Source organism: Macrosteles quadrilineatus, unplaced genomic scaffold (genome assembly GCF_028750875.1).
Source record: "Macrosteles quadrilineatus isolate MER2022 unplaced genomic scaffold, UCM_ALF_1.0 Scaffold_8__2_contigs__length_117827958, whole genome shotgun sequence".
In the NCBI taxonomy this organism is placed as follows: domain Eukaryota; kingdom Metazoa; phylum Arthropoda; class Insecta; order Hemiptera; family Cicadellidae; genus Macrosteles; species Macrosteles quadrilineatus.
In genome coordinates, this window is record NW_026542601.1 from 94,073,463 (window position 1) to 94,134,410 (window position 60,948).

The 60,948-nt window shown below is 35.0% G+C and overlaps 3 protein-coding genes across 5 annotated transcripts; all 3 read left to right on the top strand.

Annotated features, from left to right (window-relative positions):
• Window positions 1–22,294: 22,294 nt before the first annotated feature.
• LOC129001385 (phospholipase A2 group XV-like) lies at window positions 22,295–37,225 on the top strand. The gene is made up of 7 exons (XM_054428637.1): window positions 22,295–22,732; window positions 26,301–26,443; window positions 29,254–29,485; window positions 30,332–30,559; window positions 31,037–31,208; window positions 32,452–32,574; window positions 34,089–37,225. Exons 1-7 carry the CDS (start codon window positions 22,651–22,653, stop codon window positions 34,312–34,314), a joined length of 1,206 nt encoding a protein of 401 aa, XP_054284612.1. The 5' UTR covers window positions 22,295–22,650; the 3' UTR covers window positions 34,315–37,225.
• A 640-nt stretch (window positions 37,226–37,865) lies between these two features.
• LOC129000924 (damage-control phosphatase ARMT1-like) lies at window positions 37,866–55,784 on the top strand. Of its 3 annotated transcripts, none has more exons than XM_054428008.1 (9): window positions 37,866–37,957; window positions 41,017–41,100; window positions 42,634–42,734; window positions 44,833–45,062; window positions 45,254–45,416; window positions 52,710–52,884; window positions 53,232–53,459; window positions 54,630–54,881; window positions 55,548–55,784. In XM_054428008.1, the coding sequence occupies exons 3-9, from the start codon at window positions 42,693–42,695 to the stop codon at window positions 55,697–55,699; spliced, it is 1,242 nt and encodes a 413-aa protein (XP_054283983.1). In that variant the 5' UTR covers window positions 37,866–37,957; window positions 41,017–41,100; window positions 42,634–42,692; the 3' UTR covers window positions 55,700–55,784. The 3 variants fall into 3 exon arrangements, with proteins under 3 accessions (XP_054283983.1, XP_054283981.1, XP_054283982.1); XM_054428006.1 differs by having other exon boundaries at window positions 37,872–37,957; window positions 42,634–42,739; XM_054428007.1 differs by lacking the exon at window positions 37,866–37,957 and adding an exon at window positions 39,991–40,202 and having other exon boundaries at window positions 42,634–42,739.
• Window positions 55,785–59,436: 3,652 nt separating this feature from the next.
• On the top strand, window positions 59,437–60,586 carry LOC129001819 (damage-control phosphatase ARMT1-like). Its single transcript, XM_054429263.1, has 2 exons — window positions 59,437–59,683; window positions 60,350–60,586. Exons 1-2 carry the CDS (start codon window positions 59,488–59,490, stop codon window positions 60,499–60,501), a joined length of 348 nt encoding a protein of 115 aa, XP_054285238.1. The 5' UTR covers window positions 59,437–59,487; the 3' UTR covers window positions 60,502–60,586.
• Window positions 60,587–60,948: the final 362 nt, after the last annotated feature.

The following is a 60,948-nucleotide window of genomic DNA, read 5'->3' on the forward strand; positions in this document are numbered from 1 at the left end:
TGATGAAAGGAAGTAGAATGGATAAGTCCAGGAAGATTGCATACATTATGTGCCTTAAGTGATGTATCCATAATATGCTAATTCTGGTCTGAATAGATAGCTACGCTATGCAAGGGTTAGGCAAGATAGCCTGTATAAGGAGTTGTAATGTATGACTGAATGTATGCCATTAAGATAAACTAGTGAATACTTATAAGGCGGCAGAACACCTAAGAAATATAAATACACAAGATGTAATAGGTAGATTATGTTTGTTCAATAAATTATTTTCTACCGAGAATAATTAAGAATAATAAGAGAATAATTTGCATATCAAGTAAATTTATAGAAATCGGCTCGTGTGGTTTCGCGGATTTCAAACCTTATATACCCACTCGACGACTACTTATTTCCGAAAAATATCTGTCGAATTTCATTAGCTAATGAATAGGGTTTGATGCAATTTGTGGTTTTTTTCAGAAGATTCCTGCATTTCTTAAAACTGTCTATAAGAACAAATGCCTCTAATTGTTATGTAAATTAAGAATTGTATACAGATAAATAAACAATACTTAAATACTCCTATTTATTCTACGTAACTTTTCTTAATATTTTTTCAAGGAAGTGTGTGGACTGTGGACCTGCTGCGAAGGATGTGTAAGTTAGGCTATAGGCCCTTCTACTATTGTTTGTACATTTACGAATGACAGATTTAGTTGAGAATTCAACACAATATTAAATGTAGGGACATTATACCAGTTCCTTTCTGACGACTAGCTATGCTAATAAATATATAACTTGGTCATATTTTTATTGGATTTTTTGTTGTCCAGTCCACCGACCTTCTAAAGAGACACAAAATTCAATTTCCCCTATTAGGATTTTTCTTGGTGTGTCGAAAATAATAGTGTAGTCGGAATGACTTCATAAATATATATCGTTGCCACACGAAACATAAGTGAAGAATTGCTTAATTGGTAGAGAAGCCACAGAAGTCAAGTTGAGGTTAGTTGAAGAATCAGCTGTTTCGCCATCAGGTGACGCAATCGACCTTGACTGTCAGATGGAAATCAGCTGTTCTGTATCTTGGCGCCAAATTGCCCTTATCACTGATTGTGATCTATGATGTAATACATCTGACGCGGGGTGTTTACCTAAGTGATTTACGAGAATTTATCTGTTATTAATGGTTATCGGGAAATATCTGAATTGCCATTTTAATCAATATGGCGACTACGTTGTCCTCTGTAGTGAAGGGTTATGTCTTAATTAACTAATTTAAATCAGCTACCGTACATTAATCAGAATCTAATTTCCGGTTGAGTTCCAACCATCTAAAAGCCATTTGTTAATGAGAGATGTATATCAAGACATTTTAATATTAAGAATTCATTAGTTTGTAACCTCATGGAAGTACGATTAACGCAAATTTAGGATTAACTTACTCTTCTCACATTTATTGGTTATTTTTAGAACTTCTTTGCTATGAACGTTGCCAATATTAAACCATTAAAAAATATAGTTAAAATTTTAGAAGAGTTCCTTAGTCACGCAACCAACCTATTGAATGGATACAAAATAAATTAATGCAGCTCTGTAGTTAGTATAACATAATGTCATACAAGGACGTCAGCAGGAAGTTTTCCAGGGGGCAAACCGACATTTTTGCTTCAGAGCTAGGGAATAATGATCTCCTGCCTGATTTAAGTAAAGCACTTCAACATATTTTTGGGGTATCCAAGAGCCGGAACGTTTTCCAATAGATATTTATATCTTTTAGTTTAAATAATAAAACACGTTTAAAATCAAATGCAATGAAGACCCAAATAACACGCATCTTGCAGTTATCCTGGTGTAGATAGTTTTATATTCAAGTATATTTATTTAAAGCGTACATTTGTATTTACAATTTATGATGAAAACAGTGAGTTAAAAAATATAAGAAATACTAGCCAACCCGTGCAAAGCATTAGCCCTGAATCCTTCTCAAATTCCCCTTATTAAAGTAAGTTACACAACAACAGTTAATACTGCGTTAGTGCATCGTTGATTTAGATATGAGTCCTTACTTCAGGAATATATGTAGGTTTAAAATTGAGATAATAAACCTTTTTAAAATATAATGTTAAGTTATTTACGTTTTTACATGTTTACAGGACCTCTTTGAACACTATGTTTGAAGTAATAATATGGCCATGACTGATTTTTGTGTTGGCTTTACACGGCCACATTTTTCAGTGAAAAAGCGCACCCTTGACAAAGCCACAAAAAAACTGTAAAGTGTAAACAAATGGGGTCTGGCACGTACAATCTTTACTTCGAGCGTCTGTCCATGTGCCTTACTTAAAGCATGGCAAAGGTAACTTTTACGGGGAATTCCTTGTTAGTCGGTTTGAAAGGATTACGGACTATTGAGTAGCATGACAGTTTGACCGGAGTCACAGATAATAAACCCCTCCGGAGTCAGCCAACTTCGCTTTGATAGTGTACCTGCCCCAAGTGAGCTTCAACCAATCTTGGGCCCTGCTAGGTTTCTCATCAACATGATAATAGAGTTCTTTTTAGCATGGGTTTATGAGGGGACGAACCTAAAGGGCTTAATGAGTAAAAACCTGTAATGGATACACATGCTACAGAGAGTTTTTCGTTCCTCGGTAAAGAACAGAATCAAAACTGATGGAAACTGTTTCCTGTCGGTAAAAAAATCGACACAACAAACCATTCATTGAAACCTGTAATAGATAAAAGATAAGATGTTTGAAGATGGAATTCTTAAATATACATGTCATAAAATGGTTAGTATGTATGTCAAACTGAAGGTTATGTCGTAAATAAATAAATAAAAAGCTAAGGAATCCAAGCGGTACTTACTTTTGAGTTGTCCTTGTTTGGACTTCTTTAGTGAAATCTTATTTCCTATTTTTATATTCTTATTTCATCTCCAGGATTATTTATCGTAGAAAGCACAGAATAAGTTTGTTGGTCGTTATGGATTAAGTAAAAACAAATCAATTGGGGTTGAGAAGTAAATATTTGTTTTGATTAATTTAATTCATATGTTTCAGCTGATCGAAAACGTAAATAAACATTTCAAGTATAAATTACATGCAAAATGATAAATAGATTTTTTAACGAAAAATTACTGAAAAATTAGTGATTTGAATACTTTCTACGGGTAGTGGGTAAAAAAAGCTTTAAAATGACACCTCATTTATGAAAATTTGAGAAGAAATTATTATTCTTTGTTCTACAGCAGACTACAATGTGTAGTAAGATTTCAATTTTTAAAATAAATTTGAATTATGGCAGCAGACGTTATGGTCTGCTGGATAAAAAGCAATTTAGAAATGATATACAGGACGAAACTTTCCAAAGTATAATTTTTTTTTTTACTTAGCTTGCCTCCCCTTCGGGCATCCATGATATCATTTTTCAAACACTACCAGAAAATTTTAGAGTTAAAAAATAATAGAACATATTTGCAGACTGTTATTAACAATTCCAGCATTTCAGTTGTAGCAACTGTTATTTTCAGTGTCAGCTACTGTCTGTCCCTTGCCATACTTGGAAGTCACTCCAGTCCGTTAGGTTACTTCACTGATGCCGTAACCGGTCTCAAACTTAGTCACAAGGTTACAATATTGCGACTGTCAGTAGTTAGCAGTCGGGCTTGTCTAAGGGTTGTATGTAAACTTGCTAAAAGGGTTTAAACAAAATATAAAAATCCACTAAAACTTTTAAGCATTGATTATAAAGTCAATACATTGGTTCTAGTGCATATCTAGTGAATGCTTTAAGATAGTGCGTGGTACTTAAATCTCGCCAATCCGAAATGAATTTGATCCAAAGTGATAATGCTTGGCCTAAAGTTATGTGTGAATCGGTCTGAGCTGGAGCGGCTGGAGCCTAGAGTTAGAATGAGAAGGTGTGGCCAAAAGTTTGAACATAACCTAAGGAAAGACATTTAAGTATTTTGTACAAGATCTCGATACGGGGATTGCCCAACTCCGCGCAGTGGTCAAATTTAATCCGAGGAAAAGTTTTATGGCCCCCGAAGGGTTCAGCCCAACTCCGCGCGGTGGTCACTTTTAGGGCCAATTCCAACTCCGCGCGGTGGTCACTTGTAATATTAAGGTTACCCGTCAATTACAGACCCATCAAAAAGTGTTTGAGACAGGGTAAAAGTGTGAAATGTCAATAGTTAAGTGTAAAATGAATTCATTTGACAATTTAATCCAAATATGTTCCTTTTACAGGATTTTACAACAGTTTACTCATTCTCCATAAGAGTAACATAAGAATTTAAAAATAAGAATTCTTTGGCATTTTTTCTGTAACTATTCTGGCGCTTTTACGCTTCGATATACTGAATTATTTGTTTTTAAGCTTTACAAAGTGGTTTCAAAAGAAATTTAAAAACGTTATACTTTCATAATATATACATAAGCCCCAGTTCACATGGTTCAATCGGGCTGGTTTGTGAACTCGTTCGAATAAACGGTTTACACGTTCACGCCAAATTTAATCAAAATCAGATCATTTTGCTCGAGTTATCGTGCTAACAGACTTACATATATACACATAAAATATATATACCGGTATATATATATATGAATTTGAACGGATGGTGTTTTCGGCCTTTGGGAAATAAAAACGAAAAATTTAATCAGTGAGTCCAGGTCTTACCATGAGACCTACGGTAATAGCTTATTCCCTATATATGGGAAATTCGCTAAAACCTTGGTCTGGGTCTAGATTCAATGAAAACCCTCTTCATAGACGTAAAATTCGCCAATTTTAATAAGATGTAAAAGAAATAAGCTCGTAAACCAATTTCAGCCAATTTTCCCCCCAATTTGAGGTGTATAGCTAACTGTTTTATGAAACAGAGATTACAGCCAATTTGTTGAAGCAATCTGAGCTTGTTTACAAGACTAACATTTTTGAATTTGGTACTCAAGTTTATCAGCAAGCTCATAAACCCAGTGCTAAAAAGAATGATTGAGTATTGTAGACTTTGGAACATATAAATTTACAGTCACTCTTTCTCACGGGCTTTTTAAAACTTCTTATATTAGTGGTTTTTAAGCTTCGTCTCCTGTTTTGGGTAGGCATATACTTTTTACTTTTCCTTTCTTATAAATGATGAAAATATATCATAATTTCAAACTTAGAGCACAAACTCTCATCCGTCAGGGCTGTGAGAGCCAAAATTGACCACTGCGCGGAGTTGGGCATGTGCCGCGAGGGACCCGAAGTGACCACTGCGCGGAGTTGGGCAGTCGGTTTTGACAGATTTCTGACCACCGCGCGGAGTTGGGGTAAGCCCCTCGATACATCCATAAAACTTTATAGTAAGTTGTTATTGTAACAAAGATTGATTTGAAAGGTTATAGTAGTCTAGCTGTAGTCTATAGAGTACATCGATGTGTGAAGAGATAAACAATATCAGCTCGTATGGCAAACTGCGTATTTTTATGCCAATCGAAGGCGTGTCAGGAGGATTATTTTTTTAGCGAATTTCCCATCCAAGCTATTAGCACAGACAATGGTTTATATTGTCTGTGCTATTACCGTAGTACTCATGGTAAGACCTAGATCCGGGACCAATTTACTTATTCGTTTTGAGGTCCCTGAGGCCAAAAACACTATCCGTTCAAATCCTTATATATATATATATATATTAAATATTTAAGTAAATAAGTACAACTGAGCACCCTGTATATTATATTTTATAATATATTTTATATTATATTATATATATACCTGGCCTTTTAACATATAAAATCAAATGTATGTATTTTGTCGTACGTTTGTCCTTAATTCGTTACCAATCCTGCCATCCGATCATGACGAAACTTTGGGAAGTTTTTCTTATGTGATCGTTGGTTGTTTTATACTCTCTCGGGAAGGTTTCTGTTCCGTTCCCATTCTTGAACTCTCTTGGGGCTCCACCCCATGGCTCTGGAATTTCCCATGGTTACCTTATGGGTATTCATATTTTAAAAGAATCGTTGAATATTATTGACAGGAGTTTCAAATAAACCAACAACTTGGGTTCTATGATGTTCAATAGCATTAAAAAGGTTACAAGGGTTAACAACCGAGTGCTCCAGCATTATCTTTATTGCTCCCCGTTACAAAACACGGGTAAAGCAGCTATTTAACAATAAGGGGAAAGACTAATAATGGATGCACTTTAGGTTAAAATGTTTATTAAACTTGGTATAGTCTACAATGTTATCATTATCTCTACACCTCTAGAAAATTGATTAAACTTGCAAATTGTATTACTTAATACCGAAATTTGATGTTTAATCTAGAAATGTAAATAACTTTAACTGCTCGATATCTTCAGAGAATCCAAATGTCTCCAGAACACGATTCAAAATTCCAAACCGTCGAAAGTTATTTCCATTACGATCTACAAGACACTCGGTCATTGAACGAGACGATTACATCCTTCTATCTATACACTGACTTTCTACTCCAGATTTAGTATCTCACTATAAGTTAAGTAGTTGACGAAGATGACGCCAGTCAACAGGGGTCAAAGTCCGATGAGAATCCGTAAATAGCCAAACATTTGGTAGACTCCAATCACTGTCTGGGACTCCCTAGCTTAATGGATCCTGTAATTACTCTATGTCTGTAGCATTTCTTATTCTTCTACAAGCTTTTTCCATCCAAGAATGAGTCGGGTTTCCAATTGCTTTGAGAGATCAGGACTAACTCATGTTCACGTTTATGACACTTGTTTCGGGTAGACCCGTACTGCGCCAGGTCTAAATAATCCCTCTTTAGCAAACGCCCGTACTGCGCCAGCACTAGTCCAGGTAGGCGAGGGGGCGCCTTCTGGTTAACCTACCCATTGGAATTTGAAATGTAAACAAACCACACACCCTATTGGTATTGCGAATGTAAACAAACATCACAGCTTTCGTTATTTGACCTAGGTCAACACCCCTTGTCGCTAATTTAACAAATCATGCTCTTCACCGCATCCGAATATTTTTGCGTTTCTCAGTGCCATTGAGGAATCACAATTAGACACATGTTTAGCAATCATCGGTGCTTTGGAAAATGAAAAAATACAAGAAAGAAAGCCACGCTTCTTCGACAACAGTTTGTCAAAACAAAAATTAATCAATTAGGAGCCGGTGACTTGGACCTACTTTGTTTCTTGAAGTGTGTTGCTATCAATTTTGCACCCATTTAGGCCTAAACAAAAACATTACTTTTTTGATACACTACTGTGAAATTGCCTTTACACCATACTACACAGAAGCAGGTACTTTTCTTAAGACTATTCTCCATTTTTAGACGTTTCCGTGATAGCAAGTAATAATCTCGGTCGTTTCTGTGATCACAGAAAATTGTCACGGATGTTACGCACGCATTTGCTTCCCATTTTATCACCTTATTAGCTAGTGGGATGGTGCTCAGAATGTTTACTTAACTAATTTGCTTTAGTTGAACGCTAAATTAATCGTTTTACCGTGGAAAACGTGTCATTATATAACAATTGAAATTTTGACAGGTTTTCTATTAATACGGTAGCAAAAAAAAACTGAATTACTAATTCATCAACTGAAATGTGTCTTCGAATCATTGTTGTATCTTTGTTTATCGCTTTTGCCATAGTTTTTCATACAACCGATTTATTTTCGTTACCATGGATATTGAAAACTGCATTTATATTAATTCATTCAATGCACGCAGTAATTTCAACGAAACATACTTTAATAAAAGTATGCCTATATAAGTAACTTCTTTGTATAAACAAGCCGATCTGCCATCTCCTAAGAAGATTGTTCAACCCGGAAGACAAGGGTTCCGTCCTCTCAACGTTCAAGAGTAAGAGATTGTCACGTCACGTCAAATGTGTGGATATAAACGCCTAAGTTGTACTATTTGATTGAGTAAGTACACGTCTATTGAGTGTTAATATAAGAGCAATAGCCTACATATAAATAGAATGCAATTGTTCAATTAATGTTAATAGGACTAAATCTAAAGCAATATAAATCGCTCGAAATGTATTCAGTAATTTGTAGTTTTAAACACAAACTTAGCACACAACACTGATGCGTAATAATAACGTAATCTATTTGATTAGTAATATCAATAAGGTCGTAATACTATGTGTTGGGCATCACCCTACACTAGATCCAAACATCTACAGTATCTAGAAAGAAAACAAAACAAGGATAGATATATTAGACGATAAATTATTCCTAGATATTGGATACTTAAGTCCCTCCATAATGATTATGTTGATTAAATTAAATCAAATATTTTGTTATCCAATTTGTAAACTCAAATCTCTCTAGATTTTGAAATTTGGATTACTTTACCACGTCGTATTGTCATCAGATTTCATGTTAAATATTATCTATTTTTTTATTGAGAGAAAATTTCCGGTTAAACGTTTGCATTATAAAAATAATTGTTGTAGTTCTAAGTTATTGTTAAAGGATATCTCATTGAGACATAAGAGGTCGACTAATGTGTGTGATATGTTTACTTCCGAATCTTTCAAATTACCTTCAGTTGTAATATGTTACGAGTTGGGAAAATTATGCTTTATAAATGTAAACTGTGACTTCTAAAGGAAATATTGTTGAAAAAGATTACTAAATTTAAATGCTGAAATAAACGTCAGAAATTAAAATAAAAGACGATTTGTCTCAGATTTAACGCAGGAGTGGGATTGGACTAGAGACTGGAGGAGACAGTATACACGTACGGTATATTATGTTATTTTCTCTAAATTATCATTATCATTATGAATTTTTAAGCCGCTCCTCGACCCGAAACAGTCAAGTCACAGCTTGTCAGAGAATCAGAGAATGGAGATATGATACCACGATCACACCAATGGAATGGACACAGCAATGTAATCCATACTCTCATATGGATGTATTAATTCACTTACATCCCTGCGAGAGGCAAATGCAATTATTTACATTTTATGTATTTTAGTAAAAAGAACTTCTTATGAGTTTAATAAATATAGTAGTAAAAAGTTAAGTAGCTTTTAAAATTTATATATACGATAGCAGAAGTTTGTTTAAATTGTATAACTTGTATAAAACAGAGCTCTCGCAATGCAAAATATTGCTTTGTTTACATTGGGCCTGCAATAGTTCAGGGGTTTACCACCAGATGGCATTGGGGTATATCTCTGGCGGCTAGTTTAAGAATTAGCTACCCTTACAAATTACCATCTAAAGATTGATGTGGTCAATAAGGATTCAATTAATATGCATTAGCTTAAAACTGACAGAAACGAAGATATATATTTATAGAAATATGAAATGAAACATTTTCTCAATTTGAGTAAACCCTAATACACTTTTATTATTTCATGTTTGTGTACGTATGTTGAGAGTTGCTAAGAATATTCACACCAAAACTGCAGCATCAATGGAAGTGTTGAAAACTTGACTAATGATGTAAATTTGAGAGCAACACATTTCTGAACTGAACCTTAGGTGAGTAACATTAACTTCAATCCTCAATTTTATTACAGATAATACTGATATAATTTTTGTGTTAAATGAATTAACATTCACACAACTTTCAAAAGTTAAATTTTACCTCCTTTCATAACCATTCATGTTTAGCCTAAAAATGCAATGTTGAATGTTATCACAGCCTGAACATTGGACTACGCCATAATAGTCTGTGATGTTTTATATGAATATTTTATAGTATTTATATTAGGTTTACATTAGACCTGCATTTCAGCAGTTAAAATTGTAACAATTGTGTTTCGTATTTTAATATTGCTATTTTCAAACACCTTTCAGTAAGCATGTAAATAACACTTGAGTTGCTTTTCTATGGTTAATTTAAACTTTACAACAAATATTTAACACGACAAATGCAACAAAATGTTTAATAGTGGTTATACGATTGGCATTTCATGAACAAACAGAACAGGCAAAAAATTACAAATTTTACAATTAGAACTACTGACAGGTTCTGTAAATCCATATAAGTTTAATTCTTAACATTTCAAAGCGCAGTAGCATTGAAATTATATTATCCTACATAAAGCGTGTCCCCAGTGAAAACTGTGTTAATTTAGAAGATTGAACAGTAGATAGCTACTTGGGTACTGCTAACTTCTTACTGTGTAAATCAAACATTGCAGTTCCATTGAATGATCCTCAATTTCAACGGAAACACCTAAATGAACCAGAGAAGAAATATTTCTTGAGCCATCACAGTCGCTAGGTGGGTCGACAATTGGGTCTGTACAGTGTAGCCTACATACAACGGATTGTTGGGAATGAAATGAGAGGTTTGCCAAACTATACATGGTGTGTATAGCGTCTAGAGAAAGCTTCTTTCAAGAACTTTGAAAATCCTAGAACGTTATGAAAAATTCAAGTTGAACCTTAATTTGTATTCGAAAAATGAAATATATGCGTTTCAATATAGTATCGAGGTATTGTTTTAGTCTAGCACAAAACAAATAGCATACTCTTGGTATAAAATTCGCATTATCAAATTAAATTGAATCAAACCGACAACTAATATCAGCCTGAGAGTGTACTGCTGTCCATTTGATTTGTGTCATTTTTAACTACAGTACTTTTTAACCTAGCCAAAATTCAGAAAACATGTTGGAACTATAACTTCTTGTCAATGTCATCACCATAGTATAGAAAACTCAAGAGACAATAATATAATTTGTACTGTGCTCTCTGAATTTGTTGTATTCGTTTCGGTAAATAAAAAGTAATTATTCCAATGAAAACTTCACATTTGTTTTCTAATTGGCAATTCAAAACCAGCAACGTAAGTATTTCCATTTATTATTTTGTAATACAATAAGTATTACAACATCTTCTTGATATAATCAGAAGATGTGTTTAAAACTAAAGACATTGTCGTCGTTTAAGCCTATTTTATGTAAATAGATGGTGAAATAAGATGAATTTAGAATAAATTGAGAGGCAAAACATACACACACCTACGCGGTACCATTATTACTGCACATTTGCGAACATATAGAAAAAGTAAAATATTCTTTACTGGTGAGGACCTACTGCTCAAGAGACTACGGAGTGTATATGAGGGTTCTCCTATCTTGCCTGCATTTAACATAGATTACTCATGTAATTATTATAAGTAGACTTTCGGTCAATTGTGTCTTGTTTACGCCAGTGGCATTTTTTATGCAATAAACTTAAAGAATGCGTAGAAGGGAAAGTGGTTCAATACTCTTAAGGTTTGTTGTGGCATTAGTCAAATTTTACAATTTTTTTAAATTTTGAAGTTGAGTAAGACTAGTTGAGTATTAGGCCAGTTGCTAGTAAATTTTCGAAAAATCTGAAAAATCAGACAAAAAAAACTGGATAAAATTAAGCTATTTATTGAAGAGTTGAAACGGTTAGATATGACGCGGAGTTAACGGAAAAAATTATTTCCCTACTGATTTGTTTAATTCGCTCTGAATATCTTTAGGTGAGGGATGATATGGTGGCAAAGCGCGGGGCTTTAGTCCGCAAGGTCCCAGGTTCAAATCCTTCCAATGACCAATAGGATTTTGCTATGTAATAGAGCCACGACCATCATGGCTTAGCATAAATTAATAGGTGGAACTTTTCGGGTTCCAAAAGAAATCTAAGTTGCCTAACAGCATTGAGGAAACTAAATGAATGTGTTACAAACCTCAAATCCCAAACCTACAATTTCTTATCTAGCTCTGAGAAATCAACCTCGAATCAAGCTCGAATCCAACAAATCAGAAATCATTAAAATCGACCCAGCCGGTCTCGAGTTACAAACTGTTGAACTAAAACGACTTTGTTATATATATATACTAGCTGGCCCGACAGACGTCGTCCTGTCCTAATGTGGTTTTATGTCAAATGCTCGTTCATTTTCAAGATGAGCTCGTTCGCATCATCGCTCAATCACGTCCTGGTTGAAGTTCGTTCGCTACGCTCGCTCACCTTTAGGTTGGAGCTCGTTCGCTGCGCTCACTTGCCTTCAGGTTAGCTCGTTCTCTACGGTAACTCGCCTCCAGGTTGAATTTCGTTCGCTACGCTCACTCACCTTTTGATTGCAAATTAGCTGTTGTCATAAATTTAAAAAAATAATAGTGCTGCACGCTGTTGGTAAACCTATTAACTTTTTAATGCTATTGAACATCACAGAATAGAATTGCTTAGTTGAACCAGCTGTTAAGATCATTTAACTCCATTTAAATATGAGTACTCATAAGGTAAACATGGGAAACTCCGGAACCACTGGATCGGAGCCCTTTTGGCGGATCTGCACCAAACTTCACACGAACCATCCTTGAATAATGCTTAATAATGCCTGAAATTTTCATTACAATCTGTCGAGCGGTTTCGGAGTCCATAAAGGACAAACAAACAAACATACATACATTGGATTTTATATATCTAATATATAAAATTCTCGTGTCACAGTGTTTGTCTGCAAACTCCTCCGGAACGACTTCACCGATCGTTATGAAATTTGGTGTGTAAATTCTGTAGGTATGCGAATCGGACGTAAACTATTTCCCGTTTCGAAATTCTTAAAAGGGCTCCGCCCCAGTGGCTCTGGAGTTTCCCATGTTAACCTTATGAGAAATGGACCCTTATGAAAAAGTTTATATATGGCCATATAACATTTTTTTTATCTGGTTATATTTGGTTTTGGACCAAATATAACCAGATATGATCATATATGGAATCCCCCATATATGGAATTTTTTTAATAAAAAATATATAAATAAATAAAAAAATTACAATTAAACATATTTTCACATTAAATCTTATAAACTATGCATTAAAACCAAAATACAAATTTATAATTTGAAAATTTCAAAACAAAATTTTCAAGTAGCCGACTGGGATTCGAACCCGGGACTCCAGCGTGGGAGTCTACCCCTTTGACCACTACACCACAACCGCTTCATATCAGATGTCTTTACAAAACCCATTACGAATAAGAGAAGCTGTATTTGGTCTCGTAAAACAAGATTTTCTTAGACATTTTATGTCATTTGAAGAATTTTATTATTAATATAGCCTAACTACGTGACATAGATATTTGCAGCTGTTTGATAGCAAAGGTACAATAAATTAATTATTAATATAATATTCTCTTTATTTAGGCCTACTACACTTACAATTTTAAAATTATACGTCAGTTTTAAGATTTTGTTGCGTTATAATAAAATTGTACAATAGATGTATGTACAGGATTTTGTCATCTGGGTTCAAATCTGGATACTTTATTACTTTACTACTAATTACTTTAAATGAGAAATGCCTATATTATCTGCCCCCCACTGTACCACATTTCAACTCAATCAGTTCAGTAGTTTGTGCTTCCGAGAGCAACAAGAAAATACACAAACTCACAAACTTTAAGATTTATAGTATTATATATATTATAAGAAGTGTTTGGGAGTCCAGTTACAAAATCCAAATGTGGCAACTATTCCTTATAATAATTCCAGTTATTGTCAAAAACTCATTTATACATGAGCATAAATGGAAAATTATTATTCCGTATATGAGTAATTTAATTCCATACCTGGGAGTCATATATGGCCATATAAAGACCATGATTCCATGTATGGAGGATATTTATGGCCATATATGGGCAATAATTTCATATATAGAAAACATGTATGGCCATATATGGACAATCATTTCATATATAGAAAACATGTATGGCCATATATGGCCAATAATTCCATATATAGACTACATATATGACCATATATGGACACCACCATATATGGATACAACCACATCTGGCCATAGCTGCTTCCATATATGTCCATAAAAAACCATATATGGCTTTATGAAACCATATATGGAATTTTGATATGGCCATATATGGCCAGAAATTACTTTTTTATAGGGGGAATTAATGAATCTTAACAGCTGTTTCAATTAAACAAGTTGGTTCTGTTCTATGATGTTCAATAGCATTAAAGTTACAAGGATTACCAACAGGGTGCAGCACTATTATTTCTTTTACATTTATGACAACAGCTAATTTGCAACCAAAAGGTGAGTGAGCGTAGCGAACGAACTTCAACCTGGAGGCGAGTTAGCGTAGCGAACGAGCTAACCTGAAGGCAAGTGAGCGCAGCGAACGAACTCCAACCTAAAGGTGAGTGAGCGTAGCGAACGAGCTCCAACCCAAAGGTGAGTGAGCGTAGCGAACGAACTTCAACCTGGAGGCGAGTTAGCGTAGCGAACGAGCTAACCTGAAGGCAAGTGAGCGCAGCGAACGAGCTCCAACCTAAAGATGAGTGAGCGTAGCGAACGAGCTCCAACCCAAAGGTGTGTGAGCGTAGCGAACGAACTTCAACCAGGACGTGATTGAGCGATGCGAACGAGATCATCTTGAAAATTAAACGTAACGGTACTTTCTTTCCATCGGTCTGTCTTAGGGGAAACCTATAACTTAGGCGATACGAAGTTCGCCGGGTCAGCTAGTATTATATATTATAGAAGATAATAATATATTAGGATATATAATAGTTTAGTTATATAATATTTGTAGGATAAGTCACAGAGTGTTTATATAACACTGAATGAACTCTCAGACTCATTAATAGGACAGTTTCTCTCAGAACTATTATTACAAAGAAAAAGCCGCTCTGGCGCAGTTCAGGTCTGATTTTGGGTGGTAGATTTAAGTGCTGGCGCAGTACGGGAATGCTACCTGGACCCTCTGGCGCAATACGGGCGCCCCGCTTGTTTCTCGGGTTTTCATTTCCTCATCATTTTTTACACATCGAAGCGGGGTAGCGGATTTTTATCCCCCTGGAATTTTACCCCCTGGGCAAACGTGACGTCACAAACCAGGGGGTAAAATTCCGGCCGCGAACTTTTGAGTTGCGCGACATCAGCTCGATGGATTAAACGTGGAATTAAACATAAATTTTCACGGTTGTGAATTTAATCAGAACACATCAAATTTTAAAAACCTAGAGTGTACGGCCCGGATTTTTACCCCCGGAATTTTACCCCCTGGCCAGATATATAAATTAGTGAAAATGATTAATTATCTTCATTCTGTTTTAATTTAATAGTAAACATTTTATTATTAAGTAGCCTATATTAATTTATTTGTAACATTAACTAACCGAACAGGTTTTTAATTTTAATTTTGAGATTCTAGTATTAGGATTCGATCTTTGAAGCTAACAGTTGGTTAATATGACGTATAAACAATCAACTGAATGATAATTGTTTCGAACATTTCTTTACAAAATATATAAATAAATATAGGCTACTAAATAATGAAACGTTTACAATTAATTAAAAACATAAATAAGAAAATCAATCATTCAATTTCTAAAATCTGCCAGGGGGTAAAATTCCGGGGGTAAAATTCCGGGGGGTAAAAATCCGGGGGTAAAAATCCGGCCTGTACATCTTCAGTTGTCAAAAGGCTAGTTATATGGACAGGGGGTAAAATTCCGGTTTTTATCGCTAATCTAATTAATCACGCTCTGACTATTTTCATTAGACTTCCAAATCCGCGGGGGTAAAATTCCGGCCGCGAACAAACTTTTGGCCACTCAGGTTACTACGTCATCGTGACGTCAGCTTTGCTCAGGGGGTAAAATTCCGGCGACCCATTGAAGCCTACACTATAAACTTAGATACTTTTTGAAATGGCGACCATACGAATTCAGGTAAACTAATGGGCTACCATATAGTCTTACATCGATTACATCCAGCAATAATTTTAAGTTCTTGGAGTTTTTAAGAACTCGCTCGGTATAGTTAAGTTACAAACGAAATACTGTACCTCAACGAAATTATTTCGTTTTCTGCAACTTCATTTATGCAACAAAATCGTAAAAAGTAATCGGATTCGGTCGGATTTGTGGTTTCAAAACAGTGGTCGATTGTGGCCTAATTAAATCACAAGCAGTAAGGCTAAATAATGAAATCGCATTTGCACAATTTGAGGCGGAATGTCCCTTCACTAAGCCTCGGGCCCCTCCCCCCCCTCCCCCCCACACCCGTGTAGGGTCAGGGGGCAGGGGAGTATGAACTTTTGGAATCGTAAAAGGAAATGTGATCCGATTTGTATTGAAATTACAACCCATATGCTATTAAAGTTGTGCTTGTTATAAACCATTGATTAGATACAAACAGGGTACTAAGGATTCGTATATCTGTGTTTTAATGATTTTTACAACAGTAATAAACGCTGTCTATATCATCGATGTATAATATTTTACATTGATTATTATACATCGATAGTCTGTATTGGAAATATATTGTTAGTTGCTATCACATTCGCAAATCATTATGTACCAATACGTATTTAGACTATAATCAGTTGGTCTCTTGTCGATTGGTATGTCTGTCAGTCTACCAATCGCTTAACAGCTACTGTAACAAATTAGCTAAAATTGTGCACAATGATAATCTATGTATCTAGGACTCTGCATGCTACCTTCCGTTTCCATATCGATTTATAGCGTTCTGCTCCGGAGTTTAGGAGAGGAAGTATTGATTAGTCTTCACTCAATGACAAAGAAATAAAAAGTAAAATTGACTGTGTGTGTTTTTCATGTTCCTCAATTTTCATCAGCTTTAAAAAGCCTGTGAAATTAAATATTCTACAAATGTAAGATAAAACTTATATTAATCAATACATTTTTTGGTTGGCTTTCGTATACGTAGTCAGCTAATTTTTTATGTCCAACCACTATTTTGCACACATCATACTTTGTCTATAAACATAACAATTATATAACCAAGAGGATACCACAGTTCTCCAGCGAGACAGGGCAGTGAGGGAGTGAGGGAGGTCACGGTCGTGGTCGGGGGTGGAGGAGTCTTGCGACACTAGGGCAGGGCCAAGGTTGGTACCGAGTACCACCTAGGCAGATCAGGTGGCGAAACATGGCCTCGCTCAGCTGATTTGATTGTCAAACATTGATCGATAGAACAGCTGTTAGAGCGGTCACGACAAGTTGCGTTGTCCACTGATCTAGGATTATGACAGCAACAGGATCTAGGATTGTGACATTCGCATTAATTGCTCTCACAGAAAATAAGTAATATTACTTTTTGTTGAACAGCAAGGAATACCGTAGAAGTGGGTTGGTTGTCGCATTTTGTTAGTTACGTGTGTCTGTTGATATTTTAACGGAAACCAGAGATGTTCGGAATTGATTTTTTGTCTAGGAACTGGTATACAGTTTATAAAGTTTATAAATAAAGTTTATCTGTCTCATGATTGCTAATAAATCAGAATGTTGGCACTTTGATCCTAAACAAGTAATTACAGTAATCAGATTTATCGTGGTTAGAAACTTGACTCAACCGTACCTTGATCGTTGGTTATTTTATAAAAGGTCCTACGTCCAAAAACTATTTGAATAATTGTAATAAATAATCTATGTCTAATCTATGCCTGTTAAAATATTATAGACAGACAAGACAAAAATGATAGACTTGACCAAAGATGTGTATTTATTTTGACTGTTTACAAATCATAATAATCTATAAACATATGTTAGTTAAACTGTATATGAAATAAGGCAGGCATAGATTAGACATAGATTATTTATTACATTCTCTCCCCCCCAAGAACTGCGACCTTGGTAAGAGGGCGCCGGAATGTACCTTTGGTTGTTTTGATGTCCACAACTCGTATAACGCCATCTTTACCGGGGTCGCAGTTCTTGGGGGGGAGAGAATGTAATAAATAATCTATGTCTAATCTATGCCTGCCTTATTTCATATACAGTTTAACTAACATATGTTTATAGATTATTATGATTTGTAAACAGTCAAAATAAATACATATCTTTGGTCAAATCTATCATTTTTGTCTTGTCTGTCTATAATATTTTAACAATAATATAAGATCATACAACTCTTCATTTGCAATGGTGAGTTTATAAGTCTCACTTAGATGAATCATCATTCTGTAAGTCTATATAATTTTAAGATCCGGGACTCCTTTTACCATCGGATTTGACCGTTAATAGGTACCCTCTTACATTGAAACAAAGTATGCTCAACTTGATATTATAGCATTGGCTATATATGCCTAGCCTATACGATGTAAACACAGCTGTTACTCACAGAATGGGTCAAAGATCCGTAAAATGCGACCAACTGCTGGTTTTAGTGACTATCTTTATTCCACACAACGAATGTAATGAACAAAAAAACAACGAATTTAGGAATATACATGAAAAAACTATCTCCATAGCATAAGTAGCTTATTATGTTATCAGCATTGCGCAGTTTATACACTATTTAATTTTCAAATGTAACTCGAATTAATTTAAAACATTCATTTGGTTAAACTAATATATCGATTTGATTAACAACATAAATAGTTGATACAGACCAACTATCCGTTCTACTTCATGTAAAAAAAATAAGCAGCCCCTAAATAAAATACAAAGATAAACAGTATTTGTTAATTATTATATCTTTTATTGCTGACAATATTCCCGTGACGGAGCACGGGTGGTTAACTAGATTTATAAAAGGTCCTGGCGCTGGCAAAGGATCAGTTTATTTTGTTTTATTTTATTTTATCTTCAAACGGCAAGGAACATCTTTGTACAATACATATAACTTATTATTATATTAGTTGATGTTGCAAGAGTCACTCTCACGAAATGTGTTGTTGTCTTTGCAGTGACAAAGCTACACAAGGTATACACCCTTCACCTATATCGAGGTAAAAACATGCGGCATGGGTCTCTCCCTCAACTTTTTAAATATTGTTTTAGTTGTTACATCCAACTTGTACATCCGGGAAAGTTAGACAAGTCGTAGCCCTAAGCCATTTGGCAATTTTTTTGGCACAGAGAAGTAATTTCACACTAAACCTAGATAATCAAAGCACAGCATTTGGTTATCGGAGTGATTGAATAAATGTATTACCATTGACTAAATACAATAGCCGTTTTATGGTATACTGTATAGTCAATGGTATTACAGTATTATAATGAAATAGAAATGCCTTCTTCCACTTTATGAAAAGCATACGTTTTATTATACGTCTATGGCAAATAAAGTAAACTGTTGCGATGTATTAGTTTTGTTGCAAACATTATTCGTATAAATCAGTTTAAAATTATTAACCTACGACAATTTTTTTAAGTAGCCGTTTCAGTTCAGTTCTTAGAATTGAAAAGTTTCTCATGCCAGCATTGTTTACTTTCATAACAGCATAGTTTTACTCGTAACAACACGGGTAACGGACCAATGAGGTTCAACGATTGAGAGAGAAGAAGTAAAGTAAAATTGTAATAATTGGAACTTTAACTAATAAGCTGTTCAGTAATTGTTGAGTGGTGCAATCAGTGTTTGGTACAATGTTTCGTTGCATCACTGTCAGTGGCAATGAGAGGTTATAAACGAAAACATAACCTCTCTTAGAAGTTATGAGTAGTGATTTTTAGTAATTAACTCTGACGTAGGTAAAGTAGTGTACGCAACTCGGGTAAATAGTTTTAAGGCTCGTACCTTAAATTCTTTACTGGTGTCGTTAACAATATCTTTACGCAATCGTTGTAAATACGGTAGAATACTATTCCGTTTTTAAACGCACTTGTTGCAATTGTAGAACTACATAACCCGGTTTACCATGCTGGTATTAAGCTGGAGTGTCAAATTTGACTAGTCACACATATGGAAATGACGTAAATTATCATTGATAAAATACTTCACTAATGGTGTTAATGCTACCACGCCCAATCCCTATGTACAACCATTGACTTTATATCTACAACGCTAGTATCAGATGACGCCGTGACGCCTTTGGAAAGCGCCGTTCCGCTCGAAGCTGTGATTCACCTACAGCTGTGTGGGTTTATTTCATTGGCCACAAGTACGGCGCTTTTCAAACTCTTTTTAAAGATGTTATAATCTACTTCAAATGAAGTTTGTCGTGAGTAGTGACGTACAAAAGATCCTGTATAGATTGAACCATAGACAAAAAATAGTCCCTTAGTAGATTTCCCATCCTTATGGAACAGCTGAAGCCAATTTTATTGTTAGTTCTATCCGGTTTTCTGTAGATGTCGTGTTTTCTTTGTCCAAACTGAGCGAATTGATTCCTAACTTAAATCTTTAAATTACTTTCGGACCTGAACCATACGCACTTCTACAGTACGGATGGGATGGCCACCCCTCCCCAGTCGACCTGGACGGAAGGGGTGGGCCAAAACGGGACACAAAAACCCTTAGTAACACAACAATCGGCAGAGGCGCTTCGCACATCTGTGTATCCTCGTCAGCGGAATATCCGGTGAAGGATATCCTTATTTAGGTAAGCCGCCGGGTAAACATCGACTTCCGGTTATCCCTCTTGATTGATATGGCAGTGGCCAGCGTCTAGATATATGGGAGGCACGCCCGACGGCTAGATACCGCAGTAGGGTGTTGGGGTATTTTAGGAAAAAAAGTATTAATTAGGTGTGAATTTCAAGTAATCAAGGAGGTTAGCTGTTTAACTAGGCTAGTGGTGTCACAATATTTTTTTATAAAATTTTATAATTGAAACTTTTTTACATGCCACCATAATAATTTTTTCACTTTTCAAGAGGTAGGCCAAGTCACGTTTGAACTGGAGTAATGAGTAGCAATTACAGGTTTTGTCGTTTTAGTACAGATAAATTTATCTTCGTGGTTTTCTTGTCTGTAAATAGGATTTTCCTACAGTTACTGCAGTTACTGTACCTGACAAAGCAGCTGACTTCTTTCCTTCCTATGATTATAGCACGCAAAGTAGCTAATTCCTACATTTACTTACTTTGACCTTTGACGCACTCCAGTATTCCAACCAAACAACACTAAAGTGTGCTTTTATAAGGCACTTATTATGTGTACGCATGAAAAAAGTTGGCAACACTTAAAGATACTACAACTACAATCAACGATCAGTTATAGAGCAGCGTTTCACAGCCTTTGAGTTGAGTATTGATACCACGGCCACCTTTAACTCCAGGCCGCGTCCTGGTAGAATCGGCAACGTTGCAAATGGTGTTGTCTAGCGCTAGCCATATCCCATAAGATAACATGACAGACACTTGACACCAACTCATTAATTCGCGTATTATTAATTTAAATTTAAATTTATAAACATATACATTTATTAAAAGATTGAAAATAAAATCTATAGGATTGAATACCAAAACAATGTTTGAATTAAAATCAATTTTGTACACTAAATTAGAGTAAATATTTTCATAGCCCAGTAAACAAGCTTTTGTATTCTTCAAAAATACACAAATTACCATTAGCCGCATCGAAACAAAACAACTGTTACAACCCTACTTGCGATGTTGCCACTTTGAAGGCCGCGTTTTTGAGGTGGCCGTTTGATACTAACTACAACTTTTAGCTTGTTGTTTAGTGTTAACATTCTATTTTTGTTCATCCCAACGCTTGGGTGCCTTTAGAAAGTGTGATACACTGTTTCACTTTATGTTTGGGTGTGAACATAATACCGTATGTTAAATGTTTGTGACGTTCAACGTTCACAGGAAATACGACACAAAGTCGCAAAGCCACTGTGAAGGGAGTTACCGCTTATCAACATGTTTATCAACACTCATGTAGAGGCCTCTTTAATGTATTAATTAATTTGCCATTGATTTGTTTATTTCTCTTACGATTAAAAAAAAAATCGCTTGCAACCTGTTCAATATTTACCTCCCTAAATATAACATCTGCCCCTTTGTTGCCCACTTGCCTCCCCTCCAAAAAAGTGACTACTCCACCGAATTTGAAGTACTACAGTAGTACCATAGATTAAAAGAGTGTCTAGGTACTCCTTTAATCTATGTACTACTGTGGTCTGTTCACGTGAAGGGGATTGCAAAGTACAAGTAGGCTACTCTGCAATCTTTATCTTCTAATACAAAATTCCAACAAGTACATAAAATTTAATTAAGCAAGGCTTAATGACTGGTATTACATTTTTAAAACAAACGGGTGCCTAGCCTAGTAGATACTACAAGTAGAATACTTCACATGACTTCACACAAGATTTTTGTTTCACAAGAAATTTTCTATTAACAGTTGTAAAATAAACTATTGATTAAAATTGAAGTCAATCTCATTGACCCCATCGACATCGATGATTGACCCTCGCGTGATTCTTTTATCAAGGTCCAAAGCAAAAATTAAATTATTGTTGGATTGTTCTTGATCTCTGTCGTCAAACAGCTGGCGTTTAGTTCCTGTAATCTGATTGGTCTGTTCTGTTCATTCTCGGTGGCCTTTGACATTGACAGACGTCTTGTTTTGTTTCTTGTTTACTTTTACTATACTAGGCCTATTGTCTTGTGTCCGTGGATTTGAACTCAAAGTGAAGTGTTTTAACATTTTAGGACTTGTAAATACGTAATATTATTTAATTTTGATTAGAATAACAACTTATCCGTCATATCATCCCATCAGTTCGTCATTGCCAACAGTAAAATCCGATTGTTCAGTTTACTTACTAAGAAGCTATTCATAGTGAATAAGAGGTTAACTTAAGTGATTTGAGTGTGTCAAATTAGTTATCAGTTTTCTAGTCAGTTAAGTTTAACACAGTTAATTAGTTACACTTTGGTCAATTATTTAATGTTAACGTGGTGAAGTTGCATTGGTAAGGAACAAGAAGAGGCAAACAATGCTTAGTCCACATTCAATTTTTTTAATGTTGTTTATCATCCCTGCAATTGAGCCTGGAACAGTTCACCCAGTTATTTTTAGTAAGTACCTAAGTTATCTGTAATTTATCTTAAATTTAAAAGGCTGCACTTTACTTTAGGTCCTTCATTCATTCGAATGAAAATATCGATTATTCAATTGTTTCATTCGATATATCGTTTGGTTAGTAAGGTTAGTTTAACCTTGCCTAACTAACCAAACGATATATCGAATTAAACAATCGATTAATCAATATATCGATCGATATTTTCATTCGAATGAGTGTAGGACCTAAAGTAAAGTGCATCCTTTAAAAAAACCATTCCTGGGACATACCAGTTTATACTCAGTTTTAGTAAGGTTAGGTCAGTATTGCTTGAATTTAACTTACTTTCCGTAAACTCAAAATAATAGCCTAAAGATCGGATAGGCCAAAGTCAAAGTCCTTTATTCAACCAGATTAACAATACATTGCATTGGCCAAGTCAAGAGATTACATTTTTATGAAATTAATTAACTACTAAATACATTATATACAAATTGTTTTCTTTTATGTTTAATAAGGTTAAAGACTACGGTACCAGGAAATTCCCGGACGCTGTAGCAGACCTTATTTATCAACATGGACTTAACTAATTTCCTGAATTTTCCGATGTCCTGTTCGGCTTTCAAAGGGAGAGGGAGGTCATTAAAAAGTTTTACTGCATTGAAGTGGAAATTTTTCTGAAAGAAAGTGGTTGAGTGTCGTGGTACTGAAAGATTGAAATTGTTGCGGAGACGATAACTATGGATACTTGGAGAGCTATATGATGATTGGTTTTTCTTGATAAATGATAATGTTTCTAAAATGTAAATGGAAGGGAAAGTTAGAACTTTATGTGATCTGAAGACATCTCTGCAGGATTGACGACGGTGAAGGGAAAAAACAGTTCGGAGAGCCTTTTTTTGAAGCCTGAATATGAACTGAGTCCTTTGGCTTTCACACCCCCAGACAGGTACAGCATATGTCAGATAAGGATAAACTGGTCCATAGTAGGCTGTCAAGAGGACCTCACACGAAACAGTATGTTTAAGAGTGCGGAGCATGAAAATCCCAACAGGTATCTTGTTTGAAACGTGATCGATATGCTTGTGAAATTTGAGGTTCTCGTCTAGAATTAAACCAAGGAACTTTACATCTGGGGAGGGGAAATAGTGGTATCATCAAGAAGAACATGTATGTCAGTGGATGTGCGATGCTGAGCAATGCTAAATTGAAGGAGTGTGGTTTTGTTGGCATTTAAGATTAGTTCATTATCCTCACACCACTGAAGCAGGCAATTGGATTCAAGAAATAGGGTCTGTTCTAAGGCCTGAATACTGGGATTGAATAATGGTGATAGAAGTGTCATCGGCAAAAAGGCATATGTTTGCAAGATTCAAGCTGGATGGAACATCATTTATGAAGATAAGGAAGAGAATCGGACCCAAGACGGAACCCTGGGGCACACCTCTCCTGACTGGGACTTCTGAAGAGGAATGGTTCTGCAAGTAGCCACTTTTATTTACAGCTGGTATCATAACAAACTGTCGCCTGTCTTTCAGGTACGAAGAAAACCAAGCATGAGCTACTCCTCTAATGCCCAGATCATTCATTTTTCTCAACAGTATATCATGGTTCACGAGGTCAAAAGCTTTGCTAAAATCAAAGAACATCCCTGCTACTTTCTGACGTGAATCCATATCCCTCACCACTCTGTTTATGAGACCAAGCATGGCACTGGTTGTCAATCTGTTTTTTACAAATCCGTGCTGGTTTTCATATAGGATGTTTTGGGACTCTAGGAAACTCCATAATCTATTAACCATTGCTTTCTCAAATACTTTACTAAAGGTTGATATTAAACTAATAGGCCTGTAGTTATTGCAGCTGGTTTTGTCCCCTTTCTTGAAAACGGGTCTTACCATTGACAGTTTTAGATTGGAAGGGAATTTTCCCTCAACGAAGGAGCAGTTAATCATGTGACAGAGTGGTGATGAGATCAGACCTGAAACGGTTTTCAGTAGTTTCGGAGATATTTCATCAACTCCTGAGGATCTTTTATTCTTAAGCTCACTGATAATGCTTTTGATTTCTTCTTCAGTCACTGGTTTCAAGAAAAATGACGATATTATATTTCTATTGTTTAAATTGCAGGAGTTAGGAGGATTTCTCACACCTTTGTTGTTATAGCCACCAACTTCAGCAAAAAAACTGTTAAATCTGTTGCACACTTCATTGGGATTAGTAATGGTTACACCACCACTGTCATCCTTAATACAAATACTATCCATTGCCTTCTTTTTTCTTGGTCTGTTTTCATTTATTACTTCCCAAATACCTTTAGTTTTACTGTCTGATTCTTCAATCTCGGCAATTACCATTTTCGTCTTTAATTCTCTAATTAGTTTTCTATATTCATTTTTTAATCTCAGATAGTATTGTCTTAGAACGTTATCAGAGTTGAGGTGCTTTGTCTTCTCATAGTATACAATACATTGTTCTTTTAGCTTTAAAAGTTCAGCTGAAAACGAAATTCGTCTTTTGTTTTTTGAATCGAGCTTTTTAATTCTTTTTGGAAATGCAATGTCAAAATGATAACTTAATGTACTATTGAAAGCATTAAACTTACTATCAATATTCTCAGCTTCGTACAGATCTCCCCAGTTCTCTAGCTGAAGGCAATGTTTAAAAGTCTCTATATTGGTGGAATTAAAACTCCTAGCGTACGTAAATTTCGCTCCTGAACGATCAGTAGGCAAGTTAGTGTTGATCAAAATTGATTGAGCATAGTGGTCGGACAGACAAGATTTTATGACATCGCTCCTGAGGTTGTTATTATCGTTTGAGAATATGTGGTCGATCAATGTACATGAGCCCAAAGCTTCCCGTGTATAGGAGTGGACCACATTTAGGAGGCCTACCTATAAATTTTATTTAGGCTATTTCTTTTGCAGGGCCGTGAAAAACAAACTGGGAAACAGTGGCGTAACTAGAACAGCCACAAAGGGGGGGGGGCAACCAGGGGGTCTGGGGAGATCGGGGGCACCCCCCCCCTGAAAATCTTTTGTAAACTAAACTTAAGTCTCCAAAATGGCACTTTCATACCATTTCTATGTCCAAAGTTATTGTGACAGGGCGGTCGCCTCCCCTCTGGTTCCGCCACTGCTGTGAACCATTTCTGTACCGGTACCAGTGTCCAAACTTGTACATGACTAGGCCTAACTTACCTATTGGATATGTAAAGGAGTTGGCAGGAACTTTTCTGTGGATAGACTTCCATATCTGTTGGCTCAAACAACCGAATTAAAATATCGATTGATATATCAATTATTCGATATATCGTTTGGTTAGTTAGAAGGTTAGGTAACCTAACCTAGCCAACCAAACAATATACCTATGTATGTAAGTATAGAATAAAACAATCGAATAATTCAGATTTTCATTCGGTTGTTTGTGCCAACAGATACGGAAGTCCATCCACTTCTCTCTAAGACTTAGGCCCTAAATGGGCTAGGAGAAACCACAGTTTCAGTGAACACAATATTTAGATCGTCCCTACTGTTGTCATTTCACAAATGGATCTGTGATCTGATCTTACATTTTTTTAGTTCCAGGGGACGGAGGAAGCCAAGTTGATGCTAAGCTTAATAAACCCGAAGTCGTTCATTATATATGCACCAAGACTACAAAAGATTTCTTTAACATTTGGCTCAATATGGAGTTGCTGGTGCCAATTGTAATGGATTGTTGGGTTAGTACCTAACTTATATTAAACAGTGGTGAACACAGAAAAAAAAACATTCTCTTAGAATTTAACTAAATTATGAAATCTACTTTCTTACTTCCATAGGCCTACTTTATGTTTCCGTCCTTGGTCCAGAGGCAGGAATAGTAGGAGAGGTCAATAGGTAAACTTTGGCCTACACTAATAATAAATCATCCACTTAAATAATTTGTTGGTTTAAGTTAGTTTTACATTTTTTGATATGGAAAATGTGTCATGGGAAATTCATTGAGTAGGCTTAAACAAAATTTACAGATTAGCTAAGTGTGTTTAGATTCAATTTGTCTAAATGCTAAATGTGATGAAACATGAAATTAATCATTCAGACTAACTTACGACTAGAAAGTGACCTGTATCACTTTGCCTAAAAAGGTAGCCTTAGCATTATATCTACCACACCGGTAAATCAACTTCTAAATAGATTTTAATTAGTTTATAACAATCTTTCTAATCTAACTTAACCTTAAACATAGACCACCGTTAGGTTCAAGGTTATAATTATTATTAGGTGTTATGACATTCTCAGCTTGACCTCTCTCTGAAGATTGATCTTCTGGTTGCAACGCCTGACCACAACGTGAACATCGCATGCCGTCAAAATTTATAGAGACTAGGCCTACCAGTTGTAAAAGATTGTTCTTAATTAGTGGGGGAGACTGTCATATACCTGAATCTATCTTGACAACATATGTCATTTTAAAAAATGGTCATGACAGATGTTTATTGTTTACATTTACACTTTTACACTCTTCTAGTTAGTTGTTCATCTATCCTTATATATAATACGTGAAGGCGATTTCTACGAAACACTAAGTTACTCCTCCGTTAATAATGGACGGATTTTTACAAACAATGTGTCAAAATTAAGTATTTTTTGTGTAGACGCCCCCTTTTACCAATTCCTGTAATAAAAGTCCTCGGGCTTTGCCCCACAGGCCATCAAAATCCCAATGTATTTTTTGAATAAAATATTTTTTTTTACTTAAACAGACGAATAATTTGTATTAATTGCACACTAAAACAGCTGTTTATAGTTAACCCATGATACACACAAGAGGATTCGTTTTCAGTTTTGATAACTGAAGTGGAGTCATTGATTACATTATCTTTGAGTTGACTCTTTTAAGTAATCTGAAATTATGACTGTCATTCGTTTTGAAATAAAGCCTGTAATACTTTGCAATTGCTCGAATTCGAGCAACAGGTGCACTAGTACTTTATTTAATACGCAAGCAGGTTTTTTGTGACAATTACTCCTACGAAACTACTGAACCGATTTACATGTTCTTGGTGTCATTGGAAAGAGCTTAACGTGAAGTTGTGCAGAAAACTTTCTTTTTTGGAAATAATTAGAGGGTGAGGCATTGAGGCCCTTTAAAAGTTCATATTTCTCCATAAGATTAACATGGGAAACAAAAACTGTTTTGAAACTCCAGCTGTTGTCAGAAATTAAAAGTGAGAAGAAGAACATATGGTAATTGTAAACAGTCAATAAATTTGCTAATTTAACAGTTAGTTAGCTACAAACATTAACTTACTCGGTTGAAATGAAATAGTCTAATTTGAATTTGGGTTGGCGTAAATATTGCAATGGAAAAAACGAGAGAGCCTGGATAAATATACTAAAAAAAAAACTGAATTAACACTATGCTGCATTTCTTAGTAATCATTGAAAGAGCCGATTTGCAAACTATGGAAACATAAGAAAGTCATAGAACACCACCAAGGAGAAGAAATAGAAATAATGTGTTTTTTTTTAAATTTATAATCGTTTGGACAACCTAAAGCGGCTATGAGTAAGGCTATTTGTAGAAAACACTAAAGAACCAGATCAGCTTTTGAAAAATGATATTTACAAGAAATGTTGATTATATTGATCTGTTATATACATCTTGAGTATTCCATTATCTTAGAGTCGATTCTTTTTTAAAGTCATCAAAAATTATGACTGTTATTCGTTTAAAATAACGCCTGTAATAATTAGCAATTGCTAGATTTCGAGCAACAGGGACACTAGTTACTAGTTATTTGTGCAACTAGTGAGAAAAGTGAGCAATTGACTCACTCGAGAGAAATCCTTACTCACGAGCCGTAGGCGAGTGAGGAATGGTTTCTCGAGTGAGGCAATTGTACTTTGAACTCGAGTTGCACATTATACTTTTCCTACAGTTACCATAAAACAAATAAATTTGTGAAGAAACATAACCTATTTTTACACAGAAGTGAACTTTTAATATAACATTTAATGTGAAGTGACAAATACAACAGTACAACAGCTGACCAGCTGATTTACAGCCAGTGCTGCCAACGTATTTCGCACGCATACGACGTTGCCTGCATGTTACGCGCTCACTATTTCGTGCCTTCACGTTGCAAATCTGGAGTGAGACAAAGTAATTAGAGTGAGACAATGTTAACATTGTCTCACTGATGAGCGAATTGGCCACTTTGCTTTCTCAAATCAGTGAGAGAACATGTACATTGTTAGGTAACTGTAGGAAAAAATTATTATGCAAGGCAGTTCACTTTTTAGATATTCAATAAAAATAATTGACATCTTATCCAGTGTGTGAATTTAACAGTACAAATAAGGCTACCAGTTGGATTTACAACACTATATTAAATCCTTATTCTGTTGTTTTAGTCAGATACTATTTACAAACAGTAGCCTAAGTTTTTAAGTAAAACTTTCAACTTCACCAGATCAGGTCAAAATTTGTTTTATATTTGTTACCCATTCATCAACCAAATGTAGGCCTAACTTCTTAATTTTGTAGGTTGACAATATGAGGTTGGTGTATGACAATGCCACTCGCACCACCTCCAATGCCCCTGGTGTGGAGTTGAGGATTCCGGGATGGGGCGACCCCTTTGTGGTGGAGTGGCTTGATCCAACCAAGGCCTCATCTGGAAGCTACTTTAAAGACATAGGCAACGCTCTCACTAGCCTCGGTTGGGAGAGGAATGTCAGCATCAGGGGAGCCCCTTACGACTTCCGCAAAGCTCCTAGTAAGTGCTTTAATCCAAGTTGGAATGTTTTGTTTCACTACTTTGACGTCACTGTATGGTGCCTGATAAAACATGCATTGTAATTCAAAAGTAGAGTCTGGAGTGTAGTTAGGTTAAAAACCTAATTGATAGTTTTTTAGTAGTCACAGTCTCACTAAATGTAAAGTAAATACTTGTTATGGGAAACCACCAAACATGCAAACATATTTTTGTAAAGTGGCAACAAGAAACCTCCCAAAGCATATATTTTATGTGGCTGGTTTTCAAATTTCTGTTAGCCTAATCCAAGTGAAAAACGTCCCGTCCTCTCATTTTACACTCAAACCTTCTCGACATTCTTAAGCATGTTTAGCATAATAATTAACACACCAATTTGCTTCTATTAGGCAACAAGAGGACATGATCTAGCTAGAGTGCATAGCTTAATGCTCTCCCATCAAAATGTTGTGGAACATCTAAAAAAACAAAACTGTTGAAAACTGCAGCTCTGATTTGATTACATTTGGCGTCACACCAACGTGCGTATTTTAACTCAGAGATGAGTGTTAATGAAAGCTTTGCTACTGACTAAGATCAATTTGTTCTTTAGCCAGGACCATTTCATTAAAAGTTCAATGATCAAAGAAAGCTGGGCCAATTTTCAAACCATGAATGACATATTGTTCAAGACAGATTTTAACACAATTGACTGCACCAGTAGTCTATTGTAAAAGGTTCTTGGCAACCACCACCATAATTAATGTGTTAACTTTACTTCAAATGTAAATAATAATAAATGTTTAATTTTCCGATAACTAGGCCTATGCATTCTGGTATTTTTAGTCACAAATTTAACCATTTTTCCAGATGAGAACCAAGAGTTCTTTGTGAAGCTTAAGGCTCTAGTAGAAGAGACATACAAGACTAACAACAACACTCCAGTCGTCTTGTTAGCACACAGCATGGGTGGCCCGATGTCACTGTATTTTCTACACCAACAGTCGCAAAAGTGGAAGGATCAGTACATTAGGGCGATGATCACTCTGTCAGGAGCCTGGGGAGGATCTGTTAAGGCGATCAAGGTCTACGCTGTCGGTATGTGTTGAGATACCCTGAATAAGTTAGTGTTCGACCAATTATGGAGGAGTTAGTATTTTAACAAATTTTGGGGACATGTTTACCCAAAGAAGAAGTGTGACTTGAAATCTGTGGCAACTCCTTTAGATGAGATTTTAATCCCTAGCATGTCTTTCTTTTATTATTATTTCCAGGCTGGTAAAGCAACTGGGCATTCAGTTGACATACCAGGACCCTGAGTCTGCCCCTCATACAGAAAAAAAAACAACTGGGCGTATTCCCATCATGCAAACACATTTTTTGACTGGATCTCACATTTTTTGACTGGATCTCTCAAGTTTTTTTTTTACCTAATAACTTTTTTAAGTAAGCCATAAAATAAGGGCCTGCATCCTCATAACACAAATATTGGAATAGTGATAAAGATAGATGTTTGTGTTGTGTAGCTGTACTATCAGCTCCAACCAATCAAGGTTAATTCTTATTCCTTCTCAGGAGATGATCTTGGTGTGTACGTTCTACGTCAGAGTGTTTTACGCAACATGCAGATTACTGCCCCATCATTGGCCTGGCTCTTACCTTCTTCTCTATTTTGGAAACCTAACGAAGTCCTCGTGGAAACCTATGAGAGAAATTACACTTGGAGTGACATGAAAGACTTCTTCCAGTAAGTCAATGCAATAAGTCAGGGGTCTCCAACATTTTTTACTCACGGGCCACATTAACAATTTTTGGAAGAAAGGCGGGCCGCCAACGCGGACCGCCAACGTTTCCGTATAGAAGAGTAGCCCACCCCCAAATAGGTAGTTTTCTAATAAAGATCTCAGCGAAGAAGTTTGAACATTTTTGCTGATTTTTTTGCGCTATATAACCTTTTGACTAACTAAAAATTCTTTACGTTTTAGTGTCAGTAACGCTGTGACCAATCAAAATAATTGACCTCTCTCACATATTTTTTATGAGTATATTTATGTGTTTTTCATATTTATACTTATCAAAACCAGTAGGCTTATGATTATTCAAATTCAAGAGAAAGTTAATATAAATTAATTTTACAGCTTCATATTATTTACCAAGATATTAGTTTTATAATGGAAGTGTTTAAGTAGGACTGAGAAAACACAGGATGACACAATACCAAATATTTTCGATGTACTACTAGTTTACTTGATTGAAACATTTAATTGTAATGACGATAAGAATAATTGACAATGAGCTTACAAGGTATGTAGCTAAAATATTAACAGTATTTGCCAATTTAAGGTCAGGCAAATGAGGATTAAAGTTGTTTTTCCTGTTTCAATTCAAAGGTTCACTTAGTTTGGAATAGCTGTATTAAGATAGCTTAATCACTATACATGCGTAAAGCTAACTTTCTCTTATTGGAAAAAACGTGGAAAGGCTGAGAGAGGTGTATTATAAACATATTTATACAGGATGATATCTGGGTATAGAGCCAACCTGGGCACCGAGAATTGTACTTGAATTCTGTATGGACTAAGAACTAGAATAGCCAATAAGTCTCAATTCATTGCTGGCATTACATTGGTTCTCTTTTAACGCCATAAGTGAATCACGATCACTAGAGATCATCACATTATTGCTGATACCACACAATGCAGTCGCGATCGCGGTATTGCCGAGTCCGCAAATATGCTTGCGAGTGTTGCCATGATCGTGAATGATCATGCTATCACCGAGACCGCAACATTTACTTACGGTTGTTGATATTGCCAAGTTGCCCCAGTGTGGCAAAGTTCTGTGGTGGTAGAAGAAAACTGTTGAAATCCTACTATATAATGATAGAAATATGCCCCCCAACATTTATAGTCTTTTGTTCTCTTGTTGTTATGGTTTAGGCTGTTAGTTTATCAGTCGGTTATGGTCTAAAGTTTTAATTTTGTTTTCAGGGACATAGAGTACGAGGTAGCCTGGGAGATGTGGAAGGACGTTTATAAGTTTACTCTGGACTTCACAGCTCCAGGGGTTGAGGTGCATTGTCTCCACGGTTACAATGTACAGACTGTTGAAAGGTGAGATGACAGGTGCCAATTAGTTCGTTAGGTTCGAGTAGGTTGGTTTTTAAAGTTGAGAACAAATCCTCGGTCATTGTTCATTCATACTATAGGGTTCAGGAAATCGGTAACCTGAAATGCTTGACTCTCCAAGTACTTGGCTATTCAAAATGTACAATCCATTTGCTTCGTTCATACAATGTAGAAGTTCTATCTCAATAGTTCTGAAATTGACTTATGCTAACATTTGGAGTTTTAATCAAGTTTTTCAGTGTCGTCTAGCCAAGAAGGCAGCAAGACAGAAGTTCAAAATATATTTGAGACTCTAATAGCTTGCATTGTCTGTTAATCTCTAGCAGTTATGCAGAGAGAGCTATGTAAGTGTAGAATTGTAAATTTACAATATATGCAAAAACTAAAATACTGTTAAGTTTGAATTGATGCTCAACAAACATCATAGTTCATACAGTCTTGATGAGCCGGTTGTGCCTTGTTAGTTATCTACATTAATTCTTTGGTGGCTGAAGCTTAGGTGATCAATGAAACACGTGGTATTGCTTCAACTCAATGAACTCTTTGCTTTTGACAAGATATTTGCTTTGATTAGCAAATATGTAGATACTTTTGAATAATAATATTAGTGGTCTGTAGCCTAGGCTAGACTTTTTACTTTGGGTTGGATATAAAATTTTGATTTTCTGGGCTTGGAACAAAATAATATAAGGACGGGCCGCCAAAATTGGGATGCTTTGGAACGTATTCTTAAAAAACCCATAACTGTCATACTATAAAATTGGTTATACCACTTCTGCAATCACGGCAAAATTGTGAACAAGAAACAACAAAATTGCAAACACCCACTACGGTCGTGGTGAAATGTTAGACACATTCTGCAACAGAGGAATCGTGAACACCTGGGACACGAGGAATCGTGAGGCTACGTTAATGTGAAATAGTGAACTTCTTTTGCAATCGCGTACATAAAGGTTCTACGCCTGCTGGAATCAAGATGAAATAAAAAAAACCTTTCGTTTTTGTGGGGGTATGATCTTTGTCTCCTACATTCACAGTAAAGTGAACATCCTTTGTGATTGCAATAACATCAGTATCTTATCCCACGATCACATTAAAATCGTGAACTTCTTCTGTATTTGCGGGGACATCATCTTCGTCTTCTGCTATCACAGTAAAGTTATAATTGTCTCCTGTGGTCGCGGAGACTTCATCTTCCTTCCTTCCTCCATCGGTTATGAAAAAATCAGGATTTTCAATCGCACAACCTTCGCAGATGCTTTCATTGGAAGAATAAAAGCTCAGCTTGAAAATTAAACCCCCATGTGTGATCTACTCCAAGCTGGTTATCAAAACCCAGAGGATGTTAAAATAAAATTACTATTATGTAATAGAAAATGGAGCGGAAGGTTTATGGTAAATTCACGCAAAAAGAGTACTAGAAAAAAATGTCCTTAGTACTCACTGGAGTTATAGGAATTCACTCTGCTATTAACCTTTCAATGTTTACTTAATTTCAGACTTGTCTACAAAAAAGGAAAGTTCCCCGAGGGCAGTCCCAGTTTTGTGTTTGGTGACGGAGACGGAACAGTAAACAAGAGGAGCTTAGAAGGTTGTCTTCACTGGAAGGGCAACCAAAAGCAGCCGGTGTATCACCAGACATTCCCCAACATGGATCACATGGATGTGTTGAGCGATGACAGGATCATAGATTACATTTCAAAACTGTTTGCTTTCAAGCTGTGATGTTAACGCTAGTTTATATTTTGATCTCTCTCCGTCGAACAAATAAGTCACTGGGTTCATAAAAGCCAGCTTTTGTTAGCTGTACAGTAGGTTTTAAGTGTTCTAAAATCCAAATACAAAATACCATTGATTCTTGTTAGACCAATACTGTTGGGCTGTTAAATTGTGCATAGTAAATTTTAATGATCATTTTTCCTGACAACCAAATATTATGCTACTGAATCACAATAATGATTTTGTGACAAAATTTACCATATTTTGGCAAACATTGATTGCAGTTTGTTGGAAAACCAGTTTGGTTGGACTATCACACATAAGGCAGTCCCACATGTCCCACATTTGTAGAAAGTGAATGGTTTCCTAGCTGGTAAGGCAGAAGTTTCTTGTTCGAAGTCCATTCCAAAAGTTATGAGACGGTTTTGTCACATTTTGTCGGGGTGTTATTGAATTTGTGTTTTCTCACATTCCAATTCTTAGTTTTAAGAGGTAAACCAAAAAATAACCATGTAGGCTATGTTGTATTATTAAGACCAGCAGTTCTGCATTCTGTTTCTTAATTCTTAACTACTCATTGAATGAGCCAAAGAAAATAAGTAGAACCATAGATAAAACATACTCCCTTAGTAGATTTCTCATCCTTATGGAACAGCTGAAGACAATTTTATTGTTAGTTCATGTACGGTTTATGTAGAGGTCGTGTTTTGTTTACAATTTGTTTCCCGTTATTACAGCCATTTAAAACCTCGTTTAACCAAATAATACGATCTAATCATAAACAATAACTTGTCCCCTAGTTATATAACCAAACAGTAAAGCACAAATCACGAAATTAACCCTAAAATAATGGAAACAAAGTTTCATCGACACTAGCGCCTTTGTGTCACGTACATGAACTAGACACGAAAAACGTGCTTCAAAATTTACAATGGGATGAGAAGTCTACTTGTGTTGGTTAGTCTATGGTAGAACTTATCACATACATGCAAGAGTGACATGATTTTTAATTTGTACACTGTAAGAAAAACATTAACTTATTTAATTGTAAATAAATCAAACCTATTTGTGAATACATTTATCATTATTTGAAACTGATGCATTAAGCTATTTTAAAATGAATATTATAGATTTTAAGATTTCCTTAGGGTACCAAATTATTATGTTAGGTTAATATGGTCATTTTATAGTAATGTTAAATTTAGTGAAAGTAATTGAATGTTTAGTTTGAGTTTTATTACCTGGAAATTTTACTTAAGTGTGTGACTTATTTTTAATCCTAAAGCAAGGGAGATTATTATTTATAAGTTATGATCAAAATATCTTTGTTGCTGTGCTGAACCACAGAGAACTAAGGAACAGAGACAACTTGCTTATGGCACAACCACGCGATTTCAGCTCTGGTATGTTGGGACGGAAATATACTTGTGACAAGCTTGAAAGAGCCCGAACGCTGAGCACTGTGCGGAAATTCCTGTTGCACAAGGTCTTCCTCCACCTTGAGTGTTGTAGATTATCACGAATTGTGGATAATTTTAGGGATGCACTGTGGATGCGATGCTCCCTGGTGTGGATTAACGTCCGCACTAGTGAGTACTATGACTACCCGCAGTACTATCCTAATAATTAGACCAATTCGTTAATTATGAGGAAAAAATGTGGTTCGGATTCCACAATAAACTGTAGGTCCCTTAGTTGCCATTAGCTGTATGGGCTATTAATTAACAGCTGTGTCTAAGGAACATGTCGGCCTTAGTCACTAACAAGACTACAAGATCGCGCCACTCATCCTACACTCATCCTTCATTCATATTTGGGTTAAAATATGCACATAGTGGCGTCCCCATCTTAAATAATTGATAATTTATTGATTGATTGATTGTAGTACATGAGGGCGAGAGGGGAGGTGCAGGATTTCACCCTAGACACCAGCAAAGTGCTAGGCACCATTTAAGTGTACCATCCTCTGTTCCTTAGTTCTCTGTGACTGTACATATATATTTATTTATGTATATATTCGTAAGACAAACTTTACTTTGAAATTGTTTTGATAACTTGTCTTAATTCCCCTGATATCACACAATGAATACAAACCCTTGAAGCGCAATGCCTTTGTAAAAAATTCTGTCTGGAAATATTTGAGTTTTTGATGGTTCCCGCGGTGGTCGCTAGGTAGACTATCGCGAGCACGCCGCCAAGTCAGCTGACTGAGTGAGAGAGAGTGAGACAAAGAGTCTGTTTAAAAAGAGAGAGAAATATAGTAGCATGGCCGCCACGCGAGCGATCGTAGCGGTGGCCGCACAAAGCTCATTTTGGCGGCAAAATTCCAGTCTGACTATTCTCCATAAGCATTTTGCTTCTTAAAGGGTTTGTATTCATTGTATCATATTAATATTTGACACACTGGTGTCAACACATGGTGGGAAGATTCAACAAATTTATATACAATACTTTTTCCAAAATAGACCTCTAGTTATTTGGAAACTCGGGTATATGGTTCCGCTATCATATCATTATTCCAGTTAATCAACAATTTACTGTTATGATGTCGATTCCAATAAATTTCAATTCGTGTTTCTTTAGGTTGTTATCACATTTTGATTAAAACATAAAATTTAGTGGCATTCAAAACGAAGGGGCGTAAGTACATTGGCTTATCAAATGTACTCGTGCCCCTTCCTCATGCAAATGTTTAATTGTACTTCATCAAATACCATTCAATGTTTTTGGATATCAAACCTTAAGTACTATTCAAACCCACATTGTTTATAACAGTAGTTTGAACTATTTAATAAAAAAACCATTAGTAATAGGCCTATTTATTAAGGAAAATCAAAGCTGTAATTTATATCATTTTTAGTTTATTGTCCTTTAAGCAATATCTTTAATGGAATTATTTATTTTATTTACTTTATACCTAAGAAAATTAGATATTAGTGGTTTGTGATAGAACTATATGTCTTAGTTATTGTAATTATTTAAATATATAAATTTTATAAAAAACATTGCTTTGTAACTTTCAACCCTTATCTATCAGAATAATGCGGACATTTTCCATCTCGTTAAGTAAAAAACCACAACTTTCAGGATCCCAGGAGCCCTGCATTGAGGTGGCTTCTGTTTTAAACCCCTGTCATCGTTATTTTCTGTAGTCTTTATAAATCTGAACTCTGTGCTTGGTCATTGAGCTTTGATTTTACAGAACATCTTTGCATTTACTGTACTATAGCTTAAACCCTATCAATACAAAAAATGCCACTGTTAATTAAATAATCAATGTTTTTTTCACTTGTGTTGGGGAATCAAAATAATTATTAGAGATTAATGTTAAATAACTAACAAAATCATCAATATTTGTTTGAAACATTTTTTCAGTTTCATTGTTTCAAAGATCGAGTGTTCTTTATTCAGGCTTAAACCTTAACAATACCGATGATACAGTTATGGCCAGGTCAATTGTGTGTTTTCAAACACTACAAACTACCAACTGTGACAAGGTCAGTCATATCTTGATATCTTGATTAGAAACAAAATCTGGTAATGAGTGCATTCTGAGTCGGTGACCATTGGTGATTATGTGTAAAGTGTTAAGTTGTGCTCATTTTTTTCAGAGTTGTATTCAGTGTTTAGTTATGGTATTTGTTATAACGTGAGTAAATATATTTCAATATTTACTTGTACTGGCTGGCAAATTTAGAGTGGCCCTTTTTAGTTTTCAAACTAAAGTAATTTCAATTTTTTCCTATCTATTAAAAATAAACGGTATCGGCAACCTGTCAAATACTTTTTCCCATTACCTTGTCAACAACCCTTTCATGGGTAAGCGGTTGAATGGTTTCTTGAGAACTATTTCTCCAGAACTCAGTGTTTAGTCCCAAGAGTCCCCAGTCAACATCAGGAACATCCACGTTGCCTCCAACTGAAACTGAGATTAATTTTATTTCCGTGTTCTGGACATTGTTTGTGTCTGGATATTTAAGGAAGTTACACAGTTTTCCCATGTTATATTAATAGCACAATTTCTTGGGCACAGAGTGCACAAAGGTATGCTAACTGCTCTCTATTTAGGTCTTCATTATGGATGTCCTGTGAGAACGAGAATTCTGTGTTTGCGCATACCCACAACCCGACGTGGACAATTACTTTTGTTCACACCACGTTGTGGATATTTTGGAATTGCTCAATCACCGAAAAACGTTTTAACTTCGGCATTTGAGTAAATAATCAGTTCACCCACTACGCGGTCTGGGCATTTTGCTTCGGCCAATGTCCGAATAAAAGGCTCACTCCGCGACGTGGGTATTACACTCCGTCCACATCGCGAAGTGGGTAAAAATTTCGGACATTGTCCGAATTCGGAGTTGAGTGTATTTTGATTAACAATACTTTCTCCATTTAAACTTACATACAGGAAAGTAAAAAGAATCCCATTTTTACTCCATAAAACTGCATCCCCATTGTCTGATCATGGAGGTTTGCAATTTTGTTTGAATAAACGTAGCCTATTGGTTTGTTTACCCCTTTTGTCAAATTTGCATTATTGCAGCAGTTTTTGCTCGTGTTATCAAGCTTTCACACTGATAAATAGATCAAAAGTCAGTAAATAAAAATACCAACAAAATATCATCTATGAGCTGATAATCATTTTTTAAATAAATATAATTGATTGCAGTTTGCAAGGACACATTTTGCACAATTATTGAAGTGTGAAATTTACAAGTTTTTCTTATTTAAAGATTTTTCAGAATTTGAAAATGCACGTTATTGTAAAACGGCACTCGTCTAAATTGTAGCTGTATTTTGATAGGAGGACACTTAAAACATAAAATGTCTTCCTAACTACTACCATAGTCGTAGAATAAATAAACACCATTTTATGTTACCAAATGGTGTTTATTTATTCGATGCTACTACTGTAGTTTAAAAGTAACAGCATTGACTATTGGATACTATGAAGTTAAAAGTAATAGAAAGTACAAAACAAGATTATAGAAAACGATTGATTTATTGAGGGTCACCTTAGGGTTTTAATGAAACAACATACAGTAACTGAGTTCTATAATTCTTTTTGTCTATGGTTCTATCTCCTTTTGTCTATGATAAAACATAGCCCCATCTATATGGTTCTATCTTCATTCTGGTTGGCGGGCACTTAATTGAGTTAACCATTCCAGCATTCGCCAAAAGGTACGTTTTGCTTGAAGCGACAGTCGCACCTGTCGCTCCAAGCAAAACGTACCTTAAGTGAGAAAAGAAGTACTGTACAAACATCCCTCGGAATGATCAGTCTGATAGTCAGACCCCCTCCGAATTCCAGATGATATATTAAACAGGACATGTCGACATGCGTGTGTAGTGTAATCTATAGTTTTACCATGCCACCTACGGTAATAATATATTCTTCCAAATAGTAGAAATTCGCTAAATGACACAGAATTCTATATTCTAATAACATTTTGATTTTGTAAAGAAATCTTACTTAAAACGGAATAAGATCCTGTATTCTTTGACAAAATAGCCTCCAATTACCAATATACACACAGTACCTATAAGAAAATTACTTTTCTCTTATACTGCTCTGACAAGACAGCTGTTTCGTTCAATCTAATCTTTATTTGCACCCGATCCCTTTCGTCGTCTGCTTGTTCTTGACTTGACAAACTATTTCTGTTCTGTGTGATCTCGTTCTGTCATTCGTGTATCAAAATTTATACTAATTTGTTTATTTATTTTAATTTATATAACAAAAATTACCTGAATTAGGAACAAAACATGTTATAAAATGACTCACATTTTTATTTAAGGTTAAGTGAAATAATTTCTATTTATTATTGGCATCCAAGTTGAAGGAAGTAAGAAGGCCTAGCCTTTAAAACTGCCAGCAATAATATGAGGTAAACATGAATAGTTTGTTAGCCTAGTATATTTGTTTTTGCACTTATATTTTTACGATCACGTGTATGAAAACCTTTGTGTACACAGTTTACCAGAACGGCAGAACTTTGATCTATGGTTCTTTTGGATATAAGGATGATTGACTATAAATTTTCCCACTCTAATTTATTTTAGCAGTATTTGCAATTGGTCTGTAACCAATTGAAATAAGTGCTATGCCATAAAAAATCTTGAAAATACCCATAGAAAAAGGAAATCAGTGTTTACATTCAATAGGTATTTATATCTAATGAAATAATCGAGATTTAATATCTGATAACATATTAGTTAGAAGTTAGTACTTTATCCGCGGAACTGTACCCCTTGTATGATTTACTCTACATCAATAATTGATGTAAATCATAACTTACAAAAGAGGGGTACAGTTTAATAGTTCAATAGGTAATAGAGAAATGGTTTCTCTATTATTGAAAGCACCCAGCCTAACTAGGCCTAATACAATGATATATGATTATCCAACTAGTAGAGCTGTTAAAGAGTTATAAAAAATAAGTCAGCTCTACAAATCATTTTGTAGAGCTCAAATAAACAAATAATTGAGTATATTGAAGGGTTGTTGTATATATACCTGACGGTTATGGAAGAAATTCCAAAAAATTGTAAATTTAATAGATGGTTGGATTTAATTTTCCTTGGATTAAATGTTATAGGTTTATACCTTACACTTAAGAGAATTTATGAGACTTTTTTGTGTTGTATAATAAGTTATTCCATTGCCTTTTTTTCAATTCAACATTTTTGCTTATTTTTTAGTAACAAAGACAAACTTTCAAAGGCGGCATCAGTGCAAGATACCGCCCCTCCTTGGGATGCTCCGCTGAGTGCAAAATATATGAGGTGAGTTGTAGGTTTATAACTGTCCAAGGTGTACGGTACTAAAGACTAATCCAAAAACCTAGATTCACAAGCTGGTCCTACCTCTGGAAAGTCTGGGTTATGATTCTCTTGGTAAATGATTCTTTGTAGGCAGAAAACAGTTAAGCAATACAGTACCAAGCTATTTTTAACCCTGACCTCCACTTTAGATTCAAACACAGCTTTATCTTTCATTAATTACAACGCCTCTGGTAGTTTGTAGCGTACCTAAACCCTAAAATTTTGGTGGATATGCCAGGGATAAAATTAATTCCTCTCACACCGATGTTCAGGACAATAACTTTTGTAGGACACTAGGCAACTCTGTAACAACACACCTTTAACAAGTAAAAACACCCCCGAAGCATCAAACCTACAGACTAAGCGAATTTCCATTGTCCATTGTGGATTTTCACTTAAATCAATTTAAATAAAATTAGGTGTTATGAGTACCTTAGGTTTGCTGCTACATTGAGTGCAATAAAGTTATTTTTTTAGTAAAATATTACTGTTATAGCTTTGTGTAAAATAAATGAATTTTGTAAATTGAGTTTTATCCATAAACAAGCAAACTTACATAAAAAATGTACAGTTTGCTGTGATACAACAGTTTACTTATTCTCCATCCGTAATAAAACATATCAATGTAATAAATCATTTCTTTTAAGTTCTTGAAAATGGTTTAGAGAGAAATTGGGAAATGTTATAGGCTATTTTGAGGTTCAAAAATGAGAAATGCTGTACCAATTTTTACCCCTAAAACTCCGTTCCCATGACCCAATCTCGCTGGTTTACGAAATCATCCCGCCCGACACCTTCAAATCTTATTTCATCAAAATCTGACCAAAATTACTCGAGTTATCTTGTTCACAGACATATAAAAAGGGTAAAAAATTTATATAAAAGAAGAATTTCAATTCTACCTATACTCAAAAGAACACGGCGACCAAATCCTCAATGTTATGCAATAGCAAAAACAAAATCCAAATCATGAAAAAAATCAGACAAATCAGAGAAGAATCTTATACATTCACATGTTAAAAAGCTCAACATTACCATTTAATCAAAATTTACTGTGAATTATAAAACATGTTATAAACTATTATTTATTTCATTTTTTACATACTTTTTTTAACTATACTGTAATCATGGCCGAAATACGTATAAGTTAAATAGAATTTCAGGGTACTATGGTTTTTATTATTTCACATATTTATATAGGTATAGATATACATATACATTTATAACAATTTGGATGAGTAGTGTTTCTTTGGGGACATAAAAATGAAAAAGTAAATTGATCCTGGGCCCAGGGCTGACCGTGCCACCTACGGTAATAGCTGGGAATTTGCTTATAACATTGACTGTTGGATTAATAGTCAAAGCTAATAATGAACCCATAAAAAATAATATAAGCATATTTATATATATTTACATTCAGAAGCCAAATTATTTATTGATTATTAAACAATTACAAATTAGGCTATCTAAATTAATTATTCTTTTGAATTTCAGGAGTTTTGCATATGTTACAGTCAAGGACAGATTGCCAGTGATTTTAACAAAGGTTATAGATGGTTTGTCAAGAGATAAAGAATCTATTGCAGCAGTTTATGGTGAGGTATGATTATTAAACTTATAGTTGAAGTAAAATTTTATTGTTAGCTGTTATCTTCTATATTAAAACACTTTTGGAAAACTTATGACAGCTAGCCTGACCGTACTTGACCGAATTACACGTGGGTTGTACCAAAAGAAAGGTTACCGGTCCTATATGTGCAGGTTTTATTTGTATTTTGAAAATATTTATGTTAATTGGGTAAAAAATGGAAATTAAACTTTTCTTATGAAGATTTAACATGGGGTCAAATTTTAAGCTTACCACAGCTATCCTCAACATACTACTGGACCAATTTACACGATTGGGTTGTAACAAAAGAAAGGTTATCGGTCCTATATATGTGCAGGTTTTATTTGTATTTTGAGAATATTTATGTTAACTGAGTCAAAAATTGATACGTTATTAAACTTTTCTTATGGAGATTTAACATAGGGCTAATTCTTTATATTAACCCTCCGAGCGTCACTCGTCGAAAAATCGACGCGCGACACACTTTGTGTAGTGTCACGCGTCGATTTTTCGACGCGCGAACATCGTTTACGGCGAAGGCTCTATGACTGACTGAATCGGATTGAACTGGATCGAGTTAGGTATCGTTCTTTTCGTTATATTCTAAGCTTTCTCCAGAGGTCTGTCTCAGCGCTGTATGTTCTCCGAGCCGATCGTAATTGTAGCAGACAGCTGACGTGCGTATTTGTAAATAGCTAGGTTACCCTCGGACTGATGACTGATGTGTTTTATTACGTTTATCATTGTTTTAGTGTTAAAAATCAAAAGTAGTGATATACGTGGTGCATTATAAGAAGATTTAAGTGATTTTGAAGGGCTGGTTGATGATCCTGAAGAAGTAGGTAGTGATATTGATGTAAATTATCAGCCAGATTCCTAGCTATGGTTAGGCTATGCATTCTTAGCTAAACGCTATGTACTGAAATCTGTTTTTTGCCCATAACTTATTTATTTGCAAATCTACTTCCTTATATTAATATATATTTGTAATCCTCATAAAATTTAGAACAAAGTGGCTATTTTCAAATATTTATAGGCCTATAATTTATACAATTTCATTGAGCGCAAACTTATTTTTTTTGTTGCAAATTTTCCAAAATATTTTTTTTTACCTAAAAAATTTTTTTGAAACAAATGTTCCTTATGTTTTATGTATAATATTGAAGCCCATGATTTTCCAAACAAAATGGTATATAGAACAGTAGAATTAACATTGTTTTAAGCTTCTCAGATCGGTTTTAATAAAACCTTGCAAATGCGCCAAAAATAGGCGGACATTAAGGCCTAAACTATGGACACTCGGAGGGTTAATAGACAAGCATGTTTATTGAAAACCTTTTTTCTCAGCTCCTGTGAATCGCAGGAAAGATCTACGCATACTGTTAGAAAGATATTTGCCTAGGTAGATGTGCATAATCCATTTATAAATTAAAATAAGCTAAAAAATAAGGACAAAAAATGAATTTAAAATAAAAATAAAAAAATTAACATGGGTTGCCATGTTGGTGAAGAAATAACAACAAAATATAAACAGAAAATTGAAACAAATGGAAGAAACTCCAATCACATGTTTTATTTACAGTGTGGGGTGAAAATAGAAAAGTTTGCACTATACATACTTTTGGTCGAGTTTTCGACCACGGGGCGAGCTCTAGTCAATAGCCTAATTGTGTTAAACTCTATTATCATCTATTTAGCATAATTTACCACCATAACTTATCTTCTGAAAAAGGTTTATTAGCGCTAAAAATTAATCCTCACTTTAAACATCTATAGTTTTAGGTAGGCTCCAAACCATCAGGTTTGTTTCAATCAATATAACATATTTAAATTCCATTGGTGATTGGCAGGACTTGTACTTGGACCTCCAGAGCAGAAGTAACAGTGTTCTGGCCTGTGTGCCAGCCACATCCCAAATCCCTTTATAATTAACACTTCTGCACAACCTTCCAGTCAGTGCTGTAATTTAAAAATATTAATATTCTGGATATTTGGAATAAAACAGCACACTTATTACATTATGACTTCATTCAAATTTCACCATATTTAGGAAGTCAAAATAACCAATTTTCCTTTTTTTCTAGGAAGGTAAGGAGGATGTGAAGAGAGTTATAAGCTGTTTATCCCAGCTAAAGAATGAGATGGTAACCGACAAGTATTTCACACAGCTGGTCTGCGGTGAAGACGCTTCAAAATGGAATATTTATTGGCGAAACAAAACCGAAAACGGAACAACAGTGTCTTGGTACAAGACAGAATGGCTCTACGCTGAGTGCTATCTGTACCGAAGAATAAAGGAAGCTTTCTTGCTGAGGTAGAAAATTTTCACTTATGCATCAGTTATTCAAGTTGTAATATTCATTCATGCTAGTTTACATTCAATATTAAGTATTTGATCAATCTATTTAACTTACGTTCAGTTTTTCAATATTAAGTATTTGATCAATCTATTTAACTTACGTTCCGTAACCTTAATGTTTTTGATATTTTTTTATATTTTTTCAGCAAAAAGCTAGGTGACTACGACCCATTCCATAAACAAAAGACAGAAGCTGTCGAAGAAGCTTTACATTTTATGGATGCAATGGCCATATATTTGGTTAAACTTTTTGAAGATCATGATATAAGATGGGATGCCATGCATTCGGATTTCCAACGTGTGTTAAAGGTTCGTAAAGCATGGTAGTTTTATATTGTTAACAAAATATAAATTGCTAACTAGTGTTAGTTTAAATATTTTTTTTCTGTTGTATAAATATAAAATTATTTCATTTTGTATTTGTATTCTGATGAATTTGCATGAGTTAGGCTTTTACAAGTGAAAACCAAGATGGCGGACATCTAGCATCACCTGCAAAGTGCTCCCATATCTAAAGTGTAGTTTAGTGGTAAAAAACAACAAAATTACTAATTAAACAACACACATACAAACAACAACTCATCAAGTGATTTTAAGACAATCAAGATTTTAAGTGACCCTCAAGAAAATCTCATGAAAAGCCAATATGACTAACTGAACAATGAACATGGCTGTAAGTTATTAATACAAGTTTAATACCAAAAATAACATTTACCTCAAAAATTCATAGAGCAGATGGTTATCTTGTAAACATTGCATAGTTTAAAAGTTTCAATTTTACATACAAGTGCCCAAATTCTTTAAATTAAACTCTGCAAATATATCAAACTGACAACCAAGCAGTGACGTCACAGCCAACTCACAGCTTTACACATTCATCACTTCCAACACGACACCTGCTGCCTGGGAGTGTTTGAACTGAGAGTTGCTGACTGGACGCTCAGCAAACTGACCACAGACACTGCCACTTCTAACAGTGTCTACAACCTACTACCAACCAGTAATACAGTGCAACACTGTATTCTTTATTACTCTACACAAATTTTTGACAACAGAAATAAATTTATTTATTTATTTAAATAGTTCTAATCCTGACATAAAGAACCAGCCAAACTTTTCAAAACTGATATAATTTTTTAACCTGAACCTCAAGATTCCTGACATAAAGAACCAGCCAAACTTTTCAAAACTGATACAATTTTTAACCCGAACCTCAAGCATCCTGACATAAAGAACCAGCCAAACTTTTCAAAACTGATATAATTTTTAACCTAAACCTCAAGATTCCTGACATAAAGAACCAGCCAAACTTTTCAAAACTAATACAATTTTACACCTGAACTTCAAGATTCCTGACATAAAGAACCAGCCAAACTTTTCAAAACTGATACAATTTTTAACTCGAACCTCAAGACTCCTGACATAAAGAACCAGCCAAACTTTTCAAAACTGTTATAATTTTTAACCTAAACCTCAAGATTCCTGACATAAAGAACCAGCCAAACTTTTCAAAACTGATACAATTTTACACCTGAACTTCAAGACCCCTGACATAAAGAACCAGCCAAACTTTTCAAAACTGATATAATTTTTAACCTGAACCTCAAGATTCCTGACATAAAGAACCAGCCAAACTTTTCAAAACTGATACAATTTTACACCTGAACTATGTCGAAGAACAAAAAAGTTTCAAAATATCCCTGTGGTGAATGCAACATCGGTGTAAAATACTCCAGTATAAAATGTACTGGTCCCTGCAACTCCTGGTTTCATGGTGGGTGTGTCAATATCACAGAAAAACAATTAAAAAACCTTTCTAAAGAAGACATTTTCCTATGGAGGTGTAACAATTGTAGTGATCTTTCCCTCACCTCTGGAAAGCCAGCGTTACAACTAAAAGAAGACCAAACTCCCACACCCCCAAATCAAATATCCTCTGAAAGTCAGGGTAACAAAATGGGCGAGGTAGAAAACAAAATTCTAGAACTAGAAAACTCAGAAGATCCCGATTTAGAAACTTCTCTAACACTTGCAGCAGAAGTTGGAAACGCACTTCTAGCACAAAATAGCAAACTAAGAGAAGAAGTACTCAACCTGACTCAACAAAACTCGAGTCTGGCCCAGAAACTAACAAACATACAAACCATCGACATCATGAACTACCACGCTCAAATTGAACAACTAGAAGATGAGAAAAATACTATTCTAATTAGAAACAACGACCTAATCGAAACAATAACTGAACTAGAACACCAATTGGAAAAGGAAGTAAGCCTGAGAAACACTCTCACAAAAACATTTGAAGATTATGACAAAGACAGGGAAGAAACTTTTAATAGCTTCAACACAAAAATAAAGGACATGGAGAATGAAATTAAATGCCTTAGGCAAAAAATACATGCAGCAGAATAAACACCGGAGAAGAATCTACAAAATCATTCAGAGAGACAAGCACACAGACAACCACTACAGAGGCGAAGGACCTCACAAACAAAACCACAGTTTCAGACAACAAAAATCCAGAAGCATCAAACACAGAAACACTAATTCTACTTGAACTAAAGGCCCTAAAAGAAAAACAGAATAATATGGAGTCAAAAATGAAGAAATTAGAAGATAAAATAACAGTAGAAGATTCCCAGCAACTAATAACTGAGAAAAAGGAGACTCCTTGCAAGCCAATTAACACACCAAGACGAGTTTCATATAATAAAAACAAATTGGCAACTACTAAGAAAACCCATTTCAGTGTTTCCTTGCAAATAGCAAAAAGCAAGTTGAGGAAAGAAGCACCAGAACACCAAAGTCAACCACAACAAACAAAAAAACAAAATATTAAAAAACCCAAGGCCATCAAAATTCCAAAAGGAGTTTGCTCTACTTTCAAGGGCACTATATCTCCCCCAAACAAATCAACTAAACCAAAGAACACAGGGAAACCCCCGATCACCGCCAAGCTTCTTAAGCCGGGAGAGACCATTGAAGACTTCTTTTGGAAAAATATAGACCTATATAAAAAGAATATTCTGTCACACACCAAGCGACTAAACATGACCGAGATGGACTGCCTCTCTTCTCAAGGAGAACAGAAACATGAGCAGCTGCAAGAACCCAATTCAAGTCAACAATCTAATCACTCTACAGTGCCCCATACTATAACCCCTTTTTTAGAAACAAACAGCCTGAAAAAAGCAAAAGAAAAATCTGCAAATCTCCAAATAATTCTTGTGTAGCAATAATGCACCAAAATATTAGAGGACTTGCTACAAAGACGAACAGACTACACCATATTCTCAATGACACAAAACCAAGCATTCTAGTCTTGACTGAACACGGACTGAAAAAAACAGAGCTAGAAGCTACAAAAATTCCCGGCTACTCTTTAATTACCCACTTTAGTAGAGAAGAACATAAACTTGGAGGTGTTGCAATATATTCCAAGGAATCCCTTGCTGATACAGTATCAGCTATTAACATATCAAACACATGCCAGGAGTTAATATTCGAAGCAGCAATGATTCGCATGCAGACAACAAAGAAAAAGGATATCTACATTCTGGGAATCTATAGACCACCAATCGAAAATGCAAGAATTGCCCTTGACCTCCTATCAGACACGCTAGAACTACAAGAAGTACACAAGAAAAACATAATACTGTACTTATCGGTGACATAAATATCGACAGGCTCACCCAAGATTCCAAAAACACCATGCTGGAAGAAGAGTTAACCACACAAAACATCTGGAGATTTCCTCTAGAGGCCACCAGAATAACCCATGACACAGCCACTTCAATAGACTGTATATGCTCAAACATACCATGTGCGTATATTACTGGACAAGTTGTGCATACTGGTCTATCTGACCACACTGCGCAGCTGTGCCTGCTGAAAACACACCAAGAAGACACTTCCCAAAGATTTGTAATGAAAAGAAGCCTAAACAACACAAACCTAAACAATCTGAAGGCCCACCTCCATCTACAAAATTGGGAACATGTTTACTCTTCACCCAATCTTGAAACCTCCTACAACAAATTTCATAATATTCTTCAAACAGCACTGGATTATACATGCCCATTAAAGAAAACTAAAATTATTAAAAACAAAAAAACATATGAAGTACTACGATCCTGAAGCAAAATACCTTAAAGAGAACTTTTTGAAAGCTCTGCAAAAGTTTGAGTTAACGAACAGAAATGAAGACAAATTAGAAATGATTAATAGAAAAAGGATATACGACATGAAACTAAGAAACCTAAAAATGTCCTCAACAGCTAGCTTCATAGAACAAGCTGACAACAAACCAAAAGCACTATGGCAAGTTATAAACAAGGAAAGGAAAGGAAAATGTGAAGAGAAAACCCTTGCAGAATTAGAAATAAATGGCAAACTCACAAACAACACAAAAGAAATGGCCGAACACTTCAACACATTCTTCTCAAATATAGCAGAAAATACCCTTGACCAAAACAGAGCAATCGTTATAGACCCTGAAACAGTGCTGAGTGGAGAGGAACCAGTCTGCCCAATACACCTTACCCTAACTTCAACATCCTATAAAGAAGTTAAAACGATAATAAACTCCCTAAAAGCCAAAACATCAAGTGGAATAGATGAGTTTTCCTCTAAGATGATAAAGCACTGCTCTCAAGAACTCATCTCTCCTCTGGTTTATCTTATAAATAAATCATTTAAAGAAGGCAAATTCCCATCCGCCATAAAAGTCAGTAAAATATACCCCAAACATAAAAAAGGACCAACTGAAAATGCTCAAAACTACAGGCCCATTTCTCTCATCTCCAGTTTCTCTAAAATCATAGAAAAAATTGCTCTGGCTAGATTAATGGCACATCTTAATCATAACAAACTCTTAACTGACAACCAACATGGCTTTCGGAAGAATAAATCTACATCCTCAGCTATAACAGCACGAATTGAGTACGTCCTAGACCAGATAGAAAACGAACAATACATTTCCGCTATCTTCCTTGATTACAGTAAGGCTTTTGACTGCCTGGGCCACGACCTGATAGGCAAGAAACTTGAAAGACTCGGTATAAGAAACTCTGCGCTAGAATGGTTCAAAAGCTACCTAACGGGACGTTCACAAGTCGTGGAACTGAAAAACTCATCAAATGAAGTCACAGAAAGTTTCAAATCTTCAAAAAGCAAGCTGACAAGAGGAGTTCCACAAGGCTCTGTATTAGGCCCGATTCTATTCATCTTATTGACTAATGACTTCCCCAAACAAATTGAGAGTGAAAATGCTGTTGCAATCATGTATGCAGATGACACAACCATTTTGATCAAGGACAACACAGCCCAAAGCCTTTACCTTAATTCAAAATCGATCTTAAATAAAGCTATCCTCTACTCAAAGAACAATGACTTAGCAATAAATCCCACAAAAACTACAACTCTGAATTTCAGTAAGAAAAAAGACATAAGGTAAATGCACCAGTAGCTGACAGTGCTCCAGAAGCTGACAGTTTGAGTTTCTTTACATTATAATGTGGCCTCTTAAAAATATTTACACATGATTGCATTGTTAGAAGAACATATGTTTATTCCTGATTTGATTACAAAACAATTTGTGAAATTTAGCACATACTCGCTGAATGGTGGTGGTTTGAAAGCAACCCTGTCTGTACACATCACATTTAGTCGATTCCCTTAATGAAACTGTTAAGAAGGTAAGTTTGGTTTTTTGTCATTTCGCAAAATTTCTTAAATATTATTAATGGTTAGGCTCGTTATTTTTATCAATTATACCTTTGTTGACAATTTCATGATAAAATTGGGGTTTTAGGGGTTTTGGATTTAAAATTATATCAATGTCAGGCTTTGGTACACAAAAGCCATACAAGTTCCAATAGCTGACAGGGGATATTTGCTACTTGCACAATATTAAATTAGTTTTACCCATCGAAATTTGCATGCTTTTTATAATTTATGTAATCTCACATTTTTGTAAAATGATTTTAATTTTTTAATTAATAAGACAAATATATTTAAAAAATTTATATTTTTTTTAATATTTATAAAATATATATATATTTTTTTTATGTAAATATTTTTATTTTAAAATATGTAAAATAAATTTTCTTAGTAACGTTTTCATGATTTTATTTATAACTTAATTATTAAGTTAGATTTTATTCGTCTTATAAATTAAAACCCTTAGGTTTAGCAGCTATTACATTTATAGTTCCAGTGTCAGCTACTGGGACAACACATAGTCAGCTACTGGTACAAGCACTTTTTTCACTGTCAGCCACTGGAACACGTACAAAGGTTGAATTAAGTTCCAAAATGTTATAAAATATATTTTAAAAACCCTTTTTGTGTGACAAATTTGAAAACTACACTAAATTTAGAATCCCATAAAATCCGTAATATCTCTTTAGTTCCTATTTATTCAAAACCACGGATTATTAAGTGCGTATAGTTTCTTATACTGTCAGCTACTGGTGCGTTTACCTTAGTCCCTCAATTAGAGGATGTAACAATAGAAAACTACACAAAATTTCTCGGTGTTATCCTTGATAACAAACTGACATGGAAAGAGCACATCTACCACCTAAGCAAAAAAATCAGTACTGGAATATATGTCGTCAGAAGGATAAACTACATAGGCGGACTCTCTGTGGCCAAAACAGCTTACTTCGCACTGGTAGAGTCGCATCTTAGATATGGCTTGACAGTGTGGGGAGGAACTTCAACAAAAAATATGAATCGAATTCTTGTCCTTCAAAAGAAAGCCATAAGAGCCCTCGCCAACCTTGTACCACCACAGACTTGCAGACTAGCATTCGTAAACCTAGGAATCCTCACAGTGGTGTCTCTCTACATACTTGAAACCATTAAGTATGTGAATGAAATAAACCCCCCAAGAAACCAAGACCTGCACCACTACAACACCCGTCATGGCTCCAAATTTGCACTACCAGTTCACCGAACAACTCTTTGGGAGAAAAAACCTTCCTACACCGGCTGCAAGCTGAGGAACCATCTACCTGACTACCTGAGAGACCTGACTGGCAACAAGCTACACCAGGAGCTGAAGAAGTGGCTAATCGCAAGACCCTTCTACTCAATAAAGGAATTTTATGAAAATTAACATGTACAATTCACTATTGTATTGACACTATTGTAATTCTTGACGAATTAACAATAAAGAATATTGTATTGTATTGTATTGTATTAAATAGTCTTTTGCATTATGAAATGTTTAACCCTGGAACTGCCGATCAGTCATTCCAAAATGCCCCTATATTTTGCCCCAGTTTGCATAGTTAAATTGAAAAATATTATTTACAAGGCAGTTGTAGTGTATTGTATACCTTTTTCACGGAGAAATGGGGAAGGTAAGTTATATTATTTGTTTAGTAATGAAGCCTAACCACAATGTACGACTTGCTTATTATTTATATGTAGTAACAAAATATTTCATACTATAGAAATGTGTATGGGTCATTTAAAAAATGCATCATAAATTATTTATAAGTTTCACTATACATTTTATTGGAAATCTAGAAATCTTATTTATTTTTTAGATACCGGTAGACCTTTAGAAAATAAATTGTAAATTGTTTACAGCATTCTTTGTGGGCCAACAGAGTCGACTTATCCATGTCTAGTGGAAATCATGTGGAGGTGAAAGGCGATCCGTTTAAACTGTTGGATGAATTTGATGAGTTTATTCTCATAGACAACTCACATGACATCTGGGTAGAAATCTCTAAATCCTCAATTGTCAAAGACCTCATCATAGGTACGTATGTTTTGCTCATTAATAATACAAGCACAACTTAGTGCAAAGTTCATCATTGAATGATTATGGTTCTTTTAGATTCTCCTTAATTGATCGATGACTTTCCCTCTCATTGTTCTAACACAACAAGAATGAGCGTCACAGAGGCGTGGGGATTGTCTAGAATAGCAGTAAGGGAAGTGAGGAACTTGGTACTGGGATGGTGTCAGATTTTAACTGACTCGCTTTGCATAAATGAGAGCTTGGTTGTAATCAAAATTTGTCTACGATCCACGAATGAACCTTTAAATCCTCAGAGTAAATTTGAATGCGGCATATAAATTATAAAACACATGTTGTAATTTCAGATATTGTACTGGACAACACTGGCTTGGAACTCATGATGGATTTATGTCTCGCCGACTATCTGACTTCTATGTACAACGCAGTGAGGGTGAGGTTCCATTGCAAAGCTATCCCGTGGTTTGTCTCTGATGTGATGGAGAAAGACTTTCACCAGGTGATAGAGAGACTTTCCAACCACACTCCTGCCTGTCAACAGTTGGCAGCTCGCTGGCATGACTACTTGGACCATGGTAGGTAAAGTACTGATTTTCATTGAAGTTCTCTTTGTTAATGTATGTATGTATATATATTTTTCTTTCTAGCAAAACACTTGGTAACTGTGACCTTTTTCATCAACAAAAGACAGAAGCAATAGAAGAAGCAATTCAATTCAATTCAATATTTCTTTATTCATTGAAGCACAAAGTACATGAATAGTGTCATTCTCTTAAATGTTTTTATATTACAATGTTATATTCTATGGATACAAAGTTCTTAAAATCTAACATAAGTTTATACAAATTACAAATGAATGCTCCTTCTAAAAAATTTAAAGTTCATCAAGGGAATACAATACCTTGTTGATGAGAAATGTTTTAAGACCCCTCTTAAATTCGACCATGCTTTTTGCCAATTTAATTTCATTTGGAATTTTGTTGTAAAATTTGGAGCCGGTATAACTTGGTTTTTTACTGTAAAGTTCTAATCTGTGGCGGTTTAGAGCAATGTTGGTTTTGTTTCTGGTATTGTAGTGGTGGTGTTCACCAGTTAACGCCAATTGAGAAAATCTGTTTTTAACATATAGAACTGTTTCATAGATGTACAATCCATATACTGTCATTATTTTTAATGATCTAAAATGCTCTTTTGAAGTTCTCGAGTCAAGGTCCAAAATAATTCTTATAGCTCGTTTTTGTAATTTTAGGATTGTTTCTAAGTTATTGATAGATGTAGCGCCATACAGAGATATTCCAAAAGAAATAACAGAATGTATGTACGAAAAGTATATTGATTTTAATGTTACTTGATTAAGAAGATTTTTTAATCTAGTTAATGCAAATAGACCAGATACAGTTTTTTTTATTACTTTGTTTGCGTGAGAATTCCAAGTTAAATTTTTGTCAATTTCAAATCCTAAGAATCTAATATTTTCTAATTCTTCAATAGGTTTCTGATTAATTTCTAGTGAAGGATTAATTGAAAGTCTTGTCTGACGGGTCTCAAAATTTATGAACTTTGTTTTATCTGGATTCAAAAGTAACTGATTGTTTTGGAAAAAATTTGAAAGTATATCTATTCGTAAGCTTTCTCAATTTCTGCATCTATGAGACCCCTGTGTTACCTCTAATACATAGTCTCCTATTTGCCTATTATTTTAAGTGCATTTTTAGGGGTGTAATCACAATTCTAAATGTCACTAGGTAAGTGGAGTGTTCACAGTGAGCCGTTTTGGACTTTGCCCTTTTCTTACAACGAGATGAAGGAGCAAGACCCCAAGCTGCACAGTATGTTGGCTGAGAGCAGCATCATCATTTTCAAGGGGGATCTCAACTATCGCAAGTTGCTCGGAGATATCAACTGGAAGTACACAACTCCGTTTCATGCGGCTCTGAGAGGCTTCAACCCTGCTCCAATTGTAGCCCTGCGCACCGCCAAGGCAGATCTGATTGCCGGTATGTGTATCTTGAGTGACTGTTTACCATTCTACGATTCAGCTGTAGGCAAATAATTATAATAATAACAATAATTATTGTTGATAGTATTATTTTTAGTACTTTTTTAACTGTCTCTCCCTTTGTAGAAAAATGGTATACTTTTATTCTCATGTAAATGATTTAAAAGCTTTAAAATGTTGTTTGCTTACGGTAGAAAAATGTCTAGAACCGGCCCTAAATATAAAAAGAACAGGAATTTCCCCAAATTTCGGGACCTGTCCATCTCTAATACATACAATCATATTAAAAAAGTTACCAAAAACATGTCAATATACTTATTCCTAAGCTAACTAATAGCATGTGATCCCCGAATAGACAAAGAAATACAAAACTATTATCAAGTAACAAAATTCTGGTAGTGGCAGTGTTGAGTTATAAGTGAGAGCCAAGAATCGGGAGGATTTCTATGGTGAGTAATGCTCCCCTTTACAAACCTTAAACCTCTTGCATCACTGGCCCCAGACCGTTTATTAAATTATCCTTGAATATACGGTGACAAATTATTAAAGTCTAGTTTTCTGTTTCAATTCAAAACAATTATGTTCATTTAATGATAATTTTTTGGTTGTTGTAGCTGCAATTATTAAGCAATTTATTCTGTGTTAATTAGAATAAATCTTTCAGGACTTGATCCATACGTGTTTGAACCTGTTGCTGCCAAAAACAGAAACTGGCTCCTAACAGGGGACTATGGACTAATCCAGTTTGATGGCACAAACACAAAAAACAATCTGGAGAGTGAAGTGAGCAGTGAAATTAAAAAACTTGCTTTATAACTCCAAACTCTGTTTTCCTATCATTTAATTTCTCTTGCAATGTACCTGTGATTTTTAATAAACTGTTTACTGTTGTTTTATTTAACCATTCAACATTCTTGTCCTGTGTTTCTTGGAAATTAAGAAAGCTGGATAAAACGTGACTTAAAAGGAAAATACATTAAAAGAAGAAACTATTTTTGTCCGTGCAAAATATTGATAACACAATTATAAACCAATTTATCATCAGCAATAAAAAAATTTGCCATCTGTTAAAATGAGATAAAATTAATTTACAGAGACACACCTGTGACTTAAGCCCTGTCACACGGAGCTTGTTTCAGCAGCTAAATCTCGCTATGAGATCCAGCAGCTTTAGTTGCTAGCTCTCCAGCGCGCTAGAAGTCATGTCAGACGAAGCTGGAGAACTAGCGCTACAACTTACAACTCTGGTGATGTAATTGGGACTGTGTGTGTAGTTAACAAAAATAATGTCTGTTGGTATTAGAAGTGATGTTTTGTCTATGACCAGCCATCATAAAAGTAAAAGAGTGCAAGAAAAAAAATGAAATGTTAATATATAAACACTATTATTTTGTATCTACTATTGTATCTATTATTTTTTCAGCGTTAGGAATTTGTAATTACAGTAATGTAATTCAATGATTACCGTAGCACATTTCAAAACTTACAATATTAAATAGTATTCATATTTAGAGCACCTGATATCATATTTAAGAACACAGCCCAATAGGCATGTTGCTAGCCACAAAACAACAACAAAATGGTAGCGTCTCAGACTTAGATGCGGAAGGGACGGATTTAATTCCCGACACAACCACAAAAACCTTGCACAAAAACTTTATCCTCACGTTGACCCCTTGTAAAATGCCACTGGCACTGGCGTATAAAAAAATGAGAATACTGAGAACCAGTTCTTCAGGCGGTATCAGTGACGGGACGCCGATGCAACGTTAGTTGGGTAGTGTACTTTATAGGTTAACTGTTGCTTACTGGGCAGGTATAATGCAGTCGTGTTTGGTGCAAGTTCTTAAACACTTCTTAGATAAAATAAGTTCTCTTTTTTTGAAATCTTGGTCTGATTTTGGACATTTTCTGTTTAGCATGCACATCGGCACCAGTTGGAAGGATGTTTTCGTAAATCAATATAATGCTTGAATGTGTTGTAATGTTGCGGTATTCCTTTGATATTAAAACCACAAGTCTCAATAATGCAAAAACATGACATTATACAAGTTTATTTTTAGACATTTCTTTGACCTTTAAATAAACTGGGAAGCTTGAACACATTAAACTAGGTCCTCAAAATAGCTTTAAAACCACTCATTTTAGCACGTTATTTCCAAATTTTTCCCGGACCCCCCTCCTTTACTGGGGGGCATTCCATACCCCCCAGGCCCCCCGGTGACCCCCCCAAAATATATGTCTAGGACCGCCCTTGTATTAGTGGGGTGGGTTAGCTGAAAAATATTTCACATCTGGCAACCAACGCGCCCCTTTGGATTCGGATAGTACATGCGTAGACGAGTCCAAAAAGTCCGGGACACAAATTTTTCGGGCACTCTATGGGTGTTGATGACGTAATCAAAATGGCCGCCAAAGTTGTGTGACATGATTCTACATTTCCCTATATAACTCGGGTTCATACTCTAATAATGCCCTACATTTTTAGTGATTATTAATCACGAAAAAATTACCTTTCCGATGGTGTACTTTACTTCATTGTTTAGATTCATAATACTACGAATATTTATAGTTTTATTAAATATTTTGTTTTTGATCTAGATTTTTTTTTAATCATTTTGCTAAGTGTCGTGGATTCCGTTACACGTAGCTGAAAACGTCTTACATACAGTTTTTTTGTCAGAATATTACCTTTCTAACGGTATATATTACTTATATTTAATACAAAAACACTGCTCAAAATTTACCATAACAATGTAGTGGTACACAGTGAGTCGTTATCACCCCGATGCAATTTATAAGAGGACCGAAAGGTAATAGCGCTATTGAGTGCTATTAAACTTTTACTTTCGTTTTAAAATTAGAGACAATAAAATTAAGTACAAGAATTAAATACCCCCGCCGCAGCAAACCTACCAACTAAGCGAATTTCCATTTGTCTGAATTCATTTTCAATTAAAAATATTTTAATAACATTAGCTTTAACGAGTACCTAGGTTTGCTGCTACAAGGAAACTAATTAAGTGTGTTTTTAGTAAAATATTGATAGCTTAGTATAAAATAAATAAATTTGCCAAGTTTGATCAAAATATATCGATAAACAAGCAAACAACAACATTTTATAATATTCTCCATAAGAATAACATAGGAATTTTAAATTAACAATTTTTTTAAATTTTCTCCATTACCAATAACCGAACAACAACACTTTTATATACTAAATTAATTGTTTTTTAAGCTCTTTAAAAAGGTCTAAAGAGAAATTGGGATATTTTGCGTTTTGAGGGTCAAAAGTGAGAAAAAACAATTTTTACCACGCAAAACCCCCCGTAAAGCCCCGTTCCCATGGTCCGATCGTGCTGGTTCGCGAACTCACTCAAGTTTATCCCGCTTTACACCTTTAAACCAAATTTCATTAAAATCGGACAAAAATGACTCAAGTTATCGCGTTCACGGACGTATATATATACAGGGTGTCCCACGAAGGGTTTAAACGTTTGATTTTAGATTACTTGCCCATTTATGCTCCGAACATTTTGAAACCTTACACAATCTATAAAGTACATTTTAAAAATATTCTGTGAAAGTTTCAGCTTCCTACCTCTTGTAAAAACAAAATCGGAGCATACTGAAAAATGATACTTTAAACACATTAAAAATAGTGTTTTTGGTTTTGTAGAGCATTTGTATTAACGCTTTCTATGGAAATAAGGCTTTTTCATCAGGAAATTATACCATAGCCTAGTGAAAACCCTAAAGTAGAGTCCAAATTTATTGTAACTGTTATCCATCACTAGTTAAAAATTAATAATAAATTGATTTAATGTTGTTCAAAGGTTTATTGCGGACAGTTTCCATCACGAATGTAAAAAAACAATACACAACGTTTCGGGATCTGGAATCTGATCCCGTCTTCAGGTGAAAAAAACTTAACTAACACATTACAACTAACACTACACAAACGCCCAACCTAAGTTGGAATACACTACAGAGGGTAGTAGTCAAAAGTCAAGGTCCAAAATAATTCTTATAGCTCGTTTTTGTAATTTTAGGATTGTTTCTAAGTTATTGATAGATGTAGCGCCATACAGAGATATTCCAAAAGAAATAACAGAATGTATGTACGAAAAGTATATTGATTTTAATGTTACTTGATTAAGAAGATTTTTTAATCTAGTTAATGCAAATAGACCAGATACAGTTTTTTTTATTACTTTGTTTGCGTGAGAATTCCAAGTTAAATTTTTGTCAATTTCAAATCCTAAGAATCTAATATTTTCTAATTCTTCAATAGGTTTCTGATTAATTTCTAGTGAAGGATTAATTGAAAGTCTTGTCTGACGGGTCTCAAAATTTATGAACTTTGTTTTATCTGGATTCAAAAGTAACTGATTGTTTTGGAAAAAATTTGAAAGTATATCTATTCGTAAGCTTTCTCAATTTCTGCATCTATGAGACCCCTGTGTTACCTCTAATACATAGTCTCCTATTTGCCTATTATTTTAAGTGCATTTTTAGGGGTGTAATCACAATTCTAAATGTCACTAGGTAAGTGGAGTGTTCACAGTGAGCCGTTTTGGACTTTGCCCTTTTCTTACAACGAGATGAAGGAGCAAGACCCCAAGCTGCACAGTATGTTGGCTGAGAGCAGCATCATCATTTTCAAGGGGGATCTCAACTATCGCAAGTTGCTCGGAGATATCAACTGGAAGTACACAACTCCGTTTCATGCGGCTCTGAGAGGCTTCAACCCTGCTCCAATTGTAGCCCTGCGCACCGCCAAGGCAGATCTGATTGCCGGTATGTGTATCTTGAGTGACTGTTTACCATTCTACGATTCAGCTGTAGGCAAATAATTATAATAATAACAATAATTATTGTTGATAGTATTATTTTTAGTACTTTTTTAACTGTCTCTCCCTTTGTAGAAAAATGGTATACTTTTATTCTCATGTAAATGATTTAAAAGCTTTAAAATGTTGTTTGCTTACGGTAGAAAAATGTCTAGAACCGGCCCTAAATATAAAAAGAACAGGAATTTCCCCAAATTTCGGGACCTGTCCATCTCTAATACATACAATCATATTAAAAAAGTTACCAAAAACATGTCAATATACTTATTCCTAAGCTAACTAATAGCATGTGATCCCCGAATAGACAAAGAAATACAAAACTATTATCAAGTAACAAAATTCTGGTAGTGGCAGTGTTGAGTTATAAGTGAGAGCCAAGAATCGGGAGGATTTCTATGGTGAGTAATGCTCCCCTTTACAAACCTTAAACCTCTTGCATCACTGGCCCCAGACCGTTTATTAAATTATCCTTGAATATACGGTGACAAATTATTAAAGTCTAGTTTTCTGTTTCAATTCAAAACAATTATGTTCATTTAATGATAATTTTTTGGTTGTTGTAGCTGCAATTATTAAGCAATTTATTCTGTGTTAATTAGAATAAATCTTTCAGGACTTGATCCATACGTGTTTGAACCTGTTGCTGCCAAAAACAGAAACTGGCTCCTAACAGGGGACTATGGACTAATCCAGTTTGATGGCACAAACACAAAAAACAATCTGGAGAGTGAAGTGAGCAGTGAAATTAAAAAACTTGCTTTATAACTCCAAACTCTGTTTTCCTATCATTTAATTTCTCTTGCAATGTACCTGTGATTTTTAATAAACTGTTTACTGTTGTTTTATTTAACCATTCAACATTCTTGTCCTGTGTTTCTTGGAAATTAAGAAAGCTGGATAAAACGTGACTTAAAAGGAAAATACATTAAAAGAAGAAACTATTTTTGTCCGTGCAAAATATTGATAACACAATTATAAACCAATTTATCATCAGCAATAAAAAAATTTGCCATCTGTTAAAATGAGATAAAATTAATTTACAGAGACACACCTGTGACTTAAGCCCTGTCACACGGAGCTTGTTTCAGCAGCTAAATCTCGCTATGAGATCCAGCAGCTTTAGTTGCTAGCTCTCCAGCGCGCTAGAAGTCATGTCAGACGAAGCTGGAGAACTAGCGCTACAACTTACAACTCTGGTGATGTAATTGGGAC

Bases quoted from the DNA above. Each gene is read 5' to 3' on its own strand.
- LOC129001385 (XM_054428637.1), top strand. From the start codon at position 22,651: ATGCTTAGTCCACATTCAATTTTTTTAATGTTGTTTATCATCCCTGCA. The intron at 29,486-30,331 runs GTAAGTGCTTTA...CCATTTTTCCAG, and splicing joins CGACTTCCGCAAAGCTCCTA to ATGAGAACCAAGAGTTCTTT. The intron at 32,575-34,088 runs GTGAGATGACAG...ACTTAATTTCAG, and splicing joins AATGTACAGACTGTTGAAAG to ACTTGTCTACAAAAAAGGAA.
- LOC129000924 (XM_054428006.1), top strand. From the start codon at position 37,884: ATGTGTAAAGTGTTAAGTTGTGCTCATTTTTTTCAGAGTTGTATTCAG. The intron at 42,740-44,832 runs GTATGATTATTA...CTTTTTTTCTAG, and splicing joins TTGCAGCAGTTTATGGTGAG to GAAGGTAAGGAGGATGTGAA. The intron at 45,063-45,253 runs GTAGAAAATTTT...ATATTTTTTCAG, and splicing joins AAGGAAGCTTTCTTGCTGAG to CAAAAAGCTAGGTGACTACG.
- LOC129001819 (XM_054429263.1), top strand. From the start codon at position 59,488: ATGAAGGAGCAAGACCCCAAGCTGCACAGTATGTTGGCTGAGAGCAGC. The intron at 59,684-60,349 runs GTATGTGTATCT...TAAATCTTTCAG, and splicing joins CAAGGCAGATCTGATTGCCG to GACTTGATCCATACGTGTTT.